The 60,980-nt window shown below is 32.4% G+C and overlaps 4 protein-coding genes across 4 annotated transcripts; 1 reads left to right on the top strand and 3 right to left on the bottom strand.

Annotated features, from left to right (window-relative positions):
• Nucleotides 1-549: 549 nt before the first annotated feature.
• On the bottom strand, nucleotides 550-3,034 carry LOC140056864 (uncharacterized). The gene has a single exon (XM_072102373.1). It carries the CDS (start codon nucleotides 2,917-2,919, stop codon nucleotides 1,798-1,800), a length of 1,122 nt encoding a protein of 373 aa, XP_071958474.1. The 5' UTR covers nucleotides 2,920-3,034; the 3' UTR covers nucleotides 550-1,797.
• Nucleotides 3,035-11,782: 8,748 nt separating this feature from the next.
• Nucleotides 11,783-19,211, bottom strand: LOC140057730 (transport and Golgi organization protein 6 homolog). Its single transcript, XM_072103450.1, has 11 exons — nucleotides 19,130-19,211; nucleotides 17,756-18,742; nucleotides 17,199-17,299; nucleotides 16,746-16,905; nucleotides 15,972-16,167; nucleotides 15,459-15,641; nucleotides 14,559-14,685; nucleotides 14,062-14,412; nucleotides 12,943-13,726; nucleotides 12,474-12,625; nucleotides 11,783-12,109 (listed from the first exon to the last, which is right to left on the bottom strand). The coding sequence occupies exons 1-11, from the start codon at nucleotides 19,209-19,211 to the stop codon at nucleotides 11,819-11,821; spliced, it is 3,414 nt and encodes a 1,137-aa protein (XP_071959551.1). The 3' UTR covers nucleotides 11,783-11,818.
• A 211-nt stretch (nucleotides 19,212-19,422) lies between these two features.
• Nucleotides 19,423-30,933, bottom strand: LOC140056806 (alanine aminotransferase 2-like). The gene is made up of 13 exons (XM_072102295.1): nucleotides 30,372-30,933; nucleotides 29,973-30,062; nucleotides 28,552-28,660; nucleotides 25,994-26,127; nucleotides 25,604-25,717; nucleotides 24,502-24,631; nucleotides 23,488-23,567; nucleotides 22,810-22,943; nucleotides 22,239-22,347; nucleotides 21,719-21,784; nucleotides 21,434-21,589; nucleotides 20,891-21,003; nucleotides 19,423-20,735 (listed from the first exon to the last, which is right to left on the bottom strand). Exons 1-13 carry the CDS (start codon nucleotides 30,618-30,620, stop codon nucleotides 20,642-20,644), a joined length of 1,578 nt encoding a protein of 525 aa, XP_071958396.1. The 5' UTR covers nucleotides 30,621-30,933; the 3' UTR covers nucleotides 19,423-20,641.
• Nucleotides 30,934-31,297: 364 nt separating this feature from the next.
• LOC140056474 (UPF0547 protein C16orf87 homolog) lies at nucleotides 31,298-34,939 on the top strand. Its single transcript, XM_072101849.1, has 5 exons — nucleotides 31,298-31,605; nucleotides 31,778-31,868; nucleotides 32,046-32,143; nucleotides 32,247-32,376; nucleotides 32,707-34,939. The coding sequence occupies exons 1-5, from the start codon at nucleotides 31,570-31,572 to the stop codon at nucleotides 32,865-32,867; spliced, it is 516 nt and encodes a 171-aa protein (XP_071957950.1). The 5' UTR covers nucleotides 31,298-31,569; the 3' UTR covers nucleotides 32,868-34,939.
• The last annotated feature ends 26,041 nt before the right edge of the window (nucleotides 34,940-60,980 follow it).

Raw genomic sequence — 60,980 nt, forward strand, 5'->3', positions numbered from 1 at the left:
CCATGTCTATTCTAGTAGTAGCTGTGATGTGTTGGTGTGTGTGACGTGTGTGTTAGTTAGGTATGACACAGTCCGAGTAATAAGTCAGCAAAATTAAATAATAAACATTACACAAAAATACATTTTTTTATTCTCGTGGGTCTAATCTTCCCATCTCATGTGTTCATATACGCGCATTTTTAAAGTTCCTTTGAGTACATGCATATTGTTTGATAATAAAATAGCAGAATTAAAAAATTACAGTACACAAATTATACACATTCTTTATTCTTGTGGGTCTAAGCTTTCTTTGGGCTATGTCCAATTACTACTTAGTTTAATGTCTTGCCTACCTGTCGATTAGCCTCGACACATTTTGCATAGTGGACGTGTGTGTGAAGAAGAGGTGCGCGAAGGCAATCACGTGAATTGACCTAGACTCCTAGGCCTATTGTAGAAAGAATCGTATCGCGGTTGTTGTGTAATCAGATCACTTCTTGTTGCTATACGCCTGGGTGCACACGGAACAACAAATTTAACTGATGAATTATTCATGTTTATTTTGTGACGTTTCATGAGGGGGTCCCCAACTTATGTACGAAAAAAAAAATCGCTTCCCGGACCACCACCAATGGAACACACATTCAGATTTAACTGTTCTCCGTTATCGTAATTTTCAAACCAAAAAGCACGATTCAAATGAAACTCATCAAGTCCAACCTTAACCGAATGGCAAAGAAATGGAAAGTACATGTACATATATGCAGCTTGGTATCTGGATTTGTTATAAGGAATTACAACATACTTTCGTTTATGGAATTCTGCAGCCGAACTCCGTCCTGTATAAAAACTCACTGTTGAAGACAAACCCTTTAAAATATTATGCATTTCCAAAGCCAATTCGTTGTCGTCGTGAATCAACTGCCGATGAGCATCGGTAGCAATTTGTTGCACTGTTCTCGCCATCTTGTACAACTAATCGTCTTAGTATTAAATAACGATAAAGATGTAGATTGTTCCAATATAGATTGTTTATGAGTACGCTTTATGCACAAAAAACAACTGATGGCCAGACTTAATTATTGTAGTCACACTGAATTAAACAACAATCGAAAATTATATTTAGAATAACAATGACACATTCTTTATTTCTTCAAGTTAATTACATTAATATGCATAGGACATAACAAAAATAAATTGTGCAACCTCGTCTCCCGTACCGAAGAAATCGGCCCACAGTCTGATGACGAATTCTAATTGGTAGATCCAGTTGGTTTGGCTATATTATACACTACTTTAAAGCGGAATTTTAAAACTAATTTTAAGTATTGAGAACAACAATCAAATTGACGTTGACCTCCGTCGTTCATTTACTGAAGTGAAAACAATACTACCTGATAAATGTGACATTAAAAACCTATTTGCATAAAAATGCTAAACTACATAGTTATGATGTATAATGAAAACGATAAGAATTACCCAAAATGTATAACACAAAGAAATTGCAAAGAATAAAAAGCAGAAATACAATTATGAATATAGAATAAAGACATTGTCAAAGAAGTAATGGGCAAAATATTAACAGATAAATTCAAAGGTAGTCCAAGAAACATCGATCGAAGCATAGTGATCGATAATATTGATGATGATCAAATGTATACCAAATAAAGTAATTACGAAAACAATAACTACGATTCTGTTTCATTTTGTAAAACGAACCTGAGGTTTATAGTCCAGACAAAATATCAATAACTTACCTATTGACAACGAATAAATGCATGAACAAACATAAGCAGCGCACAATAAACATACAGTATACTATTTCTGCTTCTTTCTAACTACTGTATTGTTTTTTTTCCAAAGCATGAAGCTCATGTTTATCTTCTTTTGGTGATAATAGGTATATATCTTATCAAGTTTATTAAGTTCTGCATCAACTGGAATTTTTCTATTCACTAACACGGGTCGCTGCGTCACACTTTCAAATCCGGCAGCAGTGGCAATTCCCTTAAAGACTTCAGCAAAATCACCTCTACTATTGTCTCCATAGACCATGAGGGAACCTAGGCGCGCATTAGAGAGGAGCTCTCTCATGTTTGCTTCAAAAATTTGCAAGCGGCGGTTATCCGCTTCCGCATTTTGACGGCGGTTACCAATAACCGCACTTACAAACTTTATCAGTAGAATAACCTTGGCATCAGCGACAGAATCTAGCACATTTTGTGTCGGTCGAATGTTTATATCATATCCAATGTATTCCCCCATATTGATATTGTGAGCTTCGTCTGGATTCTTGCTCACAACGGCATCCCAGGATGTCTTCCATTCACAGTATTTATCAATAATCGTTGCGTTAAGAACAACATTTCGGTTGTCATTATCTCTTCTCAGCAAATCTTTCAAGTACCTGCAAAATCCAAGTACATCAGTACCGGGACCTCCACCAATAGAGCAAACATTAATTCCTTCTAAATGATTATTTTCAAACCAACAATCACGATTTACATGAAACAAATTAAGTCCAATCTTAACCGAATGACAAAGAGCTGGAAAGTACAGAAACATATATGCCGCTTGATATCTGTATTCGTTATATGGGACTTGTAGATTTTGTCCCCGCCAGAAGATATTCTGTGTGTTAGACAAATATTTTAAAGCACCACGAATTATATCACGTAGTGCGTTGTCTTGTAAGAGTAAATCTAGATGTACAGCAGCAGCAAGTTGTTGCACCGGTTCGACTTGTGGTTGCACCGGGTCTGCTGGTGGTTGCACCGGGTCTGCTGGTGGTTCCGGCGGGTCTGCTGGTGGTTGCACCGGGTCTGCTGGTGGTTCCGCCGGGTCTGCTGGTGGTTCCGCCGGGTCTGCTGGTGGTTCCGCCTGATTTCCATCATTGTTTAAATTCAAACCCTCTAGACCAGCGACCTGATCATCCGCCATCTTCCCCAAACAAATGGGTGTTTTTATTATAACAATAAAATGTCGGTTTCCCCAGAATACAAACTAAAGTATTTTGGATGATTCGAAGATTATTAATGTTCAAGTACACACTGCTGTATGCACAAAATGCAATCTGATGACCAGAGTAAAATGATTGACTCAACACACTTTCACACTGAAATAATTATTGATTACTTCGAAAAACGTCAATTCTATTTTGAATAACAATAACACAATGTTTTCATTCATCAAATGTATTCATACATTTATGGGAATTAAAATAAAACCAATATTTAGAACAATGTGAACAACCCTAAATAGATGAGCTGATGATGCTGGCTCTATTGTCAAGTGTGAATTTTCTAAAGAAAACCAACTGTGCTTCCCTAGGGCAGTATATGTGATACTAGCCAATGAGAAATGCTATATTATTGACACTTTAGTGTGCAACAAAATTAAATCAATATTCAAAACATTGTGAAGCATGAATAGATAAACCAGTGGTGTTGGCTCTATTGTTCCATCTTCATGACAGTGTGGGGAGGAGGAGAGAGAGAGAAAGGAGAGGAAGAGATTGGGGGGGGGGGGGGGGGGGCGGAAGAGAGAATGTGCGAATTTGCAAAACAAAGGCATTGCTTCTCTCAGTACTGTACTGTACGTGACATCCTGTGAGAGTATATTTGCTACTTCATAATTTTCAAATATTATTACGGTAGAACAACTATCTTTTAATACTAAGTGTCTGTTTTGGGAATAAATACTCTCTCATAAATAAGTCCATCTCATTCAGAGCCAAGTCAGCATGTAATGTATGTGATATCCTGTGACAGCCTGTGTACTTTATTCATAGTACATAATTTTCAAATATTATTACGGTAGAACAACTATCTTTTTACTAAGAGTCTGTTTAGGGAATAAATACTCTCTCATAAATAAGTCCATCTCATTTAGAGCCAAGTCAGCATGTAATTTCACAACATCATCCCTTTCGGTCGCTAAAATGTGTTTCAAAGTACGATACAAATCTAGCAGACTTGATTCAAGTACTGACATGGCCTCTTTTGAATTGATTCCACTTTGTTTGGTTTTTTTTTCACTAAACTACATTCAGGTGTCGGTGAGTTGTTTATGTCATATCCAATGTATTGTATATCGATACGGCGAGCCTCGTTTAGGTTATTTTCCTTTTATTCAGTTTATACCAATTGTTTGTCACCGATATAAAGGTGCAAGTTCAAAATAAATATTATTATTATTATACAAAACACTGTGAACGCTGACTCTATTGTCAGAAATAAGAATGTGTAAATTATTGGCTAAACCAACAAAAGCTTGAGCAAGGCTTAAGTCAGCATCCAGAATAACATTAGTACAGCAAAACATTTTAATGAGATGCAAATAATCTTGATGCACAGTGAAGTTTAATTAATTAATTACTTTCTATTGCTTCTGTTGTATGTAAATTCCATAAACAATCTATCACCGCATGCTTTTACAGTACTATTACCTTTCTTTAAGCCAATACGCTGTATCCGTTTACCATATTAAAAGTATATAGCAATTCTATATTCGTCAAACAAAATGCTGTTTGACTTGTAAATTACAGTATTTATTAATAGCTATACTGAGTATATACACTCTCACGTACATGGAATCTTAATAGCTATACCGAGTATATACACTCTCACGTACATGGAATCTTAATAGCTATACTGAGTATATACACTCTCACGTACATGGAATCTTAATAGCTATACTGAGTATATACACTATCACGTACATGGAATCTTAATAGCTATACTGAGTATACACACTCTCACGTACATGGAATCTTAATAGCTATACTGAGTATATACACTCTCACGTACATGGAATCTTAATAGCTATACTGAGTATATACACTCTCACGTACATGGAATCTTAATAGCTATACTGAGTATACACACTCTCACGTACATGGAATCTTAATAGCTATACTGAGTATACACACTCTCACGTACATGGAATCTTAATAGCTATACTGAGTATATACACTCTCACGTACATGGAATCTTAATAGCTATACTGAGTATATACACTCTCACGTACATGGAATCTTAATAGCTATACTGAGTATATACACTCTCACGTACATGGAATCTTAATAGCTATACTGAGTATACACACTCTCACGTACATGGAATCTTAATAGCTATACTAAGTATATACACTCTCACGTACATGGAATCTTAATAGCTATACTGAGTATATACACTCTCACGTACATGGAATCTTAATAGCTATACTGAGTATATACACTCTCACGTACATGGAATCTTAATAGCTATACTGAGTATATACACTCTCACGTACATGGAATCTTAATAGCTATACTGAGTATATACACTCTCACGTACATGGAATCTTAATAGCTATACTGAGTATATACACTCTCACGTACATGGAATCTTAATAGCTATACTGAGTATATACACTCTCACGTACATGGAATCTTAATAGCTATACTGAGTATATACACTCTCACGTACATGGAATCTTAATAGCTATACTGAGTATACACACTCTCACGTACATGGCATCTTAATAGCTATACTGAGTATATACACTCTCACGTACATGGAATCTTAATAGCTATACTGAGTATACACACTCTCACGTACATGGAATCTTAATAGCTATACTGAGTATATACACTCTCACGTACATGGAATCTTAATAGCTATACTGAGTATATACACTCTCACGTACATGGAATCTTAATAGCTATACTGAGTATATACACTCTCACGTACATGTAATCTTAATAGCTATACTGAGTATATACACTCTCACGTACATGGAATCTTAATAGCTATACTGAGTATACACACTCTCACGTACATGGAATCTTAATAGCTATACTGAGTATATACACTCTCACGTACATGGAATCTTAATAGCTATACTGAGTATATACACTCTCACGTACACGTAATCTTAATAGCTATACTGAGTATATACACTCTCACGTACATGGAATCTTAATAGCTATACTGAGTATATACACTCTCACGTACATGGAATCTTAATAGCTATACTGAGTATACACACTCTCACGTACATGGAATCTTAATAGCTATACTGAGTATATACACTCTCACGTACATGGAATCTTAATAGCTATACTGAGTATACACACTCTCACGTACATGGAATCTTAATAGCTATACTGAGTATATACACTCTCACGTACATGGAATCTTAATAGCTATACTGAGTATACACACTCTCACGTACATGGAATCTTAATAGCTATACTGAGTATACACACTCTCACGTACATGGAATCTTAATAGCTATACTGAGTATACACACTCTCACGTACATGGAATCTTAATAGCTATACTGAGTATACACACTCTCACGTACATGGAATCTTAATTTCCTTTCTGAATAAATCCTTTTGTTAATTATTTGCAAAATTTGTTTTTATAACTATCAATTTATATTAGACAATTTCAAGTAATTGTTCTTACTATAAACATTGTATAAAGAATTATAATCAAATAAACCCAAATAAAATGCCAACAACTATAAAAGGTTTTTACATAAAACTAATTACTGCAACAGATACTTATATTTATTAAGTTAATATACAATACCTTTACATTAGAATTCCTAGGCTAAAATCACAAAAACCGCAAGACCAAAACAAGGCTAGAATCCCAATTTAAATTAAATTTCAAATGAAAACAATCAGAAACTAAGTTGATAGAGTTTTATATTGTAATGCGTAGTAGTGTAGTACTGTATAATTAAAAAGTGCGTCTCGAATTAGAATTATCGAAGATAGAAAAGTATGGTATAACAATAAAAACAGTGAAGTTTAAACGGAATAAATAATAGCCGTCTTGGAAAATGTATGTTTAAATGTTATAGCGCCATCTATACTAAACCTCTCGATATTTCATTTCATAAGTTTTGCAGATATAATAATGTGACAAATCAAACTTCGTTTTTTTTCCAAAGCATAAAGCTCATCCTTAGATTCATCTGGTGCCACCAATGATAATTTGCATCCAAATCATCCAGAGCTCCATCATCTTCAATGGAAAATTCCTGGTGGAAAGATTTCGACAAGCGCATAAAATCTGCACCTATGGCAATACGTTCAAAGATTTCAGTAGAACCACCGCCACTATTGTCTCCGTAGATCAAGTACGTATTTGGAGCTGCGTTACGCAGGAGATCTGTCAGGTTTTGCTCAAAGTTTGGCAATCCTGTAACTGCGCTTACAAACTTGAAGAGCAGTATAAATTTCGCTTCAGCAACATGTCTTGTTATATCTTCTCTTAACGGGTCATTTATATCATGTGGATAGTACAACGTCGTTGCGATGCGATCAACGTCATCCAAATTATCCCGAATGACATCATTGGCTTGACACCATCCATCAGTGTATTTATCAATAATGATTGCATCAATAGCCAATTGTTGGATGTCTCCATTTTCTTGCATGAAATCTCGCATGAATCTACAAAATCCAATTACATCAGTTCCTGGACCTCCTCCAATGGAGCAAACCTTCAGAGGGAACCGAGGTTGTTGATCGTCATTATCTTGGTTTAAACAATCAGGAGGTAAATTCAACCTGTCAAGTCCATACTTCACCGAATGACAAAGAGATGAAAAATACAGATACACATATGCTGCTGCGTATTCAGGCTGGTTATAATTAATTTCAACATGGTCTGGATTATTGTATGCTTCAATCAAATTCGATATGATATTAGGCATTTGCAAAGCTAATTCGTTATTGTCAATAATAAACATTAAATCTTGATGAGCACCAGCAGCAATTTCTTGAACTGATTTTGCCATCTTGCACAAACAAATCGTATTGGTAATTGATAACGATAAAGATGTCAGTTTTTCAAAATATGTAAAATACAGTATTCTCGGGATGCTAAGTGTATGCTTGTGTACGCTGTATGCCCAAAATACAATCTGGTGACTCTGTAGCCAGGTGACGCCTAAAACTGATGAAACTTTTACACTGAATTGAACATCAATCGACAATTCTATTAGAATAACAATCAAAAATGGTTTTATTTGTCAAGTTTATTCATACATTAATGTGCATTAGGCCGTATAACAAAAATACTAATTGCTTAGCGTCGCCTCCCCAACCAAAGAAATCAATATACCTGTAGGAGAGTACAGAACAATGTGAACACTGAACAAATCAACAGATAATGCTGACTCCATTGTCTTCAGTGGAAATGTGTGTGAAGAAGTAAGAAAAAGCTGGTGCTGGTGCTTTACAAGAGTGGTATACGTGATACTAACACAAGAAATAGATGCCATGGCGTCATATGGATGATAGTTTATTCATAATAATATATTAAATATATTATCATATATCAATATAAAAAACATCTGAAAACTCTGAATGAATTAGCTGGTGATACTGGTGCTATGGTAGAACAACTATTTTAATACTAAGTTGTAATGTGAATTTGATACATACATTTTAACTTTTTGATGTCATTTTTATATTTAATATTGTAATTTTATTTGGCTGCAAATGTATTTAACTTGTTCAAAAATAAAGATACTATGATATTTAATGCACAGAAACAAGTCGAATAAAACATAAATGCTGTTTTAGTTGTGAATTACAGTACAGTATTTAATAACAATTTTACCGATATCGAGTAGTGATATTGTCAAACATAAGAGTTCTTAAAAAATTCCACTTTCACACAGAATTTAGGCGCTTACAAAATTGACTACAACCATCTAAAATCTACTTTCTAAATTTTAAATATCCAATTTAATTAAAATATGTCAAACACAAATTTGCAGTAAAAATGATACATGGTTACGATAAAAAAAAAAGATATCGAAATTATACACACAAAAATAACAGCAATTGCACAAAACGAGCAGGATAAAAGCAGATACAATGAATACAACTAAAGAGCAAAGAGCTATAACTTGAGACAATACACAATGGTAGTCACAGAAACGTCGATCGAAGGAATTTAAATATATTGTAAATTGTTACACTTGGAAACCTCTAATAAATCCGCCATAAATTCAATTTAAAAGGCAATACATTCAATAAACTAAGACGTTTTGGAAAAAAGAAAACAACATATGCCACTACCAAATAAAAGCAAGCTCGGATTTTGTTTCATATTTTGTAAAATGGGCCTAAAATATATTTTTAAGGAGACAATATACTTTATCAATGTTAAACCTAACAACGAATGAATGTATTTTTCCCAATGCTTCCTTTAGTTGAAAGCTAGGCCTACTCAAAAGATGCAACAACATATATCTTAATCAACTATTAATTGTTTTTGACAAATCATAAATATCATCTTTACCCTCTTTTGGTGGTAATACGTATACTCCACATCAAGATTATTATGTTCTTCATCTGTTGGAATTCGGCTTTCCACGGTCATGTACTCTTGAACTCTTCTAAATCCTGCTCCAATGGCAATTACTTCGAATTCGTGACAACGTCGACGACTATTGTCTCCATAGACCAAGTACGAACCTTGCCTTGCACGACTGAGGAGGGCTTTCATGTTTACCTTAAAATAAGGCAATTGGTCCACTGCGCTTACAAACTTGATCAGTAGAATAACCTTTGCATTAGCGACAGATTGTAACACGGCATTTGTTGGTTGGTCGTTTATATCATATCTAATGTACTGTTGCATATCGATTTGACCAGCTTCGTTTACAACGGCTTCCGGGACTTGATTCCAGACTTGATTCCAGACTTGCTGCCAGACTTGCTGCCATTCACTGTATTTGTCAATAACCGTTGCATTAAGAACCAATCTTCGGTTTATCCCACGTAAAATTAAGTACCTATAAAATCCAAGTACATCAGTTCCCGGACCTCCTCCGATAGAACAAACATTCAGCCTTAACGGTTCTTCCGGTCTTCCCGGTACATTTTCAAAAAAAGTATTTACATCTAAATTAAACTTGTCAAGTCCATATTTAACCGAATGACAAAGAGCTGGAAAATACAGAAACATATATGCAGCTTGGTACCTGTTGTTGTCATATGGAACTTGTAGATTGTGTCTTCGCCAGCTTTTACTGTGTGCATTAGACAAAAAGGTTAAAACACCACGAATTATATTTAAACGTTCAGGGTCATCCATTAAAAATAAATGTTGATGTACAACAACAGCAATTTGTTGCGGTTGCACCAGGTCTGCTGGTTGCACCGGGTCTGCTGGTTGCACTGGGTCTGCTGGTTGCACCGGGTCTGCTGGTTGCACCGGGTCTGCTGGTTGCACCGGGTCTGCTGGTTGCACCGGGTCTGCTGGTTGCACCGGGTCTGCTGGTTGCACCGGGTCTGCTGGTTGCACCGGGTCTGCTGGTTGCACCGGGTCTGGTTGTTGCACCGGGTCTGGTTGTTGCACCGGGTCTGGTTGTTGCACCGGGTCTGGTTGTTGCACCGGGTCTGGTTGTTGCACCGGGTCTGGTTGTTGCACCGGGTCTGGTTGTTGCACCGGGTCTGCTTGTTGCACCGGGTCTGCTTGTTGCACCGGGTCTGCTTGTTGCACCGGGTCTGCTTGTTGCACCGGGTCTGCTTGTTGCACCGGGTCTGGTTGTTGCACTGGGTCTGCTTGTTGCACTGGGTCTGGTTGTTGCACCGGGTCTGCTTGTTGCACTGGGTCTGCTTGTTGCACTGGGTCTGCTTGTTGCACTGGGTCTGCTTGTTGCACTGGGTCTGGTTGTTGCACTGGGTCTGCTTGTTGCACTGGGTCTGGTTGTTGCACCGGGTCTGCTGGTTGCACCGGGTCTGGTTGTTGCACCGGGTCTGGTTGTTGCACTGGGTCTGCTTGTTGCACTGGGTCTGGTTGTTGCACTGGGTCTGGTTGTTGCACCGGGTCTGCTGGTTGCACCCGTTCGACTGGTGCTTCCGCCCGATTTCCATCATTATTTAAGTTCAAACCCTCTAGACCACCGACAATATGTTCTATCTGATCATCACCTCGTTGTTCCGCCATCTTCCACAAACAAATGAGTGTTTTTTATTATAACAATAAAATGTCGGTTTCTCCAGAATACAAACTAAAGTATTTTGGATGATTCGAAGATTATTAATGTTCAAGAACACACTGCTGTATGCACAAAATGCAATCTGATGAGCAGACAAAAATGATTTGCGCACTTACAATTTCACACGGCAATGATTAATGACTTCAAAAAACGTAAATTCTATTTTGAATAACAATAACACAATGTTTTCATTCATCAAATGTATTCATGCATTTATAGGAATTAAAATAAAACCAATATTTAGAACAATGTGAACCCTAAATAGATAAGCTGATGATGCTGGCTCTAATTGTCCAATGTGAATTTGCTAAAGAAAGCCAGCTGTGCTTCCCTAGGGCAGTATACGTGATAATAACCAATGGAAATACTATATTATTGACACTTTAATGTCCAATAAAATCAAATCAATATTCAAAACATTGTGAACCATGAATAGATAAACCAGTGGTGTTGGCTCTATTGTTCCATCTCCATGACAGTGTGGGGAGGGGAGAGAGAGGAGGGGAGGGAGGGGAGGGGGAGAGAGAGAAAGGAGAGGGAGAGGGGGGGGGGGTGGAAGAGAGAATGTGCGAATTTGCAAAACAAAGGCATTGCTTCTCTCAGTACTGTACTGTACGTGACATCCTGTGACAGTGTATTTGCTACTTCATAATTTTCAAATACTATTACGGTAGAACAACTATCTTTTAATACTAAGTGTCTGTTTAGGAAATAAATACTCTCTCATAAATAAGTCCATCTCATTCAGAGCAAAATCAGCATGTAATGTACAGTATGTGACATCCTGTGAACTTTATTCATACATAATTTTCAAATATTATTACGGTAGAACAACTATCTTTTTACTAAGTGTCTGTTTAGGGAATAAGTACTCTCTCATAAATAAGTCCATCTCATTTAGAGCCAACTCAGCATGTAATTTCACAACATCATCATTTTCGGTCGCTAAAATGTGCTTCAAAGAACGATACAAATCTAGCAGACTTGATTCAAGTACTGACATGGCCTCTTCACCAAGTCCTCTAAGCATTAGCGTAACTACGTTCACACACGCCCTCTTTACGATAATCTCGGAGTCGGTTTTTAAGATTGACACTAAGCAGTTCATGACCTGAAAGAGTTTTAAAAAGTAAAGAAATAAAACAAAAATAATAAATGAAATATAAATTTCGAATTACTATATAACTTTAAAATAAAATGTAATAACAAAAAAGATCGACGTTTCGGAACCATCATGGAACCAATCTCAAGAACAATGATAGAAAATACAAATTATTGAATTTCTTTGTATCTATAGAAACAATAAAAACAATAGCAATACTTTTGAGAATAATTTAAATAATTTTATTTTTTTTTAAATCTTGTGTCTGTTTTGTCCTATAAAACGTATTACCACCTCTCAAGAGGACAACGATTTTCACTTTTGGCAATCCTTATTCCCTAAAAAAATTTATTTTTAAATAAATAAAATTTACCTCATAAATTACCGAGCCTAAAGAAAACCTGAGAAGTTTGCAGACTTCTCCAAGGTTGGTTAGACTACTGGCACGGAGATCAGAATCAGGGTGTTTGGTGACCGTCAGTATGCAATTTAGGAGATCTTGTCTGTAGTGCGGTACCAACTCACCTACAACAACAAAAATCAAAAATATTACATAGTATTTAAGAATACTGAGTAATGATAGGCTTACTACAGTATTGTAATTGTTCATGGTAATTGAAAAGGTAACACAATAAAAATGATTTCACATTTACTTTCATCATTATTGCTGGGAGTGAACCCCATGGACAACAGGCCACGAATACCCCTTTCAGATCCTGCCTATGACCCTGTATCCCCTATAAAAGAACTCAAATCAATTCTACAATTTTTCATGCAAAGTTTCTGACTTTTATTTAATGGCATTTGGTAGGTTAACTGGATCGTAAACAAATATTTCTTACCCAAGTTTCTTGTGGCCTTTACAAGTGATTCCCCAATCTTCATTCTTATTTCTGCATCACAGCCAGCTTGTCTAGAATTTGCATATTCTTCACATAAGGCTGGTATAACTTGATCTGGATACACATCAGCCATTGCTTCAAGACCTCGTATGGCAGCCAAATAAATATAGGAATCATCATCAGTAAGCTTCTCTTTGAAGATCACAAATAAAGTGTCTTTCTTCTGCATGGCTTTTGGATCTTTGGCATGAAGTAACTTAGAAAGAGCTATTAAAGCATGACCTCTTACTGGTAGCAGAGGGTCAAAGAGATCTTTATATGCTTCATCAAATGACTCGCTGACAATTTCTTCATCAGGTTCCTCCTTTGTTTTCCTCGTCTTAGTGGTACCATCAGATACTGGAAGATGTTTTAACTCAGTTGAACGAAGTGAGTCTTTGCTGCTGTGTGAGAGCTTCTTCGGTTTTTGTCCAAGAACCGTTTCATTTGGCATTTCTTTTCTGACCTGCTCTTTACTCTCAACTACTGCATCATTTTCACCAGAACACGACTTAGGAGAATGTTTATCTTGGAGGCTTAACAAATCTTTTGCCTGTTTTGCCAATTCTGATTTCATTCTGGGACGGACATCCTTTGGTGCATCAACCTTTAAAGCACCATGTGTGCCTATGCTGATTAGTAAATTCAATGCCATCTCTTTCAAATATTCATTACCATAATTGTCTGCAATTACAGTGAGCAGGGGAAGAAGTGAAGACAGCATCTTCTTTAAATCTTTCTCAACCTATCAAAGCAAAATTTATTATTTATATAGTAATTAAAAATGAACAGTGGGCTATGTAGTAGACTTTAAATTACACATATCACATGTACTGTATCTATAATTTAGTGTGCATGCATTCACCTATCTAGAGCTGTAACTGTAAGATCATGATTTAACTGCAATATACTTTACTTTGTATAAAATCGAAAATGAATGGGTTTGAATTATTGTAGGTACAGCACCACAGGTTTAATAACCTTTATGGTCCTATTCTCATCTCTGCAAACATTTACCAGGCAATATACTTACAACAGTGTTCTATTGTAATATACAGTAATACTTTAACCAATTTTTACCTGCTTGATATCAGCTACAATGAGGCCAAGCAATCCTAAAGCCATACTCAGGGTCTCATCCTCAAACATTGCAGAGTTTTCCTGACTCCTTGTGCGCTCCATACCTTTACACACACGCTGTAATGTAGCCTCAATGAAAGCTATCATCTGTTTTTTATTCTCCAAGACATCTGGTCCCATTTCATCACAAATTTTAGCGACCAGATTCAAAACCACTAGAGCGTGTTGAATATTGTGAAGCTTATCTGATTGGTCAATTTCAAATTGTAATAAGACTTCGGAAACGGGAGGCTTTTCGCTGGTATGCACAGCGTCATCTTCTGTATTGCTACTCATAATATTAGTTAATTCCTGATACATATAAAAAGAAATACTGATTAAATGTATCGCATATATTTTTACTATACACATTCACCAGCAAGTAACTTGCCAAATTATACAGGATGGATAAACTACTGTATTTCACACTATTTTGATTTAAAGGTAAAAATACTTACATTTAAAACTGCAATAAAAAAGTCTCCCATTAACTTGTTCATTTTTGATTTTCCAAAAATTTCAAATAATACGGTTGCGGCTACATCCTGGTCACCAACAACATCTATAGAAGCTGTTTCAGAAGATCTACAGTAGGAAAAATATAACAAATGGTTAAACCATTTTGTGCAGTGTGCAAAAACCTTTTTCCTTAGTACTGTATTTACTTTAAATTAACTAAGGTCTAGTATTATACGCAAAAGGCTACTAAAACTAATTGCAATGACAGTTTCCATTCTAGTGGCTATTTCAATAACTGGAGTAGTCAGTGAAGCTATCACAACATCTAGAACAACAATAAAAAAAACCTAGCTATCAACCATAATAGATAATACATCATAAAGAAAAATATTGGTCGGACGTCTTAATTACAACCTTTGACACCGTTTATTGTCAGGGCTCGTCGGCTGTAAATAGCCTGACACAGGATTTAGCCCAGACAGGCATGACAACTGCTAATTTCAGACACACAAAACAGTTCTAGACCTTTAACAACCCAAAGACAGGGCAGGTGCTAGAAGTTTGTGTGGATCCTAACCTAAGCCTAACATTTTACCTTTTTCAGTTCTTGATGTCATGCACAAATTCTTCTAAATTCTTCTATTAATTCTTCTAAAAATTTTATTTAACAATTCTACTTTTCTAGGGTATATCCTCTCGATATTCTATGCTTTACATTTTCTTGACTTATTTTTTACGTAGTACTGTAAAAAGTGCTCATACTCTTCCAGGCAAAATACAGTAAGCAGCTAAATGGATCTTGTCGGAGAATACAAAACGTGCTTTAAAGTTGGCAACAAAACTGTCCTCAACACAGTTCAATAATATGTCCTATAATTAGAGAAAAGCTTGCAACATACCCATTATCCTCAGAAACTGCAACAATAGCACCTCCAGCTGACCCTGGCAGAAAATTGAGATGCGGAGACATGACATCCAAATGAGAGTTATGTTGGAGAAGTGTTAGATGCTGAAGGACTTGGATAGAAATTGAGGTATCGGTCATCTTGAAATACTGATGGATTAGGTCTTCTACTGGTGATCTGAGAATCATAAATTTTAACTTAATTGGAGACTTATTACCGTAAATGTTGAGAGTGAACAATGGAAATCTGTGCATACTTACAAACCAATCAGTGTTGTGTTGTTAAATCATAGAGTACAGTAATAATCTCTAAGAGAAACTTAACAGTTCTTTTCAGAACTAATATACATGGTGTACCGCAAACTTTATATCAATCTCTATGGTTACAATGGTTACATACACCAGACCAAATTAAGAAAATCTCACTCTCTACAAAAGATTATTATAAATACATCTTTTCATGGCAATTTTTTTTTTTAAAGTTTTTAAAAGATTAACATTTCTTTACCTTAGATGAGATATTCCATTATTCAAAAATATGCAAAGTTTAAAGAGAGGATGTATGATTGGTTGGATTGACTGAAGAAGGTCATGTGATGCTTCTGATCCACCAATCACGTACACTCTATGAAGACTATCAATGCATGATGACAGTGAATTTTCAAGTACTACAATGCTTCCTGGACTTGACAGAGTGTTTATGTCTGTGTAAAAAAAATAAGACAAATATGAGCACATCTATCTTCCTACAAACTTACTATAAAGCTCTGTTTACACTATCAAAATTTATATGACAAAAAAATGTGATGTGCCAATATATAGATATGATGATGTCATATCACTACCATATTTGGGTATATCACCACCATATTTGAGCACATCACACTTTTTTTGTCAAACTAGTTTGATAGTGTAGACAGAGCTTAAGAACTAGAGAGTCAATCCAACACATCAAGACATTTATCCAAGAAAAGACATCAATCAGATATGCCAGTTTGAATTGACACCAACTAGTCACGTACACCATTAAGGGTCTTTCACACATGTTCCGGCACAGTTCCGATCCGGTGCCGCCAAATCAAATCGAACGTCAATGTTGTTTCATTTTTACGATGCATGACAAGGCTATGTTCCAATCAATATGAGCATAGAAACAAAACATTGACATTCGATTTGATTTTCTAGCACCGTGACGGAATAAGTGTGAAAGACCCTTTACACATGCTGGAAGCGTGTTGAGAGAGAAAACTTTCAACCTACACAATGAGAAGTAAGTTCATACCTTTGTGAACACATTTTAGTAAAGGCTCTTGTAACGGATGAATGAGCAATTCTAAGGCCAGTTGATAGTGCCTTGTAATGACATTATTGATGAAGGAACAAGCTATTCTGAGGAACTTCTTCATCGTAAGAACATCTTTGCATGCGACTAAATCAAGAACCTGATAGACGCACAGAGAATATAATATTAGGGATACTAAGAATTAGAGGCCTGTTTCTTCTGGGTTTTTTTTTATTGGTCAAGATTTATGGACCCTCTTCTAATTTTTGTATAACATCAAATCCGATAACCCAAGCCAATTAGATTCAAGGATCGTTATTAATGTATACTGTAACTGGAAAGTTGACTGTCTTTGGCAATAGATAATTATTCATACATAGATACATTTTTTTAATGGAAAAGGCAAAATTTTAAGTGATTTTTTGTGAACTTAAAACAACAAATAAGACAAACCTGTGGGCATATGCTTTGATAGTAGACATCTAGTGGTATATGTTTAGGACAATTTACCAGAAGTTTGCCAATCATCTCACATTGTTTCCAGTTACCATCACCTAAAAAGAAAAAGTAAAATAAATGATTTTGTATTATGCACTTTGTCAATTGTATGACCCACTATACAACCCCCGGGAGAGGTGCGTCATTTGTCCCATGTGGATCATACCTTATGAATACCATGACGCACCCATGCGTCAATAATGTGACTTACCTTTAAGTTACCATGACGCACCCATTTTGACGCACTGTGACCATGTTTTTTATGATATTTTGGGTGGTAAGGTGACGGACATTGACACACCATTGGTCATTGATTTGATTTGACGTACCATCTAGGTTTTTTTACGCACTCATGTGTCGGTAATTATTTGTAAATGACGCACCCATGACGCACCTACCCCGGGGGTCATATAGTTGGTCATACAATTGACAAGTGCATTACATCCAAATACAAAACGATAATACTAATTAATAGTCTAAACATATTTGATCTTTAGTTATTCATACTGTACCTCCTGTGCAATGGAGTATACCACTGAGAACATTGTAAACACCATCAGGTTTCATCAATCTCTCTGAGAGCAGCTTTCCACATGCTTTACGGAGCCAAGCAGGAGCTGGTGACAGAGGGCTCTTTTGTTTTGTTCCACTAGTCTTTAATGGACCACCTTGAAGAAGAAGTAGTTCACGAATCACCATTGGTTGATAGAGTTTGTTTAGAAGAGCGTCCAACTCTTTCCTCCAAATATGCCGATCATCTGTCAGATTGTCTGTTATTGCTAAGGAACTTTCTGCCAGTTGACCTTCTGAAGTTCCTGAAGAACTAGCCAATCGGTCTTCTGATACAACTGAAGAACCTGCCAAAGGATCATCTGGTGTCCTTTTTGCACCAGGTACAGGAATTTGTTTGCGAAATGGCTTAAAACTCAATTGTAACAAAGCAGCTAGGAAATCATTTAAGAACTTAGAAAGAATAACACTTCCTAAAGTTGTCACTTTTGTACACTCCAGCAAAATGTTCAACACTTTGACAAGATTCTGTTTCTTGTTCATATCTGAAAATGTTCTTGTCTCTGTCAAAAACTCACTAAATTCTGATCGCATTGATAGTGGAATACCAACACCGGCATCAAGGTTTGGAGAGATTCCGAGACAAACAATGAATTGGGTTAAAGTGGTGACAATTTTTTGATCACTGATACTAAGTGCATCTGGTGCGAGTGGTGGGGCATAATCATGTGGTCGTTTCTTTATAAAAGCTTCATTTTCTTTTTGTTTTTTCTTCTCTTGTTTGATATTTAACAGCAATGATCGTTTTAGACAAAGTAATAGTTGTGAACAGGTTTCAAGGAAGAGGGAGACATATTCTGATGATTTTTCAAATTGTTCATATTTTGGTAAAGATTGGTGTAATTCAGAAAACCTGTCTTCATGAATTTTACTGTGTAATTCTTTTAGATTTATCTGGAAAAGACTTGACAATCCATATTCAGTGACAGCTGCAAAAAAAACATTATCCAAAATTATATTTATTATATAAATATAATTTATAAATAAAACATATGATTAATATAACGTTTGTTAAGGCTATGCCTACAATTCAGAACGCTGTTAGTGTCAGAGAGTAAAGTTTAGGCCTCTAGCTCTAGACTGGCCACTGCACTACGCGGTGTACTGACGATCGGGACCACGGACGATTGTGCCCAGGCGACGATCGGGCCCAAAGCGTGAGACTACGCGCTAGTCATCCCGTCTACCAAACCTAGCTAGGCTGGGCTAGTAGGCCTACTGTAAACTACCTAGGCCGATACGAAGAAGGCTGGCTTGTATATATTTAATTCTATACTTAATAATTCTAATATAATAATAATGCAAGGTTATCTCACTAATATTTTCTGGTTTTTGCTGGATAGGTGAAACGAGAATTGTTATTGCATGAAGCACGTCGCGACTACTGTATGCCGCCATGTTATTAAATTGAAAATATATAGCGCGCCACCTATCGAAATAGTTGATGAAGGGAATTCCCCTTTTATCATCCACGTTCTTGTTGTAGAGAATACCATGTGTTTTTTTTAAATACCACATTTTAACTATTAATAACCGACACAAAAATGATACAAATCAAAATTTATATTGCTAGAAGATTAAACTTCTTTATTCATACAATTTATTGAAAAGAAAACAAATCACTGTGATTTTTACAATAAAACCAATTTTGTATATATTGGTTTGTCTTAACAGAAAAAAAACAATAGAATCTTAATTTTTAATTATTCTTATTATTATTATAATATACCATTCAAAATTTAAAATAAGTAATTTGTTTATAGAGATTGTTCCAAAACATCATTCTATTTATAGACATCCCAGAACAAGGCATTTCTAATACAGAATTATTTTCATCAATTGGCATGTTCGATTGGAGACTATTGTTTTTCTGTTGCCATAGTATTTGATAAACAAATTATTTTTGAAATCAAATTTTCGTTTTTAGTGTGAAGGTAAAAATATTTTGGGAAGGAGATGATTTTTTTCAATTTTAAACAAATTATTGTTTACCATTTTGAATAAAAAAAATGAATAACAGATTTTCAGTTGAACACAAAGGTTTCCCAATCGAATATGCCAATTTTACGAAAATGATTATATGTTTTAAATATATATTTTCTTATCTGTCACAGACAGATGTATAAGGGCCATTATAATCAAATAATGCAACTGCATATAAAATAATAACCAATACAAGTCTTAAAAACACAGCAAATGTGACAAAATTAAAATAAAGAACTTATGTTATATTTCTTTGGTGTGCTCTTATACTAAATTTCAAATTTGAAATCTATTTCTGTCCTGTTAAGACGTACAACGTATTATTTTGGAATCATAAACGTGACAATTTTGACATTAACCTAAAACCAACATACAGAATGATCTGAACATTAAATGTTGAATTTATTTGAACACTCACACACGACTATATTGTTATAATAGTAATCTAATAATTAACATTTGTTAAGATTTATAAACTGGTTTTATAATAAATTATTAATATATTTTAACATTAATGTACATTAAGTTGATTAAGTCTAATTTGGTCACGTCTTTTCTAGCACAAATTCATTTCAATAGCACTAGGTCAAAGGGTAAGGGTCGGATGAAGGGTCAATTATATAGCAACAAAATGCCAGGAAAGAATACAGAAAACACAGGATGGCCAATTTCAATACATTGAAATAAATAAAATAATACAACTGAAATGTCATAATATTTGAGTTCTTTCATCAGCTAAGCATGTTTTGAGTAGACGATGAATATACTGAAAGTCAATAGGTTGTCATGGTTGGTGCAATGGTATAGTAGGTGTCTGTAGTGTAAGCACACACATTTTAATGTATTTAGTCTTTATACTGGTTCAGAAAGTTAGTGTGAAATGCTGTATATCTTTCCATCACTTCAGTTATTTTCGCAACAGGAGGAAGTATCGTTGTTCTGGAAAAGAAGAGAGTTTACATTGTAAAGCTTTTGTCTACACTATCAAACTATTTTGATGATGTGCCCAAAATATGGTAGTGATATGCCCAAATATGGTAGTGATATGACATCATGTCCATATAAATAAATAACAAATTCAAATAATACATTACCTAAAATGGAATGTTCCTTCCACTTGCCCGAATCCACTGCCGGGCACTACACATATACCAGCATCTTCCAATAGGCTCTCCGCATAGAATGCATCCGGTTGCTTGCCCAATTTCTAAAAAGGAATAAGAATCGAATGAAAGATTGTGAAACCATCAGGTATAAAGGATCAAGAAATATGAATCAAATGCGCAAGATTGAGCAAGTCAAATGGCCAAGCAGTTAAGGCAGGGGCGCCGTTAACGTTTGAGGACGACTTCTCGGATAAGGACTATAAACCGTAGGTCCAGTGTACACCGTTATAACCTGTGTACACAATAAAGAACCCAGTTCATCATTCAAGACGAGTAGGGGGTTACCCCGGTGAACTGGTACACAAAATGGCCCCTGTATCAGGGGAATTACCACCTATCTAATAGGACAGTGATCAATTTACTATTGGTAATCCTTGGCCACATGAGCCAAAAGACATAAAATTTAAATAAATAAAATCATAAGATGTCTGGTTGCAAGTTCTTGACTACATACCATAAATAATTACTAACCTTAGCTTGATCAATTGCTTTCTGTGGCAACATGACCCTAGGGAAAGCATACATTGCCCCTTGCACGGTGTTACAACTAACTCCATCTAGGGCATTGAAGCTATCAGCAACCAGCTTAGCTTTCTGGGCCAAATTCGACAAAACCTCTTTCTTCTCCTATATATTGGTTTAGAAAATTATGAAATATATAAATTATTACATACAAAATATTTTATTTACTCTTGTTTAAAAATGAAAATTGTTTAGTAAATGAAATCATTCTTTTGACCTTTGAAATTTACATACCTTTATGAATAATTCATAAGATGGTTCTCCTTCAACAGGGGGGTTGACTACAACATCCATCGCTGCCTAACAAAAATTTAAAAAAAACATTGTTAGTATAGCCTTTTTTGCAAATTTCAAATGAGGTAGATATGCATCAGAATTTTTAGGACCCACAACATTAAATCAAGCGTTTTTCTAGGTCTAAATCAAATAATCTCTGCTACATATGTAACACAGCCAACTCTCCCAATACTGGACTCTCTGCAAACCCAAAAAAAAAAAACTCTCCCAAAATCAGACTTTTCATGAGGTCCAAAATGTCCTATATTCCTTTTTACCATTACAAACACATTCCGAATACCAGATTTTCCAGAAAATAGAATCTGTATCTATCCTGAGCAGAAACTGTCCGTCCGCTCCACATTGTTGTAAATGGTCGAAGGAATAACATAGATTCTATATCTTTATTACCATTAGCCCTGGTCTGTGTAAATCGACCTTAATAGTGTTTAGTGACAGTAGAATTGAATGGGCTTACCTGTCCTGTGACAGTTGGACACAGTTTGGCCGATATTAACTTGGACAATTGCAGATTGACATCAGGGTCAAGGTTGATTGCTTCACAGTAACCCCCTCGCAAGCCGCACCTATCAATCAAATAAAAATAGTATCATAATAATATGGTACATAGTTCATTTTATATAACACCTATATAAATTCCTGTCATTTGATTGGACGAATGTGGGTCACATGGCGTGCAATAGTACGCACTATTCAACGATCGTTAAATAGTACTTTTTGAAACATTTTTGTTTGTTATTTAGATGTTATATAAAACAAATAATGAATGTTTTGTATTCGTGTAATGGTACAAATAATGGCACTTGGTGAATGATGAAAGGTTATATCAACTCGGCTTTGCCTCGTTGATATAACCTTCATCATTCACCTCGTGCCATTATTTGTACCATTGCACTCATAAACATTCATTATTTGTATAATAGATCATATGCCCACATTTCATGACCTGTCGCATTTGGTCTAGACATAGTTACAATAAGATTGATAGTGTTCAAGTGTGACGAAAGCAAATCAAGTAAACAACTCACTCTCCAACATATCCCTTTGAAGTTGAATGGAACGAAGCAAGTTCCAGGTGAGCATAGTCTGGGCCTAGTTCTGTTAAAACTTTCTTAAATGAGTGATACTCGCATCCCTTGGCATAAACATTATCTTGATAAACCTGCAAAAACAAAACAAAAATTAAGGGGTAAAAATCCAAGTTTAATTGTGGTTCTTTTTATTTCATCACATCAAACAGCGAGCATAAACCCACCAGTAACAGGATGGATAAACTATTTTATAATTTATCGTGCTTATAAAGTCTCATTTAATGCTTAAGGAGAGGAGTTGAAAGAGCCATGAGTTACAATGCTGGCACTAGGTCAGGATTCAATTCAATGCAAAATTTAATTTTACCACAACAGAAAAAAAAGTATATAGATAAATAAATAAATATTGACATAATGCTTTGAGTGAAATTGGTACCAAATTGGGATTGGAAGGCAAGCATGTTAACCACCAAGCTACAGCTCCACTACTGTTTCGGTACTTTTGATCCCTTTGCAACTCAAAACAGAACTATTTTGGGAATGGGTGCAAATGAACCTACAAAGCCAAAATGTACAAAAACGTATATACAATTTAACCGAAGAAAACAAGGGTGCGTTAAAACTGGCCTTCATTTAAATAAGACGATTGGTTGGGGTACTCCTCCTGTTTCTTACCTCATCAGCTATTATGAATAACTTTTCTTGTGCTGCAAACTTGATAACATTTTCAATATTTTCTTTACTTAGCACTTGACCTGACGAGAAACAAATGTGTCTATTTTGTTGGGACAAATTTACATAAGTCTTACCATGATGCTTAATTAGGTTTAAGGCCCATTTCCACTAGGACAATAATGATTTACAATAAATATATAAGTCATGATCAATAAAAACAATAATATCGTTTATATTGTCACAATATTATTGCTCTTACTAATCATGACGTCATTTGATTGGACGTGTGGAAATATCATTTTCATCAAAGGAAGCATAGATGGTTATCCTATAGTTCTAGAATGAAACATTTTAGATTTCTTTTGTTTTATGTATGAACAACTTATTTGCCTATTTATCGTCGATCGTTAATCGTCCTTTAGTTTTTAATCAATAATTTACATTTCATTGAGTACTGAAAATAAAAACTTAAATTGAGCCTTTACACCATATCGTATGACAATTATAATACAATACTGGGCCGTAGCCAGGATCTGTCAAAGGGGGGGGGGGGGGGGGTTCGGACACTAAGTACAGTATTTGGGTTACTGCCCCCTTACGTACGCTCATATTGGGGAAAATGTATGAGTTATTCACCAACAAGTTTTTCAATTTACAAATAACCTTTTGTACTGTGGGGCACGTATTTGGAAGATTTTCAGAGATGAGGGTGAGGTATTGGGCATGTCGGGGATGGGGGTTCGCAGTTGGTTAAGGGGGGTTGGCTGTAAAGGGGGTTGCCAGAACCATAAAACCCCCCCTGGCTACGGGCCTGCAATACAACAATAAACACTCACAACTTTAATACTTACAATATTTCAACAAATTATTAAGTCAACTTTTTTTTATCGTGATGGTGTTAAGCATTTAAACCACATATTTTTCCAATTATTATTCAACTATTCTATTAGCAATCAATGTGAAAGTATTTAAGGCAGTCTATCAACACTTCGAAAAAGTTAGTAACTAGCTTACCAGTGGGATTTCCTGGATTGATAACCACGATACATTTTGGATTACAGTGTTTCCTTGCCTCATCTATTGACCTCTTTAGTTCAGGGATTTCCAAACTCCAACAGTTCTCTTCATTTAGATAATAATTCACCTATTAATTAACAAGCAATAAGCTGTTACATTAATTAACATAAATCAAAAGAGTATACCTTATAATGAATCACAACACATATTATGCAAATACATTTTGGACTAATCCATTATTTTCCAGGGAAGAATTATGAACAGTAGAATAGAATTGGCTAATATATGCAAATGATAATGTTAATAATGTTAGTGTTTTTTTTATGCTTTCAATTACATTTTTTTCAGGCAAATAATTGTTTGGTTAACGTAAATAACTATTATGCGACGATAAAATGACACATTAAAAAAAAAAATTTAAAATAAAAAATATTTTTTAGGGAGACAATATATCTTTAAAACTGTTACGTCAACAAGCAAGCAGTGTTTTTTCTAAAAAATACTTCTTGTTTATATCTTGTACATAATTTAGTTTAAGTTTCCTTGTATTGTAAATAGGCCTATTGTTAAATCATTTTTTTTTCTCTCCAACTTTTATTTTACTTACTCTGGACGCACCTTCATTTAAGAAGTGTGCCACTGTTTCAAAAGTGTAGCTTTCAAATAAATTATTATTATGCAGGTAACACAATACTAATAGCTGGCATGGACTGATCAATATCGCAATTCTCTTAACTAATTATTGAAATATAATTGCTAAATTAATTTCATTATTGGATACCTGTATAATGAAAGAGAACCTGCTGTAGATAAATCCTACGGTTGAGTGATCAGGTGGTAAGGTACATGATTAATGATGCGTGACATTCTACAACATTTTACATGTTACTTTTAATGTGATCATTAGTGTGTGGTACTGCATGGATTTTTTTTATCTTATCTGCTGTTCATTTGGATAAAACATAATTTCTATGTATATTTTATATGCAAATGACAATAAATGGAAGTATTTCTCCACTGATGAATCAATAAATAAGCAATTTGATCATTTTAACTGGGGAACCGCCTACATTATTATAAAGTCATTTTCGAACATTACCTGTATAGCATCTAATTCTGCTACGGATGCTGAATACAAAGGGTATTGTGGGATTGGTATCATAACACCTGTCCTAGTCTTGCCTTCACCAGACACTAACAGTTTCAATACAGACTGTTAAAAGATAAAGAAAATGATGTAAAGATGATTTACTCATATATGGACTTGATGATGTCTTATCACTACCATATTTGGGCACGTCAAACTAGTTTGATAGTGTAGACAGAGCTATGCTCTGTGATTACTTCAACATTGATGTAAATATTATTATTTCACTAGCTACAGTAGTCCACTGGGAAAAAACTATGATAGTTTAGCTTGCCCAGAGTGGTATTTAGCTAGGAATTATCGGACTAGCCCTAATGTCCAAGGCGACAACTATACCCATACCCTAATTCCTTCACTCGCACCGGCTGACAGTATGATATTGTGGGGGTCACTAGGTATTCCTCCATCTCTTTTCTCTATATATGCCGCTACGTCTTGTCTCACAACTTCTAGGCCTGCACTCTCACTGTAAGAACCTATAAAACGAGACACAGTGATCAAATTATTTGGCGCGTTGTACAGTAAGAAAGATTAATCCAGTCATATTGGATTTTATTAATTTGTCGTTTACGTGCTACAGTTAAATTCGCACTGCAATCAAACAACGCTACGGTTCATTTATTTGGCCTACAGTTAAAATAGTAAACCTTTAGTACAGTTTATTAATATTTTTAGATATTAACTCTACTGTAAACAATTATCCTCTTTGGTAGACATCCTAAATAAAAAGTGACCAGTATATAATAATTCACTCATTTTTGTTGTTTTATGTAACCTAGGTGATCTTTTCTGTTGCGTCACAGGGCTTAGCAACAAACCGTGAAACAATTCATAGTTTTTCATTCATTCCAATGCGTTCCAAATTATGTATTATTTTTTTATTTTTCATCGGCATATCCCATAGATGTTGTATCTATTTGTTGTTTGTATAATTTCATGATCACACCATAATATGATGAGTATAAGCTACTGATGTGAATGACAACAGTAGCAATGACATCAGTAGCACATACTAATACACAGGTGTAGTGCCAATATATTATTATTAGTGGTATAAAACAAACATTAAGTATAAAACACATTAACCATATAACAAACACTAAACATAGGCAATACTTGCACACAATGATAAGTTCAGTAAAGGCAACAAAAACGCCTTAACGCACAGGATATATTCAAATGTTAACAACCATTAAAAAGGAAACAATGGAACAGACGTAAGGCAGTTATTACAGTGTAGTACTTTAAAACAGACACTGTACATTGAGAATTACTAATAATTTCTTAAAGAATGGCTACCATCTTGAAAAATCTCAAGGTTATAAATAAAATAATATGACTAAATATTAACTATGCATTGCAAGTTATCGCTTGACACTATAAAAGTTTAGGACAAAAAAAATATTTTCTCATTACATCGCAAACCAGCAAATTGTACAAATAAACCGCAATGTCATTTATGATGGATAGTTTATCTACCGGTATATAAACTAACCGATGATGCCTTGAAATGTAAAGCAGATTTCTGTTTTATATTAATTTGGGTTAAAAGGTTAAATTTTGTCTATAAAAACCTGCACACGGTAAATCCAATATGTGAATTAATTTAGTTCGTAATCTTGAAATCCGTTCGTGGAAATTTAGTAATACAATTCTGTGAGACTAGGATAATATTTCATACTCTGGGTATTATCAGGGTACCTAAAAACATATAATTATACATTCATATTCATAGAGATAATTACTGTATATACTAAATTATAATAAATTAATTCATAAGGAAAACCGGGAACATTATAATATCTAACACCTTTTTTTTTTTAGCAGAACAGCAATTTATTATTAGTCCGTCAACGGTTATTTTTATTTCAATATGACATGAATACAGAAAAAGTTTACATAACTGTAAATAGACAACACAGCAGCTAGAATCATATTGAGGATCTATACTAGAAGAATAAATTATTCTTGTCACGTATAAAATAAGACCTTTTTCAAACTAAAATAAAATAATACTAAGGACTGGAGACCGATAAAGTAAATGAGACAATAAATTAAATATCAAATAAATGAAAAAAATAATAATAATCAATAATAATAAAAGAAACAGCAGTACGACATCAAAAAATTATTCATTATATAAAGAAATTAAGTATGTTTTAGCATTGGCCCGAAACACAATTAATAGATTTTAGTGACTTAAGGTTGTCATTAAGTCCATTCCATATTCGTAGACACTTATTCTTGTATTGTAGGAAGTAAAAGAAGCGAATTTAAAGTTAGAACATAATATTCTGGGTTTAAAGGTTACATTGTGTTGACATTATCAGTGCCAGTAGAACAATACATAAAGGTTATCAGACTGTAAACACTATCTGTCTGTTTACACTTTGGTCCCGGTATCAATATTTCGGTTTATACTTATAGCAATACAGCTTGTGCAATGTTACTATTCAGAGTAAACAGAGTTATCATGAAGGCCCTAAAAAGGACAGGTTAGGAAGGGAGTAGTTTGGTGATATTGAAATAGGGACACATGAGAAGGCAACACATTTAGCAACGAAAGCTGCACTGTCAAATCTTAACAAGATCATTGTAATATACCACACAAAAGCTCTGTCTACACTATCACACAAAAAAAGTGTGATGTGCCTAAATGTGGTAGTGATATGCCCAAATATGGTAATAAATGGTATGACATCATCATGTCCATACAGCATATGGGCACATCACATTTTTTTGTCACATAAAATTTGATACTGTAAGACAGAGCTTAAGACTGGTGTACAGTAGCCTATCTCTAAATTTATCCTACAGTAATGACCACTCTGCCTCTGGTATATCATAATAAGACTACCTCCATGGAACTATTGTATAACTTTGTCAAATTAAGTACCTACCAACACTCTGACCACGGCAGCAATTTAGGATCCGTTGTGCCCTCTCTTTAGCATCAGACGGGAAGCGGTTATCTTTCAACAATTCTGGATATGTGCATAATGACACCACCTGTATACAAATATATTTAAATTAAGCATTAATACAGTACTTAACGCATACATAACACAAGTTAGTTTAGTTTGAGAAGATGAACAAGTGTTTTGCAGGCATGGTTCCATTAGAATTATACATTTTACAATGTTTACATATTGCTGTAATAACCACAATATGCATAATATACTGTGTAATTCTGATAGTTAAGGGTACTACAGTATATTTGCTGCATTATAATTCTAGAAAATGATATGATTTATAAAACAACTGTTAAACAATCTATACTTAGTCTTTTGACTAGAAATCTATATCAAAAAGGAATTTGAATAAGTAAATTAACACCACAGCTTGGCTACACTCCAACCAAATATAGCCTTTCGGACAAGTGACAATGGTACATTTCTCACTTATGGCATTTTTAAATAATGATTTGATAGTTTGTCATAAACCTACTGTAGAAGAACATAGAAGAGAACAGAGTATCTGTATTTATATAGTGTATAAATCTAAATTTGATTTTTCATTTCAGTTTTTAATATTTCTTGCCCATTTCTTTTAGTGAATAATATTTAATAATAGTAATACATCATGGATAATCTTCAACATAAAATAGCCCACAACAAACACTAATTTTAAAGTCTTGTTGTAATAGAAGGTTGCCCTGGCCAGGTACAGTACTGTATTTGAAAAATCCACATCTGCCAAATTAGTTATTAGTTAAATTTGAATAAACATTGAAATGTATTGTAACATATGTTTATAATCTTATACTTGATACTAGTATTTAAACAAACTCTTAACATGTTGAGTTTACTTATGTCTCAGTGGCCATATGGGCATACATAAAATGTCTTTAAAAACCTGAGTTTGAATTTGGAGATCAAACTCCTAGACATCACAACTTACGATTGTGGATTTATAGGTCTGCAATACAATATAATACAAGAGAATTGATTTTTTTCTTTCACAGTAGAATGAATTTATTTTTGTTCATTGTTTATAGCCTTGAGATAAATCAATAGCCATAGATACAGTAGGCTAGTTTAATAACTTTTATGAGGAATGTTTTTATGTCAAGTAGAGTACTGTGCAGTACAATATTTTGTCAGTGTAAAATATGTTGGCAAACTAGCCTATCTCAGTTCAGGTATAAACCTCTTGTTGCCTAATAAAATATATAAATTTTTCCATATATAAAATATTTTCAAATGACCTTATAATTTCTTTTTTGATATAGCCTAGGTTTCTCAAGTTTATACTAATATTACTACTAGTGTTTGTTGTTACTTTTCGCAAGCTTTGAAGCCAATTAAATTTGAAAACCTACCTGTCGAAGGAACGTTATTGGCCTTTGACCCATGGCATGTGCATCGCCAATGTTACACTTAACAACATCTTTGTATGGTTTCTTAGCACCCTTTTAAAATATAAAAATAAGTTAAACTTAAAGCATTTAGTATTTTATTTCCTTGAGAGAAAAGAATCGTAAACAATATTGCGAAACTAGGCTATTATAATATTTTGACAATTTTTATTTGTCGAGTTATTGGAGAACTGGCTCTTCTTAAATTAACTACATTTTACAAGTCTATTCCTCCCTAGGCCTACACCATGATAACACCCCACCAGTCTGTCCAATCATAATACTGTCGGACCATCACACTATCATCTTCCTCTTCCCAGCCCCATCATCATCATCATCATCCCAAACAAGAAGAAAACCCACCTTGCTCAATTCATTTTCTATTTCTGTAGCACGCTGGACAATTGGTCCTCTCACCGCATATTCCATCGTCCGTATGTTCGGATTCATGTTTTCAACAGTAAGTACTTTATTCCTCTTCGGAACATGATTATTGCAAGCCATATTGACAGACAGCAAATGCTCAACCGCAGCCCACGTTGCTCTGTTCGTTGTTCGCCCGGCACTGACCAACCTCCCCACACGAAAACAGTTTTTCGTTGCGTGATGCATGATGAGATTTCCAGGCTAATCTCTCCACTCGTGGCCCGTTCCCTACGTCACAGATTTTCTGTTGTTTTCGCAAATAACACGTGACTAAAATGTCTAGCAATTGATATAGGCGATTTCTGCAGGTATTATGCTATTAATTAATAGCCGAATTCTATATTCTACAGCAGTTTAATCCGCCTGGGCTATGAACAGTAAAGAACGGTAGTCTTTTAAGTCATAGGATAGCTTCCTGTGGCTTACTCATTTATTAAAAACCCCTGCTAAGACGATTAGAGGCAGCTGCTGCACATCATATTGGCAAATCCAACAACACTTTCCCCTTCCTTCTTCACGCGTTGTTTTGAGGAGCAATCAATTCATTTCATAGAATTTACTAGGAAACAAAAATAAACCAAAAGATAAGGAATAACAAAAATCTGTTAAATTTCATTATTCTAATGCTTTTAAAATGTTATCATAATAATTTGTATTGTGCATGTTATGCCATTGTACATAACAAACAGTACAACACATCTAGGCCAATGGTCTATCAAGGGACAAGAGATAATAAATTACCCTTTTAGTACAATGAATTCACCCGGGTTTATAGGTCAGAATCAGTGAAGCATAACAAAGTAAATTCACAGTGTGAAAGATTGGTTTTTGATTTTGAGTTTTAACAAGTAGGATTTTATAGGTTATTTTGTTGCCTAAAATTTGTATTTTATATTATGATTTTAATTACTAATGATGTATAATTTGTAGTGAATTTTGGAGAATATTAATGTATCAAATGGCTTGCTAAGAAACGACAAATGGTGAAAAGGAACTCCAGACTTGTTGCTCCATCTGTCTTTTGTTGCTTGAGATAGAGAGCGATCATCCGTATCGCAAGTCTTTTTGCTGCTTGTTGTGGTAGGCTAGGTGGGCTGACACAAAACCAAATAGGGCAAATAATAAATATCCAATCATGGTATTAAAGCCCTGTCCAGTATGTACTCAACAGGTAGGTGTCCAAACTTTAATAAAAATTTAAATGATAATTTTAAAAACAATAAATAATTGTATTGTTCCCCTGTCAATTATCTTGTAAATCTACACCAATCCAATATTGATGGTTGATACCATTTTCTGATTAGGGGTTCATCATATATTTATATGTTTTTTCATTTTTTTAGGTACCAGTAGCATGCAAATCATGCTTTTGTGGTCACGTCTTCTTTTCCAGTCGTCAAAAAAAAAGTCCAAGTCCTCCACCAATAATAACAGGTAATTTTAAATGTAATACTGTAATTTTTGCTCGAAGTACTATTTGAAGAGCCACACCCCCTATTAATTATTATGCAAATTGTAGAATTCTATGCCATACAGTACATTGGTTCTAATCTTTGTCAGACTTTAAAATACTAATAAAATAAAAAGGAAAAAATTATTTCTTTTCAATAGACCAAAATGGAATTATTCCACGTAGAAGAGCTGAAAGACCAAAAAAGGCAAGAACTGATTATTATGGACCAAGTGCATTTGAGAATCGCATGGCAAAGGTTAGTATAAGTGTACGTAATTTAAAAAAAAAAAAATTTTGTCAAGCCATTTAATATAATAATTATATTTTAACAAATAATATACGATGACCATCTCTTTCAGCAATTGACAACAAATAGAGCAAGAGAAAGGTCATCATCTTTTGGTGGAGAGGGTTCCCCAAAGAAACGTAAACCAGGAAGACCAAAGAGTGTGTCGGCTGCTGCCAAATTAAAAGACGTTTCCGTCCAAGGTATGCTTGAAACCTAAAGGCAGACCTTTGTAGCCCTCCTGACCAAGCTTTTTCAAACACTGCTGGACAAGTTCATTCAATTCATGTAGTCAGAAAACCCAAGCTTGCAAACATACTTGCTTGCAATTTTCAAGAGCTTTGGAGAAAAGTACAAGCACACCAGTGAAATGATAAAGCAAAACATTGAAGCACTTAAATCTTTAAAAAAAATCCCATTTTCAAATTTTATTTTAAATTGTAAAAAAGAATCTAACAAGTGTTTTCTTCACAATCTAATTATTACAACAAATAGTTCTATCTTAATTTGTTTTCTTTATTTCATTTCAACAGAAGAAAAGGAAAAGGAAAAGAAAGAAGAAGATGTATATGCAACACTGTCAGAAGACAAAGCTTTCATTTATTCTGTTATTCTGGATGAAATCAACCGCAAACTTCAAAAACAGTGGAAAGGACCCCCCAAAGATAACTCTGCAGTTAAGACAAATCCTTGATAATACAATGTGCTTCTTATCTTGATCCATATTAATGCACACTATCAAACTAGTTTTACTAAAAAAGTATGATGTGCCCAAATGTGGTAGTGATATGCCCAAATATGACATCATCATGTCCATATATGAGCACATCACATGTTTTTTGTATGGATATGATGATGTCATATCACTACCATTTTTTGGTACTAGTTTGATAGTGTAGATGTTATGCGCGATTTGAACGATTTGCGCAATTTGAAATTGCGCAAAAAATTCCTTGCGCAATTTGAAATTGCGCAAAGAATTCTTGCGCAATTTCAAATTGTAAAATTGTCAAATTGCGCAGCAGAATTCTACCAGAATGCGTGCTAACGTCGACGAATGGTTAACAATAATAATAATTTATTCAAAACTAATAACTCAAAATGAAAAATAAATGCGAAGATAACATGTGTATAATACACACCATAAATGGCATACACAATTAAATAATATTATCACTCATTGTAACTTAAAATAAATCAAAATAAATGTAAAAATAAAAAAAATTAATGTAGTAATACACAACATAGTCTACCGCCACCAACGTTTAGACTTGCTATCAAAACATAGCCAGTAGTAGGCTAGAGTAGTATTAGCCGCCCGCCGTGCACCTGCCCGCCTGGAACACCACCTTTGTGGTCCTTTGTCGGGTCTTCGACGGTATGCTAACAATAACAATATTTTCACTACTACAAAAAATAAGGAAATGCGATATTATCTTTAATTTTGAATCATTCTTAGAAATTACTATAAAAATATGGGTGTGCATGATTTCACAATCTGTCGAAAAAAAACCTTGCGCAATTTGCAGATTACTTGCGCAATTTAATACGTTGCTTGCGCAATTTGAAACAGATGTTTCAATTCAAATTGCGCAAGGAATTCTTTGCGCAATTTTAAATTGCGCAAATCGTTCAAATCGCGCATAACATAGACAGAGCTTTAGATGGTAAACAGAATAATTTTATATCTTTCATCTAGTGATCAATGCATTGAAAAATCTTCCAAACTCTTTATACTAAATTAAAAACAATCTTTTGTAAATAATGTATAGTATATTTTAAAAAGTCTGTCTATGGATAAAAAAAATATAAATTTTTCTTTTTTAATATTTTGTTGATTACAAGAAGATTTATGTATGATTGTATACTAAATTTTTCATTTTTACAAAACAAAAATAATTTGTCTCAATAAGAAATCTATGCATAATTTCAATAAGATATTGATATCAAAGATAAATATTGTCTTCCAGTTAACAGTAAAAATAGTAATATTTTTTTAATAATCAGTCTCATATTATACTAGTTTCAAGTTCTACCATAACAATCATTATTTAGTACTACTGTAGTACATTATTATCTCTACCATTTGTGGAGTTGTGGCTTGGTGGTTATTATGCTTGGCTACCACTCCAAGGGTCCTGGGTTCGGGTTCAAGTCCCGTCACAAGTCAGGATTTTTTCTAAGGACCAAATTACTCCACTCCCAAAGACTTGTAATAAGACTTAGTTTATGTAGAGCATCTTGTGTATATGTTTGTCTTGTGAACCTCTGAGGGTTCCTAATGATCAGTAATTGCTGGATGGATCACCCTCATTAAATATGGTTTAAAAAAATTTAAAAAATTGATTGTTTGTATTTTTGTTTAATTTTTTACTAATTTTCTACTACAAAAGAATATAAATAATTAACAATTAAAACAAGTGATTTTTTATACCAAACATGTGTGCCTTATAATAATAGAAGTTGTTGGTGTTTTCAACTGCTTATGTTATTGTACTAATTTAAAAGTATCTCTGGAAGGCCGCCTATAAATTTCATTCTTACACAATCTTTGTATCAGAATGTCAAATAAACTTGTAATATTATTGTAAATTTATTACTTTAACAATTGTTTATTTCACAAGTGGTGTAAAATTAATAATTTTTATTATGTTTATATTTTGTAAAAATTAAATGAAAATATTAGAAATTGTATATAATATTGTGATTTTTTTGTTAAGCTTTTTTAGCAGCAGTACATAACTACATTCTTTAATTTTCGTGATATCGCCCTCTATAGTTTATTTTTTTTAAACAGTAACTTGGACTATTCCATTTAGTTAGCGCATGGAGAAATAAAATATGTAATACTAAAACATTTATTACTGTATAATAACTTTTTTTCTGAATAAAATTTTTTTTTTAAATACTTCCTAATAAACTGTTTTGTTAATGTCAATTCATCATATACTTTACTAATATTAATGATCTTTATAATTGCAATACCTTAGCTTTCCATGGAATATTTTCTCCATGATATTTTTATATCAATTGTCGTATTCGAAAAGGAACTTTCAATGTCAAAATAAAGATTCGTTGAGTATTTTTTGTATTTGAATTGTAAATTGTAAACAGCTTGTGCTCAAGAGAAAACGTTGACAACACAAGCTTTTTCGTTAAGAACAATCTCAACGCTCAAAATACTCAAAACTACTCAACGGTAGAAGTTCCAATCGAATACGACAAATGTTTAAATTTGGATTTAAACTGAAATAATTATTTTTACATTATTTTTTGTTTGAAATAATGTCTGTTGTTTATTGTTGAAGAGCAGTCATGCATGACTAAGCATTTTAATGAACCCAATTAAGCCTTATACTTCATTTGTCATCCACTTGATATCATTAATTTGATTGATTACCGTTTTTAATGAGACTGATTTTTCCAAATTGATCATTGTGAATTCCTTATGGATATAACAATCCAACAAGGTTATGTATTATACCGACTGCCTTTGTTCTGAAAAGACAATAGATCTATAGTTATTAGTAGGGCCTATTTGTATTTTATAAATATATATTGTTTCTAGGCTAATTTGCAATTAGCATTATTTACAAAGAAATCCTTAAGTGTCACCTAGATTTTGAAAGTTTAGGTGAATTAAAATTGAACATAACAATGCAGTAATGTAGCCACGAGAAAAAAGTGGCCCGGTTTTCACAAGATAAAGAACAATCTCTGTTCAAGCCACTGGATAATAATAATGTTTAGCTTAGCACAATGCTTCTAAGCGCTTCACATTATCACAAATACATATGGAACACATTTAATCTCCCATAATGCTGCAGCTCATAATCCGCACAGCTGTGATTGATCCTGTCAGGTACCCATTTGTACACCTGGGTGGGGATTAAAGCATCTTGCCTCAGAACACAAGTAATGTGACAATCGTTGATCATTGAGGAGATGTTACAACATGGCATTGAATTCCCCACACTTTTATATCTGACAATGCTGATAGGACAATTGTGACTCGTAGCCTACTGGCTGAAATGTGAACAGACGTGGAGAGGCCTAGAGAACAACTCTTCTCCTTCATGTTGTGCAGTAGACAACGCAAGGTCTAAAATGAACTACAAAATGGGGTAAACTTAATCTTTTAAAAATGTTCGATTCACATGCACACAACCCAGATGTGTAAACTTTGGGTTTTCTTTTCTGTTTTTTTGTAATGATTTTATGCTTCAATTTCCCCAAAATGTTTTGAATTATTATATTATTGACCATAATAGTACTGGCTCAGTGGGGTTTTATTTAATGACAGATAGTTCATACTGTCTGTATTTTGTTGATATTTTATCTATTATATACATATTTTTATCTCAGATGAAATTGCTGACAGATCCACTGAAGCAATTCTGCCTCAAGTTAAACAATTTCTTCAAGCGTGCATGCGGGAAGACGTGTTTGAGATCACGGCAGCTGCTGGAAATGTACCATAAAAGGTAAATTAAAATGAAAACGTAATAAATTTCAGTTAAAAAGGAACGACATTAACAGCAGTTAATAGGATAGGTTAAGCAAGCCCTTCACACTTAACAGATTTCATTCAATACATAACAAATAAACAATAAAAGTGTTCGCAATATTGAAATGAGTGATGTATTTTGAACAGATATTCAACACTCGTAAACATTGTTCACAAGTAGGCTATCTATTTCGTATTAATAATGAATCAGAAGAGCTTTGTAATTTACAGAACCACGTACGTTTTACCAATCAATAAAATGTATTTTATTGTAAAACTTTAAAAGATTAATGATTTATTGCGTTTAGTGTTAGTATGTACACAGACATATGAATAGAAACACAGATATAGTGTAACAATAGTATTATTTAACTGTCTGTTTTATGGTTGTTAATATTTGTCAATGTTAGTAAAAGTACCATACCTAACAATGCTCGAGTATAATTGTGCTCTCTAATATACACTAAATTTGTACACAAGACATTGGTAATAAAATCTATTCTCAATGCAATCCGAGTATAAACACACCACCTATTTTTTGCCACATTTCGTACCCAGGTCATTTTATCATATAAAGTAATTTTATGTTGAGTGTAAAACAGAATACTATAATGCTCTGTTCCCAAAAACATTGTGCCCTAAAGGCTTCCAAACATAAAAAATACACAATTACAGCGTATAGTTGGTTTTCCTAGCTTATACTTGTATTGATGCCATGTATGATATTTGATGTATTTAATAATTATTAATTTTGAATATCATAAATTTATAAAGTAGACTTTTATATAGTGGAACTTTCTGTCACAGATATGATGGACGACGTAGAGTTAATATTACTTTTTGTACAACGAATGTTATAAAGATCTTAATAATTTATAGCACATGTTTAATCCAAGTGTTTCTAGAATATTCATGACTTCCGAATTTTGTAGCCATTTCAACACATCACATCATGCAATTGAAATATATATCGACCACTTCACAAATATATATTAACGAAAGACTTTATTGGAAATATTTCAAGATTAAATGTAAGGATAGTGGTCGATAATTGAATATGCATGATAAATTGATTAATAATTTGCATAAAGTATGTGAAAATATTGAAGTACTTGTATTAATCCTCAGAGCCTTCTGTATGTAAATTATTATGTAAAATAGATTAAAGTTTTTTTTAATGATTATTTTTCTGCGCTTGTCATTTTTAAATCAATGATAATCATTTTTCCATGTCAATTTTGTCCAAAATTAAGAAAGTTAATAGATCAAAAACTTATCATAAAAAATGATTTCTCTAGAACTGTTAAATTAATTCTCTTCACTTGACGTGTAATTGACCAGGCAATTTAAAAAAATGGCGTCATCCAAAGGTATTTATATCCACTGGATCGTTACTCAACATTTAAGACATTATCATGTATTAAAGGTGTAATTTAATACAATTGTTATTGTGGGTGTTTTCCCTTGTATGTATTAAGCTTATTAATTAAGAGTTATGAGGCTACCTTATTTAGTATCAATTTATACCCGATGGAGTTTTATTCCAGTCTTTTTATATCTATTACTGTCATACCATATGTCTTCTATACAGTGGCGTATTGGCTATGAGCACTCACTCGCGAAACCCAGGGGCTTATGGGGCCCTAAGCAGGGCCCTAAGCAGTGCCCAGAGGAATTAAAACATGTCGAAAAAGACTAAAAACGCGTTGGCGGGCCATGTAGGGTTCCTAAACCAGGGGCCTCAGGTGTTAGTGTTACGCCACTGTTCCTATAATACACAGTTCTACAAAAACATGCCCAGTGGTGTTTAAAATCGCATGATGGAAAAGAAAGTTTACACATGTACTGCATACTCTTTCACACACAAAAAAAAATCTTGCACACAATTAGTTTTTTAAAATACCATTGACTGATTGTGCATGTATGGAATCAGCCTAAGTATTTGTTGCTATGAGACAATACATGAATATGAATTATTCATGAGAAGTTGTTTTGACAAATTATTTCATAATGATATCATGTTATGAAATATGATAGTCATAATATTTTAATTTTTTCCTTATAGTAAGGTTTGAATGATACGCTTCTAATAAACTCTGTGAAAACAAAAAGTAACGATGATTGATGTAATCTAAAATTCTAAATTTTAAAACCTCTGCTTTTAATTTGATGATCGCGTGTACGTGTTTGGTTAGCGGCTATGAACGCCCTATTGCTATAGTCTATAGCTATCCATCCATCAATTACATATTGTTGACTTCCTACTGCAAAATTAACAATACCAAGATTCATTGGTTTTCCAATATATAATTATCTATATTCAGTATGCCTTCGCGTTTTTTCTTTTCCATAATTTGCAAAATCGTTTCATTGAAATGATTTATTTTGTCAATATTTTCTGTCATTATAATAAACCTTGAGATGACATAATATGAAATTCTTATTTTTAAAACCGGCGGCTGTCTTATTTAATTAAATTATAAAATTCTAACGAATAAATTAAGATCCTCGATCAATCAATCAACATACATAATAACATACATATACAGTATGTAATATCTAATTTATCAACTCTATATTCTTTGCAAAGACTCATTGACAAATTATATTATAGTATGATATAAGTCAAACTTTTACCGTTCTAGAGAAAAACAATTATATTTTTTTCATTTATTATTCATTTTAAACCCGGAATCCCCCTTTAAATATTTTGCAACAACATTAGGGAATTATTTCAAAATTATTCTACTACTGCAGTTACTGCAGGTAAATATATTTTGTTTACTCTTTAGTCTGTTTCTTTCTTCTTTATTTTATACCACATTTCTATAGCGCCCTTTTCATAAATAATCCTGCTCAAAGGCGCTTTACATAGCACATTATTACCCCGGTCATTTTTTGGATCAAACACGTATGAAAACATACTCCCATAATTCAGCTAGTACTCAGCGCAAAGTTGTGTGTTGATCTAACTGGGTACTTATTTTATACACCTGGGTGGATCGGAGAGAGGCAAATGCAAGTTAAGTGTCTTGCACCTAAAGATACAAGCAATGCATCTAAAGTTGGATTCGAACCACGATTTCACGATCAGTAATCCAACGTCCAACAAACTTTGCCACACGCCCTCACTCTTCTTCAATTATTTAGCAAGCTTTCTTTAGAAAACTATACGCACTGTGTGTTGCAGTAACTTTAATATTGCTAATAACCTCCACATACGTCACTCTTATTTATTTTATTTTCTACAAAAACCTTGCTTTTCACATTCAAAGGTATGAACATTTCACTTCCATTAATAGGAATCGCTGTACTCATTTTATGAGGATCAACTTTAGTTCCAATCTCAATAAATGTAACAAAGGTTCGTGTCCATGACATATTGATCCAAATAAAAATAGTACACATTAAAAAAATACTCAATATTGAAAATTTGTATATTTTGTTTTGAGTGATTGTCAGCATATACGTGCGATACGATAATTATAGCAATAAAAATTACCCATAGTTCATCAGTCTAATTACCTATGTATTTATACCTTCATATTAGACAGATCAATATATATTTTAATTCTTGTACATAACCGCAGATGTAATTCCCGCCCACAAGTTTTGGAGTTGATTGCTTTAATTATGGATCATAACAATCATATTAAAGTAATCAATGATAGTTTTTTTATACAGGTGTGTCATGAGAAAAAAAATGTAAATTGTGTCAACAAAATAATGATCATAATTATGTGTAATGAACCTAGTAGAGAATCATACTCATGTTGAACTAATATATACCTACAATTCTATTTTATATTTATTGTATTATAATAGCTTTTTACATTTAAAAACCTTAAGATTTTGAAGAAAATGTTTTTTTTACCATTTCTCTTTTATTGTATCACTCTCTAAAACCTTAAGTCCTTTTTGCACAAGTAATAACTTTACCTTTTACTATCTACAAATATTTTTACCTGCATTGTCTTCCTTTTTCTTATAGTTCATATATCTGTTCCTTTTGTTCAATGTGTGGAAAATAAATAAATGAAACAACAACAAACAAACAAGAAACCTTAACTAATGATTAAATAATGATCTCTTTATCTTGTTTTTGATTTAATATACATATGTATTTTATTTATTTTACTTAATATCAGTTCTTGTGTAATCAAAAACTGCACAGTTTACCCTCTCTAGAGGTTGATAAAACAAAGTAAAATACATCTACTGTATGCCAACCCTTTCCCCATTTTGAAAAGCTTCATTGTCATTGTTCTCTCATCTATTTATTTGATCAAACATATTGCATGCTATATGGATTAAGCTCTGTGTGATATGCCCGAATATGGTAGTGACATGCTTAAATAAGGTAGTGAGATGACATCACTATGTCCATATATGGGCACATCACATTTTTTTGTCACATAAAGTTTGATAGTGTAGACAGAGCTTCAGAATATACTAATTAATCTATTCAGCAGTAAGAGTAACATTATTTGTGTCACAGAAGTATATTCCTGCTAGGTTGTCAAGAATAGTGACAGCGTGGCTTATGAGGAGGTGTAAAATAAGCCAGGAACTTAGCGCTGTTTTATTTATAGTATATTTTCTTCAAAGTTTGGTGTCATTAGCCTTCTAAGTGTTGACAAGAGCTTTCAACTTTGTCAGTTGATGTTTTGATCATTAGCAAATTAGAAATTAAGTTGGAGGCTGAGTCGATTTTTAACGCACTTGATATTTGAAAATGAGTAAATGATAAAATTCTTATTCCAGTCTTCTATGATTTTTTTAGAAGACACTTAATTTAAAAATCAATTCTGAAGATATTCTTGTCTGCTTTGAACTATTTGTTAAATTAGAAAATCCTATTATAATTTAAAATATGATATAAGCTATTGTACTTTCTGTATTGATTTTAGACTTTAAACAAAATTGTAGACCTATTAGGTTTTTTTTTTACAAAAGAAAGGTTTATCATTTTTAGTACTTTCCTACATTTTCAGAAAGCAGTTAACACAATTATTCGCCCTAAAAACTTGTTTACCTTGTTTAAACCTAGAATGGAGGTTGAAATGTAGTTTTTATAAAAAGAATGCTAACAAAAATGTTGGAATAAAGGTTAAAGATTTAAAAATAAATGTTTAAAAAAATTAAATATTAAAAAAAGATTTTGAAAAAGTACTAAATTGTAATTGTTTATGCATAATAGCAATACTTTTAAATGACCTATATATAAATGTTAAACGCTAAACCATGAATATGTACATGCGCGACGTTTCGACTTGTTTCCAACAAGTTTTCATCTGGTAATGACTAGATGTTAGTGGTTGCCAGGAGTACTTTAGCAGGCTGTAGAACAGCAAAATGATGATGCAAAATTATACCATGTTTCAACATATGTACTAGATAACGTTGTTAGATTTTGTGTATTATTCTCATGGTTTGTTCACAATGTCAACGACTCAAATCATCTCCTTATTTTTATTTTAACTTAATCTTAGTTGATGACTAGCCAGATTGTGAGATTATCTAAAACACAGGCATTTTCAATATGATATTAAATTGTCAGGCCATAAATTGATGTAAATACCGCGCTGGCTTAGATAGCGCTTGCGGTACAATTAAAACAAAGAAAATCCAGTTCATTTCAGGAATTGTTTTTAAAACAAGTGGATTTGTAAAAGTAGATAGGGTAACATTGAACATTGCTAGATACAGTTCAATATATTGTATAAATGTGTTGTTGTTTGAAGGTTTGCATGGCGAATATATATATACATGTGTTGTTATTATTATTATTATTATTATATCAATATTCATAAAGCGTCAATTCAAAGACTGAGGTACAAAATCAAAGGCGCTGGGTATGTTAGTGGTCGAAAAAATGAGTTTTGAGCAATTTTTTTAAATAAGGCAACAGAAGAGCAGTGTTTAATTTGTGGGGGGAGTGAATTCCAGAGTGTGGGTGCTGCAAAAGAAAACGATCTATGACCAAAGGTGGATTTATTATGCAGAATACATAGAGTATGAGTTTTCTTTTTTAATATAATTAATTCTGAACAAATGTTGTGATTTAATTATTATGTATTAGCCTACTGTATTAGAGTATTCCTTCTTTACAAGCATTACATTTGAGGAATTTCTCCTTTTCTTTCATTAATTGTTTCATTTTGTTTGTACATTTTTGTACAATCTATCTATTTATTATCAAAGAAATAAAGTAAGTTGACATTTTCAATAATAAATAATAATAATGCAGTATTTAAAACAATATTTCTCTCGCCTCTTCTTCATAAATAAAATAGATATCATTGTACAATATTTAGTCATATCATAAGAAAATCCACAGAAGTCTAATGACATAGGATTCCAAGTATCGGTTGGGCAACTTTTTTTTCACAATTTCAAACTTTCTCATATGTATAGTTTTATAATATGCATTCTGTGCAGCTTAGTGATTGTCTCTGTTAATGAATACATTTATAATGTGTGCCTTGCTTAATATAGTATAACAAGAAGAAATATTGTAAACTGCCATGAAAAACTACTGATTACCCGCAAATACATTATTTGATACACGTCACTACTAATTTAAATATTTCGTTTAAATTTTTCGATATCAGAATTAAATGATTTTTTTGTGCTATGATTTATGAGCTTATTTTCAATTGAAATATTTCAACATAATGTTAAAATTAATTGTGAATATATTGATATAATTGATTAGAACAGAATTTGCCTTACATTACATCTGACATTAATTGAATAAATAGTGAAAAAACTCATCATCAACATTCGAAGGGAGTAGCGTATGATTGATCTTCTCCAAAATCTATCGTAATGTTGAAACGTTTGAAGAATAATAAGCAAAGTGCTGCATGTTCGTTTAAGTGAATATCTAATTTATTTATTTTATGTTTTTCGTATTGATTTCTACCCTATAACATTTGTACCTCACCCACCTATCTCTTCTTAACGTATTGACTTTAACTCCCACCCACCATCACTATGTCATTATCATCACTATGTCATTATCATCATAATTATCACTATCATAATCATCAAAACAATCTTTGTCACTCTCACCAGCTGTAGAGGCAGAGGATCATCATTTCTTCATTTATTAATTTTTTTTTTTTCATATGCATCCAACAGCATTACAAAATGGAAAAACCATTATCACCATCATAAATCACCATCATCATCATCATCATCATTACCATCATCATCATCATCATTACTATCATCTCCATCATCATCATTACCATCATCATCATCATCATCATCTCCATCATCATCATAATCTCCATCAGCATCATCATTACCATCATCATCATCATTACCATCATCTCCAACATTATCATCATCTTCATCATCATCTCCATCATCATCATCACTATCATCATCTTTACCATCTACAGTATCATCATTATTATTACTCCTTTCCTGTTTTGAGAATCTGTGCTATATTAATTTACTAACAGATTTACATCAAAACAAATATAATTTCATTTTCAATCAAGCTTAATTTCATTACCTATTCATACTAGTTGATTAAGTTTTCTCAATTATATTTTTTGTCATCCTAGTCATAACAACAAAATCTAGTACATATACGTCTAGCGATATTTATGAAAACCATACTGAAAAAAAGTACAGCCGGCCACGAGACAGATATATCGTAATTTAATGGCATAATACTTTACATTATCTCCCATCTTAAGTTAATTACGACATTTACAAAACATATTTACTCAATTCTTATGGTACGTATGCGATTGATGATTGATAGCATATTGTAAACACATGTAAAATTATAATAGACTATTATACATCATACTATTTATGTCTTATACTTGTTATTTAAATTAGAGTGAAGGATGAGCCCAACAAAACATGTACCTTGAGGTAATAACCATCATCTAGTAATTGTTTCTGATGGATGTTGTTTTAATTCCGCTGTTGTTTTAGAAATCATGACGTAGAGTTCTACGAATTGTATTAACTTTACTCGTATGTAAGCATAGCTATAAAATGTCAGTCCTATTAAAGCCTACGTCTAAAAATAACAGAAATCCTTGATAAACTTATTTTTAAAACGCTTTCATTTTAGATTTATACCTGTACTACTGTATTGTATTGAAAGGATATATTGTATTGTGATGTCTTGTGCTTTTGTGCATATCATACTACTACAATTTTTTGGATAATTAAAACTTATTTTTAAGTTTAATTTGTTGTTTATATAAATTAATATGGCTTAAACTTACATTTTTAAATTGTTTTCTGCACTTGATTAAATGTTGTTGATTAAATATACATTAGTAATTCTCTTGACTGGATTGGCCCAACATTGCAGACTGTCTCTGACAGGTTCAATATTCACTGTCTCTGATTGGTCCAATATTCACTGTCTCTGATTGGTCCAATACTTTAATACTTCCTCATTGGTTGGTTTTAAGTATTTCCTGAACATGTTTATTTATACTGTGGATACTTTTGGAAGTAGAGTAAACCGAATACAAGATTATTAAAAATATTAATAATAATTGGTATCAGCTCAAACCACCATAGTATACAATATACTACTACAGTATTAAAATTATATTACTTATATTTCATATTAAACTATACAATATATACCTAATACCTAATACCTAAGCTCGCCTAAGCCTACAAATGTTTTCCCCTACCACACTTGTACGCATTAAAGATGTATTGTCCCCCTGAAAAAATATTTTTTTTAAATTTTGTTGTTGAATATGCCATTTTAATGTCACATAATAATTATCCACTTTGACCAAAAATTAGATGATAAAAAAATGTATTTTCCTGAAAAAAACTGTAATTTAAAGCAAAAAATGGTCAAATTGGCTGCCAGCCAATGGTTTTTGGTGAAATTTAACTATTTATTTGTCATTTTATAAGTGAAAATATTTTTTGTTTTCATTTTGTTTCTACGGAAGTGATTAACTTTATTAAAACTAGAAAATAACATATTCAAAGTCTGATTTAATTAATCTTCATTTTTCATGTTTTTGGGGGACAATACATCTTTAATGTTTGTACGTCAATGAAAAACTACTCATCAGACACAGTACATTTCACTCATTGAGATACCTTTCTAAAGATCATTAAGTTCCTTGCTTGGCAGATGTTTTTTTAAACAGAAAAACAACATTAAAACCATGCGGACATCTAGATGTTATTAAAATGTTTTACGAAAGCTCAGCAAGTAATCAAGGATGTAAACCTCAAGTCAATGTTTTATCAGAAATGAAAATGATAATGATGATGAGTAAAGGATCTCATATTCTTCTTATTAACTTTTGAGAAGTAATCAGTATTTTACTTAAGTTCAATCAACTAGTGATAATCGTTAAAGAAAACATGATGTCCTTATGTACTGCTGACACAGAAAGGGAAAGAAAGTCAAGGGAAAAAAATGTATCAGTTATTTAGTAATTGGCTCCTAATGAAAATACTAGAAACGTTGATAATTATTTCTGTACATTTGTTGTAATGTATAATGTACGAATGATACAATATTATCTAAAAATAAAAATTATGTACTGTGACAACAAACAAATTTGTAATTAATGTGGTTTTAATTATTATACATACAAAGTTAGAGAAGCAAATATGTGTAGGCTAGGCCGAAAGGACTGCAACTATCTTTGGTAATACATACACTTTACATACAAGCTAAGTTAGGCCTACAGATAAGCAAATGCAAGAGATTTCAACACTAAATGGTCGGGGTAGGCTAGGACGAGGGAACTCCTAACTACTTTTGTTTATAGTATTTGTCTTGTTAGGTATATTACGGCTTTCTATCTTGTGTATCCTAATAATAGGTACACTCAACGAATATTACAGCAGACAAATAAAGCTCAATTTAAATCCTCCACTTTTCATAATGACGGAACATAATTGTCAGTATACACAATTTAAAAATAACAAAAGGATTGTAAAAAGCTTTACGATTATTGGCTCACTCAGAGCGGATTTTTCTATCAAGTAGAGATGGAATTATCAATATCTAGAAATCTCTAATCATAACAAGCAAAATGTCAATTTGGATTTATTCAATTGACAATTTCTGTTTTTGTGTACAAGTATAATTTCTCAATACTGACGTCTTCAATTCTCTTGGTAAATTGCTTAAGCTTAGAAATGGATACTTAGAAATTTGTTTACCACTCATGTTAATTTGATAAAGGAGAGCTTTAAGTTAAAATGACATCGTCGTCAACAAAATAGTAATGGTTTTGGAGGAGGTAATGTGTCTCCTAAAACAGTTATTGAAGTGTGTGGATCAGTTTTAAAAGGTTTATTGCTCCCAACATTGTCTGTTGTGCAAACATGAATGGTTGTGCAAACATGAATGATTGTTATGCTTTTATTTGCATACACGCCAATATTCACAATTACATTGGTAGGAACAGAAATAGAACAAATCGGTGGCTTACCACCTCTACTTTCTCCTACAGTATAATATATCTTTTGGGACTGCCCTATTCAAGGAACACCCCTATTCAGGGATACTGTACTTCTATTAAGGGGACACCTCTATTCATGGAACACCCCTATTAAGAGGACATCTGTATTCAGCAACACACTTCTTCAGAAAATACTTTCCCATGAAATAAACGAAGATCAATTTACATTTTAACACTTGGCTAACACCTATTCAGGGTAACATCAATTTGTTTGGGTCCCTTAATAGGGGTTCTACAGAATGTATGTATTCTGATAATATTACCAAATTAGTGTTGAAGGGTTTTCACTTTTTGTCCCAATTTTTTAAGTTTAATATGGTTTTACCAGGCAATTTATGTTTGTTCTCTTTTTTGTCTCCCGGCATATTATAAAAATTGCATGATTATTTTTCCTCTTGAACTGATGGCCGTATAAATCAAACACCTTCACGTTACATTCCAACATTTTAATTATCATCTCAATATTTGTAATGGTTTTTTACACAGAGAGAATAATTGTTTTTTTATTTTAGCCCTGCTTTATCGTGCATAGCCGGTGATTAATGCTGGCGATGACAACCACCGCTACTAAAGGTATTTGCTTGCTCTATCATTTTCATTGTTATGTTCTCCCGCTTGTCAGCGCTTTAGTCATTAGTGGCCAAGAAAATGATGGATGTAAGCGTGCACGGTCATCTTTATTCTCATCCTACCTCTCGTATATCTCATTAATAAGCCTGTTGGTTTTTCTGTCACGTAACTACTCATTATCTACTTATCCAAGTTCCCTTGTGCATGAACTTCAAAATAAACTTACTGTAATGTCCTTTGCTAAGTCTATCGCACTATAATTTTTAGTGTCATTGTGTTCTTGTTTGAAATGGTTATTGTTATGATCGTCATAAAAACAAATAAATCAAAATATTAAAAAAAAACGGTTACTGTATGTAACCGGACATTACACTAAGAAATAAAACTTCTATAAAAAAAAAAAACAATGCACAAAACAACACATCATCTAACACCACCGCAAAAAATAGATATATTTCATGTTTTAAACTAATTTGATAATTATCAAAATGATGACATAATCATTGTTGAAATATCATGGATATTAATTCTAACAAAATTCTTTTCTTAAAATATGCATTTCCTATTTGAAACTAATGAACCCTTTTTGAAACTTAACAAATTAATGAATCTTAAGTCAATAAGAATGGACTAATGCCAAATATTGAATCCCAACAAATTGAAATATATTTTGTGAAATACAACACATAGTATTATCTTATTTGACAGTGATTAGTAGATAATTATGAATGATTATATTTAGTGTAGTTAGTTTCTTTAAAATTAATTTCCTTGAAAGCATATTATGCCATGTACTGGTACCTGTGCATGTACTATATATAGTACATGTGAATGGCAAAAATGTTGTTTCTAGAAATCTAGTCATGTAATTAAACTAAACAGAAGGTAAACATCTTAATTAAGGAATATAGTGAAAGCACTTACCAAATATATTGAGCAGATACTTAGAGTAATTAACAAAGACTAAACATCATGATCCTGCAGACACACTGTCCCATTGTATGCACATCAAACTAACCTACTAACTAACTACAAGTCAGGAAGCATGCAAAGATCTAATTTGTATATAATCTGCATACAACAGTAGGGCATGTGCTAGTATGAAGGTTCCAGTCCAGTGATTCTTAACTATATGAGACTTGGCAATGTTTTTAAAAAAAAAATAAATTGCTTGGCCAACAGGACTGTAATATTGAACAAATAAAAATGATTATACATTTCAAAATTGACCACAATCTATATGTGTGTACCAAATTATACAACACTCTAGGTTTCTCCATAACTTGTTTTGAATTAAGTTGAATTTTAATATATCATTAATGAGCCACTGACTAACCAGGGAGTTAGTTGAGACATCTGTTAGGCACCTGATTACAATTTGTTATAATGAAATACATTAATTGTTTAATTCATATTTTAAAATATTAATAATATACAGGTTATGTATCGTTGCACTTAATAGTTTATTGTGCTAAGAAACACAAGGTACTTAATATTCATTATTCATAAAGAGGGAATGCATATAAATATATTATATAGATTCAATTGATTTTTTCCTACATAGAAATAATTACTTAAAAGTGGGAGTGGCTTATTTCCCAGGGTGAGCTTTAAACCTACTGTATGTGCATTATTCTACATAGATAATTACTCAAAATTGGGAGTGTCTTATTTCTCAGGGTGAGCTTTAAACCTACTGTATGTGCATTATTCTACATAGATAATTACTTAAAAGTGGGAGTGGCTTATTTCCCAGGGTGAGCTTTAAACCTGTGTGCATAATTCTACATAAATAATTACTCAAAATTGGGAGTGGCTTTTTTTTTCCAGGGTGAGATTTAAACATATGGGCATCATTTTCCATAACAAGTGGAGAGTGGCAATTACTGTAAGTCTTACCTAAAGCTAGCAGACAGTGGACCTCCTTACATATTCTTTAGGATGTAATGGTGCTAAATTATGCAATAATTTAACAACATAAAAGTTGCCATATAGATTCTCACATATTTCATGTATCATTTAATGTCATTCACCTAATGTTATTGGTGCACGTAACATTTGTAGGTGTTTTTGTAAAATGCGCTGAAACACATTTTATACAACATTATATTTCCTCTGTTAGCTTTCTCTTTCCTCTCTGTAAAATGTAATTTATTTGTTTTTTCTCTTTATATTTTGAAAATTTGTTTTATTTTTGCTTTGTTTATTTATATTTTGGTTTATTTATTCTTAATTTATACTAGGTGACCTCTTGAGTCAGTTATTTGACCAATAAAATGAATAAGACAACATACAAAACAACAGAGAGATGAAAAATGATGGGCAGGGGCAGCGTAGGCAAAATACATCGCTGTAACTCAAATGCGCCAGCAGCCAACCCTTAATTAATACATTTTTTTAAAAATGGAGGAATGGAATTAATCACTCACACATCTTTTTTCTCAATCAAAAGGAAGATTTCAAATCAAGGTACAGTACAGTATCTGTGATATAAATAAAATGAATCTGATTGGAAATGACAACGCCATAAATATTATGGTAATTCAAAATGAGTATAACACTTTGGTATTATTGAAACAATTTAGCACGGCAAAATTGATCGATTATTATCAACAAAAAGTACAGCACAGTCTTCAGGCACCATAACGGCACATTGATTAAAGTGCTTGGTCCATCGCCGTCATTGCTATATTATAAAAACCTTTCTTGCAATGCAATTTGGGAATGAATTATCTAATTATACAAAGTTGTTAGCTAGTGATATCATTTGCATAAGACACTTTTGGGATTAAGTCTCCTCAGATGTTTAAAAAACTTAATTTTGTAAACAACACATTAATGATATTTTTTCCCAGGTCAGCTAAAAATGTCTATCTAGGTCAGTTTAGGGTGAGTCATTCAGTCTTGATACGGATTAAAAAATAATACTACTATATAAAATGAATGATTAGTATTAGAATACTGTCAAATATGTAAAATGTGACTTAGGCTCTGTCTAAACTATCCAAAAATAGGTGTGAGTATAAAATATGGTAGTGATATATGCCCAAATATGGTAGTGATATGACATCATCATGTCCATATATGGGCACATCACATTTTTTTTTCACATCAATTTTGATAGTGTAAACAGAGCTTAAGTCATTATTATGGCAAAGCCCTGTAACCCTGTTTGTTTGGTTGTGAGTCAAAACCGACAGGGTTAAACTTATTACTTCTGATGACATCATAGTTGTGACAGCGCTAGGTATAAGTGATGTGTCTGAGTAGAGAGATTAGAGACACAAAATAGAAAAGAAAGAAAAAAAACATAAAACAATGGAGGATTCAAATTGCAAAAATTGTAATGCAAAAGATAGGACATCAAATTAAGTTCAGCACTTGATTTTACTACTTTTAGGCCCTGGATCCGCCACTGTAAAATCGTATAGATCAATTTCAATTTAAAAAGTAGGCCTACAGTATGTCAAGCCTTTTTGAATAACAAAATTTTCCGTACAGTACTTAAACCAAATGCAATTTGGGTTTTGTCGCTAATGTTCAGTCTTTCTCATAATTTAGTTAATAATTTTTGTAATATTTGTAAGTCCTATTTCCCTAGGCTTTCTCTACTAATATTACATTTTTTTAGCGAAAAGAAACTAATACTCTAAGTCTAATTGCTACTAGCAATTACCCATATGAATATGTATGAATTATTTTAATATATATTTATTGACTTCACTTAAAAACAAGCGAAATGATACAGGGTTCTGACTTTGACATATTCTGGTTATTAGAATTAAATTAATGCTTGAATAAATATTAAATTACGGTAATAGTAAAAATAAGTGACGATTTGTTAAATATGAGAAAACAGTATTATATACTGTGGATAGTAAATCTAATATTGATAAAATTGAAAAAAAAATAAAACATTATTAAGATTATCTTATTTTTCCCTGCCAAACAAAAGGTTTGTAGTAAGGTTTTTTACACATCAATACTGAAATTAATCGTTTATTTCTTTGAATCTAATTCGCTATAATGTTCATTATCCACCTTGAAATAAAGCAGTTCTTGTTATTTAACCGGAGCCAGAATCGAACCAATGTCATAGAATTGTAAGGCAACATCATTTACTATTATAAACTACACTGCCACAACATTCTAAGGTAGGCCTATAAACATTTCTTCTCTCTGCCAACCACGAAATCTAGTATATGACCAAGCAAGCTGCTGCAATAAAAGAATTCCAAGTTTTTTGTTATGCATCGCAACCTTGTTTCTTTATATTTCAAGATCTTCCTGCTAAATCTTGAGCAATGGGAAAATGAGTTAGATGTTTGTTTGGTTAAATTTAGTACACCCACCTACTTTCCTTAAATCAGCAGATTTTATTGCATAATTTGATTGATAAGTGACATAAAATTTTAAGTAAAATGTTTGTAAAGCCTGTGTGGTCCATCACCTGTGTTATTATCATGAATCATTCCACAAGTGGTGGAGGAGTTTATTGAATGCCAATAATACTGTTGATGTTTAGTGTAAACTAGCACAGATCCTGAAAGGGGATGATCTCCTCCCCCCACAATTTTCGACAGATAGATTTGCACCCAGAAACCCTTAATGCATCATTTTAATTTTTAAACACTGAAATAAATTTGTTTTTCGATATTATTTATTGGTTATCTGCAAAGTATTGCGGATAACACTTGTGGTTGTCAGGATCTTTTTTTTTCTTCATCTTCTTTGTTATTCTTCTTTTCACGATTTTTGTGGACAGTGTATCTCTAAAACGTGGAAATAAAACATTTTGTAACTATACCAGAATTTAAACCTTTATCTGAAGATGTCGTAATAATTTGTTTCATTAAAGCCAGAGTTGTACAGCATAACGTACGCATAATTTTGACCACTTCTTCACAGAGGTCTTTGACAACCCAGTGGCTTGAACAAAGATTTTCCCTTTTCTTGCTAAAACCGGACCACTTTATTTCTCGTGGCTCATCACTGTTGTGTGTTTTTGTTTAGATACAAATTGACTGTAACATTTATCAGCTCTGCTACATTCTTTCTTACTATGAATAGATTTTTAAAAATCGGCTGAAAAACATTTACAGTATATTTATAAAAAAAGTAATACTTTATATACTGCCCTCTGTATATTTCTGTATAGTTGTTTTTCTCACGATCATCAAACCATAGTATGTAAATTAGGCAATTTAGACACTAATTTAGCTGTACATTCAATCTTTTAAACAAAACCTCTGTGGGTTGAATTCAACCCATTCCCTGAAGCTACAATAAAAGTTTATAAGATTGAACTCCCAAAGATCCATTGAAAATTAACAATAAAACTATTTTTGTTTGCCTGTTAAAAATTTACACATGCAGAACTCGCTAGTTTTCAATAATAACATTTTTTATTTATGATTAAACCTGGAGTAAACTTGTTATTTGTCAGTTTTTATTACACCTTGTATTCTGTTTTAATTGTTTTCAATTGCTTGCGATGGTTACGCTGTCTGATTTTGTTGTGTTCAGAATTCAAGACTTGTCTGTTTTCTTTGTGTTGTGATTTGTACTGGGAATTTGATATTCTCTTCATCAATTATTTATTACTGCTTTGAATAGCTTTCCCATGAAATTTTTCGTGGCCCACCCACATTATGTTTATAGTTTCACCTCTCACCTAAAGAATAATATGGAATTAAATTCATGAGAACAAAAAAACTGTTTGTTTGTTCCAATATTAAAGATATTTCTCATTGAAATTTAAACAGTATGTTTTGGCAATAATGCAATGAGCATACATACTTTTACAAAAATCTTAAATACAAAATTATTAAATATGTATTGTCCCCAAAAAACATGAAAAATGAATATTAATAAAATCAGACTTTGAATTTGCTTAAAATCTTTTAAGAAAAATATATTTTTTTTTTTCGATCTAATGTTTGGTAAAAGTGAATAACAATTAGGCTTATGTAACATTAAATTGCATATTCAACAAAAAATGTATATAAGTTAAAACATTTTTTTTTCAGGGGACAATATACTTGGGCTGGCTTCACTGTTGGCTACAAATAAGTGTTGTTGTTGTCAATGTTGTTACAAAGGTTTATATTTTATAACAAAAAATATAAATTTTTAACCCGGAGCGCTACCCCTTAAAAGTACTATATTTAGTTATTATATATTATATAGTAATACTGTGTTGATCATCCTCAAAACTTCAACATGAAAATAATTGATGTGACAAAAAAATGTGATGCGCCCAAATATAGAACTGATGATGTCATATCACTACTATATTTTGGCACATTACACTTTTGTCAAACTAGTTTGACAGTGTAGACAGAGCTCTCTATAGTTCCCAAAAAAGGTATTATAAGAACATTTGCAAAATGTCATTTATGAACAATTTTACCATCTGCAAATTGTTACAAATTGATTTGATGGCGATGATTAAAGATAAATAACGGAAATTGATATGAAACTGATGACAGAAATTACAATAAAGTGTCATAATCCGAATGTTTTATTAATGTAATAAATGGCATTAAAATTGTATTATTTAGAAAATATCAAATCTCGTAAAATCCTGTACTTTATACAGTTTTAATTGCAGTTTCTATTCAGATGTTCACTCCTTCATACCTAGTAATACAGTAGCTAGAATAGAACTCCTATTAAGGGGAAACAGCCCTGAAGGCCTAGCTTGATTTCTGAAGGCCTAGCTTGATTTGATTTGATTTATTCAATATCGGCTCATTACAATAACAACAGAATACATAAAAATACAAAGTGAAACAAAAGCCAGGATTGTCAAAAGCAAACCCAATCACTGTCAGATACAGCTGTTAAAGGATATATTTCCTTTTGTTTACGCAGGGATGTGTCCCCTTAATAGGGGTGTCTAGTTTTATAGGGACTGGCTGGCTGTAGTTTTAAAGCTTATATTTCACAGGGATGTGTCCTCTTAATAGAGTTCTACTCTATCCTTAATAGAGTTCTACTCTATTATCTGTATCTCAAGTTGTGTGAGAGTCCTTAATTCTCATTTGGTCCAAAGTTCATCTGAAGTTCATCGGTCTTACATTTAAAGCATAAATATATATTTTAATATTTTGTGAATAAAGTTTAATGTGTTTCCATGAAGCTTTACTATTTACTATCTATCCACAAAATGACAATAAAATGTTTGATTCTGAATAATTATTGGTTGGATGTACCACCTGATATTGAATTTGAGAGATTTATAGAATTCCAAATCAGTCAGTTTACACTTTAATTTTGCTGCGTATGGCGCCACATACATGAGAACCAAATCATTCACACGCAATTAGTATAAAAACAGAAATTTTTACTACTGTATTATAAATTTGAGGTTAAAAGGTTTCATTTGTTAACCTTTTGACCTTGTCCAAGCTATTTATTTATGTGATTTGTATAGTAGTATATAAGGGTTTCTGCATTCATTTTGATGAGCTAAATTATCAATAAACTTGTATTACAAATTGCAAGTGATCAGTGCAGCAGTGAGCTGATCTGTGGACATAATATTGCTCAAACAAAAATTAGTAGTGAATAAAAGTATGGTGTACAGTAGGCCTATGTTATAATTACAGATGAATTATGAAATGAGTATACTGTAAGTATTTACTTGTAAGTATATAAATTAACTGCCACTGATAGATAGGCCGGTGGTACCGTTTGGATCTAATAGCAACTGTCTGGAATGAATATATATGAATAATACATATTTAACATTATAAAAAAATATGAATCATCATATATAGTTATCATTATTATAATTATATAAAATAGTTAGAGGGGATATCTAGCAGAAAGCTGAATCACCTCATGTAATTGAAAAACATTTAAATATAAATGGGCAGTATGAATATTAAATTTATAAAATTCAAAAGATGCAAGCTATTCTGACTTGTGTTTATAGAAAAAGTGTATATTTGTTACATACTGTAGCAGAATTGTCTACATATCGCCTAATCTAGCCTGTCCTCTCCTCTGCCTAATGTGTAGACCTTCTACAGGCTTTTACCCCTTGTTCATTAGCCCAGCATTTATCTTCTCATTGCCAGTTATAAATCTAATATGTTAAAAAAATGTTAATGCTGTTAATTAACCATTGGACGTAGCCATTAAAACACTTTTCTTTAAATTAATCTATTTTTTTATGTTTCGTAAATGTCATCCAAAAATCTTTTGCTTAAAAGTTAATATTTAAAGAAAACATATGTGTACCTTTTTCTTCATTATATTTTCAGTTCAAAAGATACCTCAGGTGATAAAAGAACTTCGCTAGTCAATATATTGATTTGAAAAACATTAGAGAGAAGGAAATAAAATGAAAATATCTCTAAGATACGTCACACTTCGGAGTGCAGACAGCCTGCGGTAATTTACTCTTTAAATAGATATTAAAATCAATGTCAATGTGTATACAAAAAGAGATGATTCATACTGAGTGGATGGTGCCCGACTTCATATGTTAGGATCATAAGTCCAAATCCTGCAAGTTTTAATTTTAGTAATAATTTTTGGAATTTACTATTGAAAACAATTATGAAGAATCAAGGAGGAATTATCTATAGTAATTCTTTGCAGAATATACAGTTTGTAGACACATTATGGTAGAGTTGATGGTACCTGGCCTAAAAATTGCGTGTCCTGGTTCAAACCCCACAGCAGTCAATTTAATTTTAAACCATTCCGTCTTACAGTACTATTTACTACTGTGAATGAGATGTGTAAAGTTTAAATCTATCCTTTGGCTTTGCATTGATATGAGGTTTTTTTTCTATCTTATAGATTTCTACTGCTGAATGTGTTGAAAGAAAATGAAATCCAGATTTAAAAATCAATGCGTATGTTTTTTTTAGTTGAGAACAAAGCATAGATTTATGAATCATCACATATAAATGTATTTAGTTTCTAGTACAGGTTATTTTAAAAGTAAATGATCAGTCAGTGAATGATATACCAACACGATCAGCCATTTATGTAGAAAAAAAGACATCAGTTACATAGTAGCAAGGACCTAGTATACAAATTTACTACTGATTTAAAATGAACACAAAAAAAACTCAAAAAGGTGCTATTCATTGCTACAGAAGTATTCTTTTGCAATGTTTGTTCCAGCTCAAGTATATTGTAGGTATGACACGCCATGTGTACCAAAATGTTATTTTTTCCTCTGAATATATTAAAGCTGAATTGCTGTCAATAATTCTAATTAAAATCTCGAAGGTTACAAAGCGAAACAAGTTTCATCTAGAAAGTAGCTTCTAAAAATAGTACCATTATTTTAAACACTCGTTTACGAATTCACATGAATTGAAAAAGTGTTCGAATTGGCGTTTGTAATCGTGCAGTTTTAAATTGCGGTTTCGATCTTTAACTAAAACGTCCATCACTCTAATTCTAACTAAGAGCTGACGTCATATCATGTGTGTTATAGATAGTATATGGTTCAATACTTGATGTATTTCTATAGTAGGATAGTCAGTGCCATTAGTAGAGTCTTAATTATTCTTTCTAAATCTGGGTCTGTCGACAGATCAGCAATCAATTCTCATGTTTTGTTTTAAGTGTCAAATTTCTTTCAAACGTATTCAGATATATTGATATTTTTCAGAAGACGAAGAATTAAAAGAAACACATACTCCTTCACAGGGAAAATTTTCATTAAAAAATTTTGTTTAGCAATATTGCTAATCAAACTGATTTTTAAGTCCAGAAACATAGTTTTGTATTGTATTTTTTGCTACACAATTTTCAAAATGTGTAGCAATAAGGTTGTTTTGTATAGCTTTTTGCTACGCTACACTGGCGAAAATGTTCCCTGCTTCAGGTCGACACATTACACACATCGGTGAATGATTCGAGTTTCTATATGTTCTCAAACAAAGTCTTGAATTTCTTATTAACTTTCTTCTTTACGTTTATAAGATTACATTTTAATGGCAAACACAAAACAATATGGTATGAATGTCATTAAAGAAGTATAAAATATTGAGTCCAAATTTACACAGTAAAATTGCTTAAAATATTTATGTATTATATAAAATGTGTAGCCTTTGTTAAAATATTTTTAATGAAATTCAGTCTTGAATTTCTTTAGTAATCTCTCAATTTCTTACTAATCTATATATTAATTCTGTAATTTTTAATATTCAAATTCCAATATAATAAGATCATTTATCAAAAACTAATATTATTATATACACTTTGTTAAAATATTGTAAATTAAATTCAGTCTTGTATTAAATAATTTCTTTTAGTAATCTCTCAATGTTTTACTAATCTATATATTAGTTTTGTAACTTTAACTTTTTAGTATTCAAATTCCAATTATATATTAAGATCATATTATATATATTAATATTATATAAGATCATTTATCAAAAACTAATATTATTTTATATTTTCACAGCTTACATTACTGTATGTGCTTAAATTTCTACTTTAATTTCAGTTTTTAGTTTCATTGGGTGAATTTCTAGTTATGTTATTACTTTATGACTCTCCTAACCTTTTTTTGAATTTTGTCTTCTTTCAAGGTCATGATAGTTGACATTTTAATAGCGAATAAATCATTTTAAATACCTGACATTGCAATGCATTTTAATTCATTTCTCATTTAAGCAAATTATTCATACAATCATTGGATTTTGGTTGTCATATGTGTGAAATGAACGCAGTGTTTTTAACAGCTGGATCAACATCCTGTATCCTCTTATGAATTTTTATGATAGGCCTAACATTTATCATTTTTAATGATTTACTGATAATATCAAGGAATATCAAAGGCTAGGAAAGAAATTTAATAACTAGTAAGAAAAATGATAAGAAAGTGTTTTGAATCACTGAAACGAAATATACAGTTGACTAAACTTGAAAATTTGAAGAAAAAAACTTAAGAAAATTGAAGCTGTTTCATCTCTGTAAGTTCAGTAATTTCCGATAAATTTGATTATGCTTGTATCAAGTTCATATGTCTTTAAAAATATTACATAAGATATTAAACTCTGCTATCTTTCTATGAAGAAGATAACTTTTACTCAGATAGCTTTTCCTATCAAGGCTCATCTTTACTCTCAAATCATATCAGATCAATATATATATTTCTAAATTGTATAAAGGAATACTTAAATATAGAAAATAAGTAGCTTCTGTGTTTGATAGACAATAAGAAGAAAAATTGATGCAAATGCGTAAATATTGATAAACCATAAGAAAACATCAGTTTGGCTACTGCCTGGAGTTGTATTCAATCGCAGTTCATATACTGACATACATTATTCCTTCTAAACAAACATGTACATATTATTACAATAGACAATTGTGCCTTCGCATCTATGTCATTTTCATTGTCGCTTGTAAACTTTATGAGCAATTAATAAATGTTTATTATGAATATAGAACATTGAATTATTATACAAATTTATCTAAAGTAATGATGATTTATTGCGGTGCAGTGAATGGTGATTTTTTCTCTGTTGCTTATAGTTACAAGAACTTGATGGTTGTAGGACTTTGGGAATAGTAAGGAAGAATACTAATAAAACCAAATGAGCTGTTTGGTGATATACTTGTAAACTTAAGAAAGAAACCAGTTTGTCTCAGTTCAGAAGGATGTCTCTTTTCACTATATAAAGTTCAAAGTAAACATATTTTTCCTCATTTTGGTTGTTTCCATATTTTTATTTCTTGAATAAAAGTGTACTTAAGGTCTTAATAACAAAAAACTGTGAAAGTTTGAATTCCCTATTTGAAACACAGACTACAACATGGTTCGGTATATCTGCATGCATGTGTCCCACTTCTCAAACAATGTTCATAAGTTCTAAAATAAATATGCTATACGATAATTTTACAATCGCATCTAATCTTAAAAATGGTTGAAAAAGATCAATTTGAATTCAAAGATTAGTAACTAATGATGTGAATAAGCGTACGCTCATATTTTCCAAGATAATTAAACCTTATTTTTGTTGCTTTTATATAATTGACGCTGAAACTTGATTTGCGTTCCTAATGTAAAAACAAATCGACATCTGTCCAGGAATTTTATCAGAATTCAAAAGACAGTGAAGTTATGTTCGATGTGACAGTTTTGAAAAAAGTTGAAACAAATTGACCGATATTTTTTGCCAGGATCACAAGCAAAATATAATAACGCTTTTAAACAGAGATACGAATCAACAAATTTTCTTCAGTTTCTAGTTATATCTATGGGAGGTTTAAGGGTACATAAAGATATTTCTAATCTCACCACTATCAATGATTTCCAATCTCATATATTTCACCTTTATAGCGAAGGTAAGCCATCATGTGTAAATTGTCTCAATAACTCTGACAACATTGTAAAATTTATCCCATTTGTTAAATCTGTGGAAGTCCCTTACTCAACATCACTTTAAAGATTTTCTCCTTCTGTAGGAAATCATTAATAAATTTTGATAGCACGTTCTATATTTAGAACCAAAGTGTAAGACCATGCTGGCAAACTATCAAAATGTATTCTTTAAAATTGACTGTATTCTGCGTTTCGACCTCTGAGTGCTCTAAGTTTAAGATACAATGGTAAATTGCTCATTTATCTAAATGTACAATGACAATAAAAACATGTAGCACTTTATGTGCTTTCAACACTGTTTTTTTTATTTCAATCTCTGCATGTATGTACTTTGCTAAAACTTCAAACATATTTGCTAATTGGCCTTTGCACTTTTGTTGAATTTCCATTGTACAATATAGTTCTTAAGCTCTGTCTACACTATCAAACTCTATGTGGCAAAAAAATGTGATGTGCCCACATATGAACATGATGGTCTCATATCACTACCATATTTGGGCATATCACTACCATATTTGGGCATATCACTACCATATTTGGGCATATCACTACCATATTTGGGCATATCACTACCATATTTGGTATTTTTATATTCCAGATTTAAAATTATCTGATATATTGTAACTAAATTTTCCTGTTATCTTTTCATTTCATTTACTTGTTCGACAACTTGTCTGGGGCTTCGAAAAGGTCAATGAAGCTCTATAGCTTGCAAGCCAGAAATCCCAGCAGACAACAAGTTTAATAGAACGTGAACTAGATTAGAAACTTTGATTCAGTAATATTAAAGTCATTGTTAAGCTTGAAAAAAAAATTGAAAATAATTAGAACTAGGCTATGATGATTACCCCACAATCATCTTAGAATTCC

Source organism: Antedon mediterranea, chromosome 8 (assembly GCF_964355755.1).
Source record: "Antedon mediterranea chromosome 8, ecAntMedi1.1, whole genome shotgun sequence".
NCBI classification, from domain to species: domain Eukaryota; kingdom Metazoa; phylum Echinodermata; class Crinoidea; order Comatulida; family Antedonidae; genus Antedon; species Antedon mediterranea.

What these genes read in the sequence shown, in the direction of transcription:
- LOC140057730 (XM_072103450.1), bottom strand. Translation starts at nt 19,211, where the DNA reads ATGGCGGCATACAGTAGTCGCGACGTGCTTCATGCAATAACAATTCTC. An exon ending in AATGGAATATCTCATCTAAG is followed by an intron (nt 15,642 to 15,971) that starts GTAAAGAAATGT and finishes TATGATTCTCAG; the next exon opens with ATCACCAGTAGAAGACCTAA. An exon ending in TAGGCTCGGTAATTTATGAG is followed by an intron (nt 12,110 to 12,473) that starts GTAAATTTTATT and finishes AAACTCTTTCAG; the next exon opens with GTCATGAACTGCTTAGTGTC.
- LOC140056864 (XM_072102373.1), bottom strand. Translation starts at nt 2,919, where the DNA reads ATGGCGGATGATCAGGTCGCTGGTCTAGAGGGTTTGAATTTAAACAAT.
- LOC140056474 (XM_072101849.1), top strand. Translation starts at nt 31,570, where the DNA reads ATGGTATTAAAGCCCTGTCCAGTATGTACTCAACAG. An exon ending in GTCCAGTATGTACTCAACAG is followed by an intron (nt 31,606 to 31,777) that starts GTAGGTGTCCAA and finishes TCATTTTTTTAG; the next exon opens with GTACCAGTAGCATGCAAATC. An exon ending in TCCTCCACCAATAATAACAG is followed by an intron (nt 31,869 to 32,045) that starts GTAATTTTAAAT and finishes TCTTTTCAATAG; the next exon opens with ACCAAAATGGAATTATTCCA.
- LOC140056806 (XM_072102295.1), bottom strand. Translation starts at nt 30,620, where the DNA reads ATGCATCACGCAACGAAAAACTGTTTTCGTGTGGGGAGGTTGGTCAGT. An exon ending in TAGAAAATGAATTGAGCAAG is followed by an intron (nt 30,063 to 30,371) that starts GTGGGTTTTCTT and finishes ATATTTTAAAAG; the next exon opens with GGTGCTAAGAAACCATACAA. An exon ending in TATTCATAATAGCTGATGAG is followed by an intron (nt 22,944 to 23,487) that starts GTAAGAAACAGG and finishes TTGTTTTTGCAG; the next exon opens with GTTTATCAAGATAATGTTTA.